General features: G+C 50.0%; 1 protein-coding gene across 1 annotated transcript; it reads left to right on the top strand.

The window, feature by feature from the left end:
* Positions 1–6,950: 6,950 nt before the first annotated feature.
* LOC308262474 (uncharacterized protein C10orf143 homolog) lies at positions 6,951–33,919 on the top strand (the record flags this gene model as incomplete). Its single annotated transcript, XM_080694884.1, has 6 exons — positions 6,951–7,019; positions 18,419–18,492; positions 18,595–18,671; positions 23,421–23,482; positions 24,156–24,218; positions 33,890–33,919. 6 exons carry the CDS (start codon positions 6,951–6,953, stop codon positions 33,917–33,919), a joined length of 375 nt encoding a protein of 124 aa, XP_080551010.1.
* Positions 33,920–60,948: the final 27,029 nt, after the last annotated feature.

The following is a 60,948-nucleotide window of genomic DNA, read 5'->3' as shown; positions in this document are numbered from 1 at the left end:
TCCATAGCGGCTGAACTAGTTTGCACTGCCACCAACAGTGTAAAAAGAGTTTCTATTTCCCACATCCTCGCCAGCACTTGTTATTTGACTTCTCATGCTCACCACTTTGATTGGGGTTGGATGGAATCTCAGTGTAGTTTTGATTTGCAGCTCCCTGATGGCTAATGATGCTGAACATTTTTTCATGTATCTATTGGCCATTTGTATCTCTTCTTTCGTGAAGTGTCTATTCAATTCAGTTGCCCTTTTTTTTTTTCTTTCTTTCTTTTTTTTTGGTGGTACTGGGGATGGAACCCTTCTACCTCTGCTTATTTTATAATTTTTATATTTTATATGAAATATAAAAACTTATATTTATATTTTATATTTTATATATTTTATATTTTATACTTTTTACATTTTATTTATATTTTATTTATATTTTATATTTTTTTATTTGGAAACAAGGTCTCTTAAGCCAGTGAGGCTGGCTTCAAACCTGTGCGATCCTCCTGTCTCCGCCTCCCAAGCACGGGGATTACAGGCGTGCGGGACCACGGCCAGCCCCAGTTGCCCATTTTTTTAATTGGGTTATTTGTTTGCTATTGTACAGTCTTTTGAAATCTTTGTATATTCTGGATATTAGCCCTCTATCAGAATGGTAGCTGGTAAAGATAAAGGTCTTCTCCCACTCTGTAGGTTTTCTCTTTAGATTCACCCAAAGTTTCCTTTTGGTGAAACTTTTTAGTTTGATGGCATCCCACTTGTTAATTCTTGTTTTAGTTTCCTGGGCTTTGGAGGTCTTGTTGAGAAAGTTACTCCCTGTGCCTATATGTTGGAGTGATGAGCCTATGTTCTCCTCTAATAGCTTCACAGTCTCTGGTCTAATTTCCAGGTCTTCGATCCATCTCGAGTTGATTCCTGTGCATGGTGAGATAGAGGGGTTTAGTTCCATCTTTCTACAAATGGATAGCCAGTTCTCCCAGCACCATTTGTTGAAAAGACTGTCTTTTCTCCAGCTTATGAATTTGGGCCCTTTGTCAAAGATCAATTGGCTCTAAGTGTTTGGGTTTGTTTCTGTATCTTCTATTCTGTTCCATTGGTCTGTGAGAGGCACCCTCTCTTGGAAACCCTCCAGACACCACACACCGCAGGCACTGTTCAGCCTTGCGCAGAGCACCCAGCCAGGGCAGAGGACACGGAGGTAAATGCTCAAGACGGCTCAAGCTCCCTGCCAGTGCGGATGAGCGTGCTTGGACAGTGTGCCAGGAAGCAGCCAGGTGCTTTGGAACGTCCAGTGTCGGCAGGAGCTGGAGGGGCAAACCTGAGCCACAGAGGGAAGGCCCACAGGAGACACAAACACGGTCTGGGGTTTGAGCAATGACACTGGCAAGGTGGGAAGGAAAGGCATGAACACAGGATGAGGAGAAACCAGGTGTGCAAAGGGCCCCTGGTCCCTGGAGGTGCCAGCCAGCTCCTGGCTGCCAAGCGAGGGCCAGAAGAGAGGCGGGCAGGGAGGAAGGGAAGCAGGACCCGCCAGAGACTTAGGGAGCTGAGAGCCCTTGACTGCCCAGCCTCAAAGGCAACGGCATGGGTCCAGAATGGAGATCCCCTGCCGCCCACCACAGCAGAGAAGCACTTCAAAAAGGCACCCCAGCAGGGCCCTGGAGCTCCCGCCTTGGGGGATCTGAGGGGCTGGAGATTCTGTTTTAATCTAACAGAATAGAAGCCCTTAGGGTTGGGCACTCAGAGAGCTTGGCCTGCAGGTGAACTACCAGGATTAAGTGAACGCCAAGGTGCCAAACCCACTAGCAAAGTCTCTCGTTTGGACAGCTATTTCCTGAGTGCCTACTGTATACCTGGCCCTGGGCAATGGAGACAACTGTTCTAGCGGGTGGGAGGGGGAGGATACAGAATACAGAATATGGATGGAGAGAGAGAGAGAGAGAGAGAGAGAGAGAGAGAGAGAGAGAGAGAGAGAGATATGAGAGGACCAGGTGGCTGCTATTTATTTTTGTAGTATTGAGGATGGAACCCGGGAGCCTTTTGCCTGTGAGTTATATATTTCCAGACCTATTTTATTTTTTATTTGGACACACTAAGTTCCTAAGGCTGGCAGAGATCTTGTCATCCTCCTGTTTCAGCCTCTCAAGTACTGGGAATACCAGGGTGCACCACCACACCTGGCTATTTATTATTATTATTTCCGTGGTACTGGGGATTGAACCCAGGGGCATTCTATGTCTGAGCTACACCCCAGCCTTATTATTTATTCATTTTTGTTTGGGAACAGGGTCTAAGTTGCTGAGAGTCTCATTACATTGCTGAGGCTGGCCGCAAACCTGGGATCCTCCTGTCTAAGCCTCCCAAGTACTGGGATTATAAGCGTGCGCCACCACAAGGTGCATTTAAGGGAAGAGAAGGAGCATTATTAAACTCACCAGGCAGGACTAGTCATTTCAGGGAAGGAAAAGAGCATTATTTTTTATGTTTATTTTTATTTTTGTACTGGGGATGGAACCCAGGGGCATTCAACCTTCAAGCTACACTCCCAGCCCTATTTTTTATTCCTTATTTTGAAACAGGGGCCCACTGAGTTGCAAAGGGCCTTCCCAAGTATCCGAGGCTGGCCACGAACCGCGATTGTTGTCTCAGCCTCCGGAATGCTGGTGGCGTGCGCGGCCAAGCTGGAAGAGAGCATTATTAAACACCTACTGGAAGCCATTCAGGCTTTGTGCTGGACTTTCCATATGTTGTGTTTTATGTCCCAATAATATGAGCAGAAGTAGTCATGGTTGTTTTTATTTATTTTTTGTGGTACTGGGGATTGAGCCCAGGGGCATTCAGCCTCTGAGCTACACCCCAGCTGTTTTCACTTTGAAACAAGTTCTCTTTAAGTTCCTGAGGGTGGCCTTGAACCTGCATTTCTCTGGTCTCAGCCTCCCAAGTACTGGGATTGCAGCTGTTCACCACCGGCCCAGGCTCCTTCTTTATCTTTTAATGGCAGACATCCCAGTGGGTGGAAAGTGATGCCAAATGGTTTGGATCTGCATTTTCCTAATAACTAATGATGCCGGTCATCTTTTCATGTACTTACTGGCCATTCATCTATCTTTGGAGAAAGGCCTATTGAAATTCTTTGCCTATTTTTAGTGTTTTTGTTGTTAATTTGTAGGTAGTCTTTTTTTCAAATAAATTTTTATTGGTGCGTTGTAGTCATACATCTCAATGGGATAAAATCTTGTGGAGATACACATGCACACATCACCCAATCAGCCCGATGCAATCTCCAACCCCTTCCCTCCCCCTCCCTCCTCCCCATGCTTGGCTTCCTGATTGACTATATGTTAAGTACATCACGTGCTTTAAAGAGTTTCCCTATCCTCCCTCTTATCCCCTCAGACATGCCACCTTCATTGCTCCTCTGTAGGGTCCTTCTTCATCTAGAGTTCCTCCTGTTACCCATTTCTCCCTAATATTTTGCACATTAACAAAAGCATCTGGTTTCTTATTTTTTGTGGCATTTCACTGTAAATGCCATAATTTTGTTCTCCCTCATGGCTGGGCAAAATCCCATTGTACATATCCCACAGTTTTGAAATCTACTCATCCGTTGAACGACGTCTTTACAAATGCTGGATATTAACCCCTTATTAGGTATATAATTTGCAAATATTTCTCTATTTCCTGGGTCACCTATTCAACCACATGAATAGTATCATTCGATATGAACATTTTGTTTTGATGTAGTACCATTTATCTATTTTTTTGTTTTTTGGGGGGCATCACATGCAAGAATTCATGAAGCTTTTCCTATGTTTTAATAGTTGATATATTCTTAGCCGGGCGTGGTGGCACACGATTGTCATCCCAATATTTGGGAGGCTGAGACAGGAGGATCCTGGTTCCCTGACAGCCTCAGCTACTTTTTACTGAGGCCCTTTGTAACTCAGTAAGTCCCTGTTTCCGAGTGAAGAATAAAAAATAGGGCTGGGGGTGTAGCTTGGAGGTAGAATGCCCCTGGGTTCCATCCCCAGCACCCCCTCAAAAAGTTGATATATTCTTTTAACATATTTAAATAATGAGCATCTAAGCCATAATTTTTATAGGTGTTAAAGTTTTTAAAAATTTAAGATATTGAGAATTTAAATACATATGCTGGGTAATAGAGGGCTTTCTATCTTTTCGTGGTACTGGGCATTGAAACTAGGGGCGTTCTGCCTCCAAGGTGCATCCTCAGTCCTTTCTACTTTTTGTTTTGAAATAGGGTCTCTCCAGGTTGCTTAGAGTCTTGATAAGTTCTGAGGCTGGTCCCAAACCTGCAATCCTCCTTCTCAGCCTCCCAAGTGCTGAGGCTACAGGCATGGGTCTGTAATCTCTATGTCAAGACAACATTTTTTTTTTTTCAGTACTGGGGATGGAACCCAGGAGTATTCTACCTCCGATCTATTCCCCCAGTCCTATTTTTTTTTTATCCTTTTTATTTTGAAACATGGTCTTACTGAATTGCAAAGGCCTACGTAGCTAAGGCTGTCCATGAACCTCGATCCTTCTGTCTCAGCCTCTCAAAAGCTGGGATTACAAACATGTCCCATCACGCCCAGCTCAAGACAAGATTTTTAAAGTAGAGAAAGTAGTACAAGCACACAATAGTGCTGTATTTTAATTCTGAAATGCAAACGATTCTGAAAATCCTTAAGTATTTTTTTTACCATATTTGGAACATGCTCATAAAAATGAGACTATAATCTTTATATAACCAGCTCAAGGTAAATATTTGTGCTGTGGAAATACTGGTTATAGGGTGTTGGCCCAGATCCCACTGGAGGTGTTTCATTAAAAGCAGTATATACACAGCCCTTTTTAAAAATTCTGAATTCTAATAACACATTTGGTCCCCCCAATTTTTGTTTGTTTGGGTACTAAGGATTGAAACCAGGAGCATTCTACCTCCGAGTTACATTCCCAACACCCCATCCCCTTTTTAAATTTTTAAAACAAGGTCTTGCTAAATTGCTGAGGCAGGCCTTGAACCTGCAATCCTCCTGTCTCAGCTTCCCAAGCACAAGATTTTGGGAGTGCACGCACAGCACCCACAAGAGTAGCACTATGCCACTAGTGCTTAGTTTGTGTCAGGCATTGCTCTCAGTACTTTATATGCAATAGCCACACTTCCCTATCAGGTATCATTATACCTTTTACAAGAGGAAAATTAGTTTGCTGAAGCTCGCCTATGTACAAGTAACCTGAGCAGCCTGTAAGGAAACGCTGCAGAGATTCTCTGGAATAATTGACTCTATGCCAACTAGGGTGGAAAGAGGAAGTTTATTACACAGGACAGTTCCTGAAAGTCTCCGGGCCAGGCTCCACGCTAGCTCCCAGTTTACAGATTTGTGACCAATGGCAAGGATTTGAAGTGTGACCGTGAGGGACTGCAGGATCCCTCGAAGAAGCTGGGGACGGGGCGGGCAAGAGGGCAAAATTCCCGGGCAGGTTACCGACCTGTGTGATTTTGTACAAGGCCAGGTATGACCTTTACTTATCTGCAGGTAGATGCCTGGATATCTGGCCCTCTGCAGGCCGCTTACTTGTGTAGTTACATTCTTTTTCTAGTATGAGGGAGGGGTAAGTTTCAGGTTTCCATTTTAGTGACTTTTGTTCTTCTACCACAAACAGATCTGTGTGACATGAGAGGACCTCATCTGCAGCAGAAAGTAAGCTCACAGCGACAAGTCTGGGACTGAGAGTCAGTTTGGGGTGGCCCCCAAAGTATTTCGCTCCAGCCCTCGGTGCTCTTCCACGCTCCACTAGGCAGTCGCGGCAGCGGTTCTCAAGGCAACAAGGCTGAAGCAGCTCCAGGATACTGACAGGTGCAACAGCTGAGAAGGCGGCCCACCTACCCACCTCCTCCTTAGCAGGAAGAAACATCCCAGGACTCTGCCTCAGAAGACCAGCTCTACTTTTCATCCGCCAAAACCAGGTCACATGCCCACTGCTAGCCAATCACTGGCAAAGGTTTAGCTCTTTTAACTAATCCAAAGGCCGCCCTGGGTCCAAGGGCGGTGGCCCGGAGCCCTCCGGAGCTCCGCTGCTGGGCTGGGAGGGAAGTGTCCAGCAGGAGCCCCGACCAGAGAGACAGAAACCCTGGCCTCGCTCTGCCGTGCCGGGCACAGCGTCTTCGTGCAGCCTCGGCCCGCAGACCGACCTGCCAGCTCTCAAGGGGGGCCCGCCGGCTCCCCGGCAGCAGTGCGGGCAGGGGGCAGGCGGCGGGACCTCGGCCGCCCCTCTGAGCTCCACGCTGTCTGCACCGCCCCAGGGCCCCGGCGTCTGGTCTGCGCCTCGCACACTGCAAAGGAGTGCAGCGCTCTCGCCCTGCAGAAGAAGCGCCATCAATCACCTCAGCAGCGCCCAGCGCAGCGCGGGGCTGAGACTCCGCAGCTCTCCGCGCAGCACCCTTCCCCTCGCCTTCCTCGCCCAGAAGTGAAGAGGCCCCGGGACCACAACTCCCAGAGCCCCACCAACAGCCTCGCCCATGCTGATTGGCCCGTGGCACCATCCCTCAGCACAGCAACTGCAAGAAAGGGTAGCGACCGGCTCAGCGACCAATCACAAGTGAGAGGAGGCGGGAGCTCCTCCAGCCAATCCAGGAGCTGTACTTGAAGCTGGCGGAACCTAAGCGAAGGGGCCTTTGGGGCCCCGCGGCTGTTTCTGTGAACTCAGAACCGACCAGCCGGCCCCTCTTCACGAAGCATCCACGTGGGAGACGGACAAGTCCGCACAGCCCTACCCCTCCGCAGGCTCTGGCCTCCGCTACTCCTGCCTGCGGCCGGCGCTCCGCCGGGCTCGAGCGCTCCTCGGGCCGCGCCCCCGCCTCCCCTGGGGCGCCCGGGACACGTGACGGGGGCGTGGCCAGGCGGCGGCCCGCCCCGCAGGTGGGCCGGGCAGGCCAGGTGGACTCAGGCCGAGGCCGCATGGACAACCTGGCGCTGGGCCGGTGGCGACGGCGGAGGCCGGAGGAGCTGCCGGTTCCCGGGGAAGCGGTGAGCTCCAGGGCCGGGGCGTCGGGAGCAGGAAGGCGGACGGCCCTGGGCCCAGTCTAGGAGGCGGCCGGGCCCAGAGCCCCGGGCACGCCGCTGGGCGGGGCCGCCTCCGCCCCGCCCCTGGCCGCGCCTGCGCAGAGCCGCGGAGCCGGGCTGCCCTGCCCTGCCCCGCCGCCCAGCGCCCGCGCGGGCGCCTGGGGCCTGGGCTCCTGCTGCCCGTAGTTGCTTTTCCCGTGGCCGCGGCACAGGGCCACGTGCCAGCGCTGCGTGGCGGGGTTCTAGCGGGGGAGGCGGGGCGGAGGCGCAGCCGGGAGAGCTCAGCTCCCCAGGGCCCGGGCTGGGGGACCCGCCGCTTAGCCGAAGGCCACTCACCTCTGCCCCAGCCAGCTCCTGCATCTAGTGGCTCCTTGCTAAGAGCAGCAACGAGCAGCCAGTGGACCCGGCATTTGCTTCCTTTTATTGTTGGTTCTAGAGCTAGAGACAGAATAAATCTAAGTGCCAGAGCTGTCGTCTAGGTTCATTCAGGCAACTTTTTTTTTTTTCTGTTGTTTTTACAGCGCAGCAAGAGTGATTAGGGATATTGGAGTGTAGCTTACAAAGCCTGCGAGAGAGAGAGAGAGAGAGAGAGAGAGAGAGAGAGAGAGAGAGAGAGAGAAGAGAGTGAGTGTGTGTGTGTGTGTGTGTGTGTGTTTCTCAGACACACACAGAGTGACTGGGTTGGGGTGTAGCTGACAAGGTCCAGGGTTTTATCCCCCCCCCACACACACACATGCTGAGTAGCATGTGCCTTTCACCATCTCTTTCACAGCAGTACCCCACCTCCAGGTGTGACTTCACTGCTGAAGCATAGGTCACGCCTCTGTAACAGACTGCAAGCTCATTGGCTCAAACACATGGGAGGTGAGCAGTCCAGTGGGCGAACCCAGATTCCTTAAAAATAGGTGTCAGGCAGGTGGAACCTAGATCAAAGGACACCCCATCCCCGCCAGAGATTCCTCCTCTAGCACCATCCCCTGGGAGCCATGTTAGAGCTGGCTTACCCCAGGATTCCCGTCCTAGCAGCAGGAAAACAAGTAGTAAAGACCCAGGGTGTTGACCTTCAAGAGCTTGCTGCAGCTGCCCTGAGGGAGGGGACGGGGTGGGGGCCAGCCTGGAGGCCAGGCTGCGGCTTGCACAGCTGGACAGGGGAACCAACCCACCACATGCTGGACTCCAGAGAGGACTGACACCGAGACCTGGCAGGGTAACGGGAAGGGCAGACTCCAGGGGAGCCCCTCACACGTCCTGTTACCCTCACACGTCCTGGGCTCCGGGTGCACTGGGCAGGCAGCGCAGCGCTGCTGTGTATAGAGAGAAGATTTCTGGGAACTGGGAAATACGGGGTTCCTGTAGGCAGGACTGAATTTCCCATTTCATAAATGTCTTTGGGACATTTAGGGGTGATGTGGCCAGTACTGCCAGTCGTGGCATGCTTACCATGTAGATTATCTGGATTTCACAGCAACCTTTATTATTCCCACATCGTAAATGAGGAAACAGGTGCAGAGAGGTCCACTGCCCTAAGACTCCCCAGCTAGTAAGTGATAGACCCGAGGCTTGGCCCAGCCCTCTGCAGGGCCTGCCCCTCGGCCAGCTAGAGCACCGAGCTACGCAGCTTCGCGCATGGGCGTGTGGAGCTAAAACACGAAGCTTCAGAATGGTTCCTCAGTCCGCTGTCGTAACACGATGAGAGTGTAAGGCCAAGGCTGTCGGAGCTGGGGAGCCAGAGGTCATTATTGATCAGAAGAACGGGGAAGGCGTGATGGAAGAGTCTCGAATGCTCTATTGGCTTGGAATGGCTAAAGCTGCGTGCAGAGGTGGAGGTTGTAATACTTCCTGACTGTTACCAAAGAACAATGAGCTGGGCATCTCATTGCCATGGTGTACTGCCTCTTAATTTGATAAAGTTCCTGTTTATATTGTGTTCTGTCCTAGTGTTTGATCTAATAATCCAGATTGAGTTCAATAAAGTATCTGGGTTCTTGTATCGAGTTTTCTGCTCTCTCAAGTTGTCCTCTCTCTCTCTCTCTCTCTCTCTCTCTCTCTCTCTCTCTCTCTCTATTTTACACACACACACACACACACACACACACACACACACCCCTGTAGAATTTGATTACCGAGGAACTGCTGCTGTGTTTGCAGCCCAGTAGCTCCATCCTCTGTGCATAGAACCACCATCAAAGTTTAGAAGATGCAGTGACCAGGACCCATCTCTAGTTGCTTGCCAGCCATGCTCAGGCGGAGCCCGTCGAGTGCACCCTGGTGCTGATCACTAAGTTCCCTTGCAGTGAGGCGAGCCAGTGTGGTGATGGCGGAGTGGCCGCTGACAGGAGAGTTGGTTACTTCCTCTGTGAGCTCCTGCTGTGTCCTGGGTGCTATACTGTAGGTACGGGGAACGGGAAGAGTGACAGTGACGCGGGGGCCTTAGCTCTACGCGGCAACGCCTGACAGGTTTCTTACGTGGCTCCAGTGCCTGCCGTGTTCACAGCGAGTCCCCTGCCTGCCACACAAGCTCAGTGACGGTGCCCCCTATAACCTGGAGATCCAGGCCCCTCGCCCTGGCGACCCTGCTCGCTCTTCCCCAGAACTGTGCTGTTTTCCATTTGTCTTATCTGTTCTTTACTCTTCTCTCCTTTTTTGGTTTAATGAGATTTTTTATGGTTCTGTATTATGTCCATTGTTGGTTTATTAGCTGTAGCTTTGCTGTTCGCTTTGTGATTGAGAGCGCCATCTTCCACTTACGTGGTCATCTTCGGCCAGTGTTGTATCACTTTGCAGGTAAGAACCTTCTGTTTCTTTCCTCTCATACTTTGTAGATAGGTACAGTATTGTAGATCGCTGTATTTCCTGCTCTTGGGAGTCTGCATTTCACTATCCTATGCCATAAACCCCTTTCTATATTACTATTTCTGTTTAGGCATTCGATCTTACTTTTAAAGTGTTTCAATAACAAGAACAAAAAGAACATATTTACTTAGTTGCTATTTCCAGTGCAGTTCTTTTCTTTTTTCTTTTTCTTTTTAATTTGGTGGTACTAGGGTTCCTAGAAGCCCTTCTACCTCCAGGCTATACTCCCAGAAATGTATTTTTTATATTTTTATTTGGAAACAGGGTCTCTTAAGCCAGCGCGGCTGGCTTTGAACCTGTGTGATCCTCCTGTCTCCACCTCCCAAGCGCAGGGATTACAAGCGTGCGCCACCACGCCTGGCCTTAGTGCAGTTCTTTTCTGTAAGTCTATATTTTCTTCTATGATGAAGGAATTCCTTTACTTGGGGCAGGCAGAATTAGACCCAGGGCTTTAAGCATGCTAAGCACTGAGCTACACCTGCACACCTGCACCCCCATAACACTTCTTGTAGGACATGTCTGCTGGTGATTATTTTTGTCTTGTTTTGCCTTTTTGTTTATGTGGTACTGGGGATTGAACCCAGGGGCATTCTACCTCTGAGCTGTACTCTCAGCGCTGTTTATTTTTTAATTTTGAAATAGGTCTAAGTTGTGGAGGGCCTCACTAAATTGCTGAGGCTGGCTGAGAAACTGCGATCCTACTGTCTCAACTTCCCAAGTTCTGGAATTACATGTGTGTGTCACCACGCCAAGCTCACCCTCATTTCTGAAAGATTTTTCCACTGTGTACAGGATTTGAAATTGTTAGTTTTTTTTTCTTTCAGTAGTATAAAAGGAAGGTCTTTAACTATCTGGTTGGTTTATTGTTATTGGCACTGGGGATTGAACCCAGGGACATTCTCCCTCTAAACAACACCCTTTGAATTTTCTTTTTGTTTTGAAACATGAGTCCTCTAAGTTGGCATACCAGCTTTGCCGTAGTTTCTTCATGATTTTGTGTGTAGAACTATTCAGATTATTGGACCTGTGGTTTTATAGTTTTCATTAAACTTGAGACATTTTCATCCATTATATTTTCAAATATTTTTTCTGTCTTCCTTATCTCCACTCCTTCTGGCATTTCAGTTAATCTATAAAGTTATTGAACTCGTCCCACATCTCTATTTTTTACTTTTTGTATTTTATTTTCATAGTTTCTGTTGCTATTTTCAAGTTCACTAAACATTTCTTCTGTTGTGTTTAATCTGCCATTAATTACAGTCAGTGTATTTTCTATCTTGGATATTATAATATTTCATTTGCAGCTTGTAACAATTAACCTGGATCATATATACCTCTATATATGTATTGTACCAGTATTGGGAAGAGGTGTCAAAATGTATTAATGTACCAATATTGGGAAATATTTTCAATTTTTAAAATATATCTGAAAGTAACTTTGGTAGAAAAAAGCCAGATGCTTCAAGGAAAGGGCTGCAGATTTCCAGGTTTCAAGGGTAATTAGCGAGAGAATAGAAGAAGCCCAAAAGCCTGGGGTCTCTCTTACATTTGTAAGAGAAGTGAACTTCCTCAAGGGTGCGGGTGAATCTATGAGCCTCCTAGAGGTCCCAGACTCCCCATGATCAACACAGTTTGTAGTGTAACAAAAGGCGTGGTCATCTCCACATCAAAAGACCTGCCCCGAAAAAGGGCAGATCTAGTCTGCTTAGAAGATTTTTTTTGTGTGTAGGGGGGTCTGGGGATGGAACCCAGGGGTATTTGACCTCCAAGCTATACCCCCTGCCCAATTTTTTATTATTTATTTTGAAACAGGGTCTCTCTGAGTTGTGGAGGGCCTCACTGAGTAGCTGAGGCTGTCCGCAAACTGTGATCCTGAGGTCTTCACCTCCCAAATGCTGGGATGACAAGCGTGGGCCACCAGCCCAGCTGGTTAGAAGATTATTGATATAAAATACTTTGTATCCAGAAATCCCTGGTGACTTCTTTTCAAGTCTTCCCCCTATACTGTTTCAGGTATAGGGCTCTATTAATCTATATTCTATCTTTCCATCTTTGTAGTAATAAAGTGGCTTAAGCTTGCAGAGTTCAGAATAGAGTTTTCTATACCTAGTTTAGAACAAGAACCTGCGGTTACATCTCTTTCTCTCACTGGAACGGTTCCAGGAGCCCAACAGGGTCCCCGGAGCAGTTCCCCTCACCATAGCAGTTCCAGAACCATAACGTGTGTGTGTGAGTGTGTGTGTGTGTGTGTGTGTGTGTGTGTGTGTGTGTGTGTATATGTGTGTGTGTGTGTGTGTGTGTGTGTGTGTTATGATTTGGACTTTAACTGTCCCCCAAGCCTCATGTGTTAGGCAAAGAAGCCATGTTTGGAGGCTGCTCTTGGGTGATGGGGAAGGGCGCCAGGGGGCAAGGCCAGGACTGCTGCCACTGCTTCCCTTTCGCCTCTCTACCATTGCCATGAGCGGTGGAATGCTCTTACCCTCTCCTTATTCTCTGCCGTGGTGCCCTGTCCTCTGAAATCTCCAGAACTCTGAGCAGTAAGATTCTTTTTCCTCTAGGTTTCTCGCATCTGGTGTTTGGTCCCAGCAGTGAGAAGGCTGACTGAAACTGTCCACACGGGCATATCTGTGTTTGTATGGCTCGTACACATGTTGATATGCTTGGTGCCTTGTGCATGTATGTCATCTATCTGTGTATACAAGGTAGATGTGTGTATAATCTCCGTTTAACATTTTGAACATATGTGGTTATACACTTTTAACATTTGATGCTAATTCTAACACTTGTGTGAGTTCTGGGCCATCTCCTCATATGGATCATATGTTGCTGCTTTCCCTACCTAGTACCTTTGGACTGGATACCAGACATTGTTTCATATATTATAGGCTGGGTATTTATGGAGCGAATAGTCTCAAGCTTCTTTTGGGGACACAAGCTACTTGGAAACAGCTTGAGCTCTTTGGGGATGTGGGGCTGGAGTAGATCTCGGGCTAAGGCTGGTTGTTACCTCCTGTGGCAGACTCTTCCTGTACCCCAAGGTTTCCCGAGCTTCCTGGCAGGGCCACGCGGGCCCCAGCCCTGGGAGAGCAGGTGCTGTCCTTTGTTAGCTCCATGGGGTCCCTTCCTGGATGTGGGCAGTTTTGTCACATAGACACACCGAGTGCGAGTCTCCTGAGTCTCATCCACCTTGGCCTCCTCTTACTGTCAGCAGAGCCTTCCTACCTGGGGGTGCGCCCACTCTGCCTGGTCCTGCTTCCCTGTGAGGTAGGGCAGGTGCACACCGCCTCCATGGCACACCCTCCAGGGATCAGTGCTGTGTTAGGTTTATTTTGCTGAATTTTGTTTGTTTCGCATAGGAGTGCAAATCCTATGGCCCAAAGAAGTGGGGATACATGCATATACACCCAGTAAAGCTTGAAGGACTTCTTAAAATGTTCCAGAATGCCCACTGGAAGGTTTTCTGCCCAGTTTAGATTTAGAATATTTTAGGATTGTTTTTAGAAGTTGTGCACTGGAGCAGTGGGCTCACGTTAACTAAATCTACTAGGTTGCGACTGTTTTCTGTGCGGAGCTTAGCTGTCAGCTTGGAGTGACTCGGTTGATCCGGACTGTCATCTTCCCTCATGGCTTCTGCTGTACGCAGGACAGCAGTTGGTGTGCATCTGGTGGCAGACATATTTTTTCTTTCATTGGTGCCCACTCCAGGCCATGCATTCAGTACCAAGATGAATAAACTTGAGCCCATTAATAAGGCAGGTCACTTTGAGTCTCAGTGTGGAATTTTTTGATGCAACTGTACAAATTTGGATATGATTAAACCATAGAATTGCAGCCTGCCATTCTTATCAATACTTGGTATTGCAAATTGGTGAAAAATCAGGGCTGGTTATTTTATTATAATAATAATAGTTGTGACTATTATTTGGTCCTAGCGGTTGAACTCAGGGACATTTTGCCCCTGAGCCACACTCTAGCCCTATTTTATTTCTTATTTTAAGACAGGGTCCTACTAAATTGCTGAGGCTGGCCTTGAACCCGCGATCCTGCTGACTTAGCCTCCTAAGTAGTGGGATTATAGGCATGCACCTCCACACAGGGCGGAGATGGGTATTTCATGTCCACTCTACAGAGTGCCTTATATACCTACCTTTGCTAGCGCTTGAGGAGCTACGTGGTAACGGTAGTAGTGCTGCGCCAGCAGAGCCAGGTCACCTGTGATGGGATCAGCTGCACTCACGACTCGGAGGGTCTTAGAGTAGAAGATCCAGAGTTAAAGTTGCTTGTCACACCCCTGCATGCAGACTCAAGAGCTCACCAACCAAGAGCCCCCAAGGAAGACTGAGCTCACCTACCATGAGCCCCCAGGAAGACTGAGCTCACCGACCAAGAGCCCCCCAAGAAGATTGAGCTCACCTACCAAGAGCCCCAGGAAGACTGAGCTCACCTACCAAGAGCCCCAGGAAGACTGAGCTCACCTATCAGGAGCCCCAGATAGACTGAGCTCACCTACCAAGAGCCCCCCAGGAAGACTGAGCTCACCTACCAAGAGCCCCCCAGGAAGACTGAGCTCACCTACCAAGAGCACCCAGGAAGACTGAGCTCACCTACCATGAGCCCCCCAGGAAGACTGAGCTCACCTACCAAGAGCGCCCAGGAAGACTGAGCTCACCTACCAAGAGCCCCAGGAAGACTGAGCTCACCTATCAGGAGCCCCAGATAGACTGAGCTCACCTACCAAGAGCCCCCCAGGAAGACTGAGCTCACCCACCAAGAGCCCCCAGGAAGACTGAGCTTACCTACCAAGAGCCCCCAGGAAGACTGAGCTCACCTACCAAGAGCCCCCAGGAAGACTGAGCTTACTGACCAAGAGCCCCCCAGGAAGACTGAGCTCACCTACCAAGAGTCCCAGGAAGACTGAGATCACCTACCAAAAGCCCCCAGGAAGACTGAGCTCACTGACCAAGAGCCCCCAGGAAGACTGAGCTCACCTACCAAGAGCCCCAGTAAGACTGAGCTCACCTACCAAGAGCCGCCAGGAAGACTGAGCTCACCGACCAAGAGCCCCAGGAAGACTGAGCTCACAGACCAAGAATCCCTAGGAAGACTGAGCTCACCTACCAAGAGCCCCAGTAAGACTGAGCTCACCTACCAAGAGCCCCCCAGGAAGACTGAGCTCACCTACCAAGAGCCCCCAGGAAGACTGAGCTCACCTACCAAGAGCCCCAGGAAGACTGAGCTCACCTACCAAGAGCCCCCCAGGAAGACTGAGCTCACCTACCAAGAGCCCCAGGAAGACCGAGTTCACCTACCATGAGCCCCCCAGGAAGACTGAGCTCACCTACCAAGAGCCCCAGGAAGACTGAGCTCACCGACCAAGAGCCCCAGGAAGACTGAGCTCACCTACCAAGAGCCCCAGGAAGACTGAGCTCACTGACCAAGAGCCCCCCAGGAAGACTGAGCTCACCTACCAAGAGCCCCAGGAAGACTGAGCTCACCGACCAAGAGCCCCAGGAAGACTGAGCTCACCTACCAAGAGCCCCAGGAAGACTGAGCTCACTGACCAAGAGCCCCCCAGGAAGACTGAGCTCACCTACCAAGAGCCCCAGGAAGACTGAGCTCACCTACCAAGAGCCCCAGGAAGACTGAGCTCACTGACCAAGAGCCCCCCAGGAAGACTGAGCTCACCTACCAAGAGCCCCAGGAAGACTGAGCTCACGGACCAAGAGCCCCAGGAAGACTGAGCTCACCTACCAAGAGCACCCAGGAAGACTTAGCACCAGCAGGGCACACAGACCGGCGGGCAGCCCAGGCCTTGCAATGGTCGCTTTCCATCTAAGTAATTGTAACCCACCCTCCAGAAACAAATGACTTTCTGCTCTCATCTGCTTTCTATTTCACAGTAATCAATGGAGCTACTCTATGCTCTGCTCTGCTCAGCTTAATTATATTCAGCTCTCATCCTTCTTGGTAAAGGAAGTCAGTAATAATTCATCTTTGGTTACAACCCTAGTACAGGTGGCCCCCGTCAGCTAGGGGTAGCGTCAATTGTTTCTGTTTCTGGCACATTTCTTTATAAATGAAATGAAGTAAAAACCAGGCTGGGGTCCGCAGGCAGGCACTTTCCCTTCGTTAGGGGCACTTTCTTATGTGTCTGCCGTGTTCGACACCCACCCTGGAAGGACTGTGACTTGGTTTCTTCTTTCTTCTTTTATTCCCTTTCCCCTTCCCCTTCCCCTTCCCCTTCTCCTTCTCCTCCTCCATGGCACTGCATTTTGAACCCAGGGGCATTCTACCTCCAAGCTACACTCCCAGCCCTATTTTATTTTAATTTCAAAACAGGGTATTGCTTGGTTGATGAGAATCTTATACGTGCTGAGGCTGTCCTCAAACCTGTCTCCACCTCCCAGTACTGGGGTTACAGGTGTGCACCACCACTCCTGGCTTGACTTCCTTACTTACCCAGTGCCCACAGCCAAGCAATACCTTTGGTTGACTGACGTGTGAGAATGTTTATGTGTTTGACTGAAAAACAGTAAAGGGAGGACTATGTGAATGTGTAAAATTGGAATTCTGGAAATTTCATGTAAATAGAATCATACAGTCTGTGGTCTTTATAGCTGGCTTCTTTCACCGAGCATGATTTTGAATTTTACCCAGGATGCAGCGTATCTCAGCAGGCACCTCTGATGCCTAAATACTGCGCTATCTGGATGTACCACACTTTGTTTATCAATTCATCAGTTGGTAGACCTTAAGGCTGTTTATTCTTTTTTGCTGTCATGAATAGCACTGAAAATTCCCATATGAAATGTTGTGTAATATATGTTTTCATATATTACTTGTTCATTTATTTATTTTGGTACTGGAGATTGAATCCAGGGCATTTTACCTCCACGCTACACCTTCAGTCCTATCTTTTTTTTTTTTTTTTTTTTTTCCGGTACTGGGGATAGAACTTTCTAGCTACATTCCCAGCCCTATTTTTATTTTTATTTTTTGAAACAGGGTCTCACTGAGTTGCCTAGGGCCTCACTAAGTACCTGAGGCTGTCCGTGAACCACGATCCTCCTGTCTCATCCTCCCAAATGCTGGGATTACAAGCATGCACCACCATGCCCGGCTCTATTTTTTATTTTGAAACAGGACCTCACTAAGTTGCTGAAGCTGGCCTTGAACCTCAATCCTCCTGTCTCGGCCTCCCAAGGACTGGGATTACAGGTGTGGGCCACTGCGTCCAGCTAAATTTTCAACTTTCTTTCCAAAGTGACTTTACCAACAGATATTCTCACCAGTCTGTCTACATCTTATCTCTCTTTTATTGTGAACATCTCTCTAAAAATAGGTCTTATTTTTCCACTTCTTAGTGGTGTCGTTTAAAGGCCAGAAGTTGTGAATATTGGCATACTGCAGTTTTTAAATTCGTTTCTCTTCTGGATTATGTTCTTGGTATAGGATCTGAGGAGTCCTTGTCTGTCCTGAGATCTCACTGATTTGTTCCTGTGTTCTCTTCTAGACGTATTATATTTTTAGTTCTCATACTGAGTGTCAGCTTCGTGTTAATTTTTGTGGCATGTGGTGGGGGTCTTAGTTCATCCTTTTACATATGGCCACTGAATCCAGCACCATTTCTGGTAAAGACTGTTTTCTCTGTAGAATGTGCTTGATACTGTTGTCAGACAGTACCTGGCCTTCAGTGGAGAGGGCACCCAGAAGCCACCCGCCCCACGGACCGTGTTGGTTCTTGTGCCCGCACCTTGCTCTCAGCACTGCAACTGCGCATTGTTTATCAAGTTTAAAGTCCGTTTCTTACCTCATTTGGTTTCTGTGTTTCTTTAGTTGCACTTTCCAGTCCTGTTTCTTCAACCAGATGGAAAACACACCAAAGACACAGCTCTTTCATTTCAAATCACCCAACTTTAGCCACGCTGGTGAAGGGCTCTGGACTCTATTGCCTCATCCCAAAAGAGAAGTCGACCTCTCTGCCTCCCGTCATCACTGGGTCATTCTAATGATCAGAGGAAGTACAGACGTGGAAGCGTCTGCACTCTAGCTCCCTGTAAATGCAGCCCTCTCTGCTGTCCGTATTCAAGATCCTCAATATCAGTTAGAAATATGACTTGGGTTTACAGTGAACTTGGTAAATCTCACAAGCCTAAATCATAAGCCTAGTGTGTGCATTTGTCTTTTGTTGTTTGCAGATTTTGTTTTTGTTGTTTTAGCTGTGTGCATGGGGGGCAACTGGGGATTGAACCCATGGGGATTCTAGCCCCCAGCTGTACCCTGCCCTTTTGATTTTTTTGTTTTGAAATAGAGTCTTGCTAAGTTACTGAGGGTCTTGCCTGGAACCTGCAGTCATCCTGTCTCAGCCTTTCAGGTACTGGATATCAGGCCTGAACTACCAGCTCAGCTCAGACTTCAGCCTGATAGTGCGCATGTTACAGGAGAGGCTTAACGAGCGAGCCCAAGACCCATGCCGCCATCCACCTCCCAGGACCCTTCCTTCTTTGCAGCCACTGTCTTCTCTACAGCTGCAGCAGTGGGAGCGGCACTGGTCCTGGGTCAGCTGCAGGAGCAGTGCCACATCGTGGGTGGGGCTCCCCGTGGTGACACGCCCGGGCCTTAGCAGTGCCTGGCTGCCAAGGTTCGGCTTTTTCAGCAGTTGCTTGAGTGCAGGCCTTGGCCTTAGCTCTGTGGCAGCGCCTCCTGTGGTGCAGGATGAAGGAGAGTGGGTGCTGCTGGGCCTGGCGCCCGCCACTGGAGGAAGTGAGGCCGCGCCCCAGCGACCCTCAGAAGCGCCAGGACCTTGGCCCCATTTTCTCCTCAAGGGGCTAGCCGTCCTCGCATCGCTGGCCCTCTTATTTTGACCCTTGGTCTGCTCATGTCTTCTCGCCTTCTCTTTGCAAGCCAGACACGATTAGGTGTGTGAACTGAAAGGTGAGGCGCAGTCCGTTAAAGGTCTTTGAGGATGGGCATAGCTGGAAGAGGTGGCGGTGTGGAGCTCTGAGGCCCATCTGGGTAGAGCCCACCTGCCCCCGTGACACCGGGGCTGGCTGAGCGTCCTTACTTCTGGTCCCTCTACCTGACACTGCGTCAAACTTCACTGTGCAACAGAAAGCACAGCTCCCAAGCGTGCAAGGTGGTTTCCAAGTGAAAGTGGCCTTTTTTTTGCAGTACTGGGGGTGGAACCCAGGGGCATTTTACTTTGCGCCACACCCCCAGCCCTACTTTTTCTTTTGCTGTCCGCATTTCTTGTGCCTTGAGGCAGTGACACACTTGGCGCAGGAAGGACAGAAGTGCCCCGCCTTGGTGCGCCTGCGCCAGCATGTGATGGCATGCGCCCGCCATTGGTGGTGGCAGCCTCGTCCCTGGGTCTCATCTACTGTGGTTACTGGTTTTCTCTTTGTAATTAGTGTAAATCTTGAGGGAGGTAACTTTGACCCTCTGTAAATACCCAATCTTTTTTTTTGGGGGGGGTACTGGGGATGGAGCCCAGGGACATTCTGAGCTACACTCCCAGCCCTATTTTTTATTTTTATTTTGAATCAGGGCCTTAGTTGCAGAGGGCCTCAGTAAGTACCTGAGGCTGTCCAAGAACCCGCGGTCCTCCTGTCTCAGCCTTCCGAAGGCTGGGATTCCAGGCGTGGGCCACTGCGCCCAGCTTAGATATCGAGTTTTCTCCTTAAACATCTAACTACTGGTTTTAGCATCTATTAGTACATCTTATCTGAAATAATTTTTAGTGTGGTATTTACATAATGATCCTTTTGTATTTCCCATATACCTTTTGCATTTATTAATCAGAATTTGTCTGAAAGGAAATTCTGTCCGCTAGCCCCTATTTATTTATCCAGTTAATTCTTTGTATGTAGCCTCATGGATACACAGAATCCAGCACCACTGCTATTTACTTTATTGCGTCAGTTGTCCCCACGTTGGCTTTTCGGACGTCATCCAGGGGCACCTGTGTCCCCGGCATGCCCTCATCCCTGTGTCCCCGGCATGCCCGCATCCCTGTGTCCCCGGCATGCCCGCATCCCTGTCTAAGGACTCCCAAAGCTGTGTGGTTCTACAAAGCGTTTCAGGGTCTTTTTCTCTCCTGTGTTTCGCTCTCTAGTCAACTAGCTCAGGACAGTAGGCTGCGGGACCAAAGTCTAGGGCTGGGAGTGATGTCCTGCTAGGAGGCCGCGCTTCCCTGCAGACTGGGCTGTGCCCTCACATGTATTAGTGTACGCGCACACACGTCTATCTATCTCTAGGCCAAGGTATATGAAGAACTGTGAGCTTAGACCAGCACTTCCAATCCAGTCCAGCGCCCTGGATTCACATCAGCTTTCTCTCTTTCCTTATTTGTAGTTTACTTATCCAACAATAAGAAGCTTGGCTTTCATTCTTTACAGTATATTTCTTATTAATTCAGTGCCAATAAAGTAATTTCAAAATTGCCGACCCTGTGAGAGACAGATCTTCTAACCAGGGCAGAGTGTGTGTGTAGTTCTTTGGCCTTGGCGCTTCCAGGCCAGCAGCGCTCCCGCGGTCGTTGGGGGCTCCTCTTCAGGCCGCTGCTGGTCCGGCTGGTTTGTTTCCGTTTGGAGTCAGGGCTGGGTCCCCTTGCTCTGACGTCCTGGTGGGTGAGAGGTCGCTCTTGTTGTTTGGGGACCGTTTGGAGTCAGGGCTGGGTCCCCTCGCTCTGACCTCTGATGTCCTGGTGGGTGAGAGGTCGCTCTTGTTGTTTGGGGACGTGAACGCCGCTCGGTGCTGAGCTCCAGGGTAGTGCACATCCTCTTCATAGCAGTCCCCGCTCCCTCTCCCTGCCATGGGGAAACACTCTGTCATCCCTAATATAGCCATACTTCTGGTGTCTCCTGCACAAGAGAACATGAACATGTGTGCTTTCTTTTATCTTAGGTCTTATGCGAAGGACAAAACATTTATGTACTCTTTTGCCTGCTTAACAGTGTATTCTGGGAATCACTCTAGACTAAGTCATGGACGTTTCTTCTTTTTCATAGCAGCATAGTACTCCGTGGCTTGTGTATACTGTGCTTTATCCAGCCACTTTTCCGTGCAGGGGAATGTATACCATTTCCAGTATACTGCCACTTGAGCAGTGCTGCAGTGAATAACTGGCACTTTTTTGGCACATTGTTGGAGTTGTACCTTTAGGGTGGATTCCTAGAGGTGCAATTACCTGGTTGAAATATACAAAGCTCTGCTGGCTCTTGGCACGCTTCCCTGCAGGATGTCCACTCCCACCCGCAGTGGAGGAGTGGCCTGTTCTCCCACAGCCTCACCGGGGGCTGTGTCCTATTTATATTTTGCCAGGCTGATGGATGACGGGTGATATCTTCATATTGTCTTAATTTGCATTTCTGTAAGCATGAGTTTGAACACTCTCATATTTGTAGGGCCGTTTAAGAACGTTTTTCTAAACTGTGTCTGGCTTTCCTCATCTTCCCTGTAGGTTTTTATCACTTTACCTTTTTTTTTGTGTGTGGTACTGGGAATGGAACCCAGGGGCATTCTACCTCCGAGCGACACCCCCAGCCCTACTTTTTAGTCTTTCTTTTGAAACAGCGTCTCACTGAGTGCAAAGGGCCTCACTGAGTAGTGAGGCTGGCTTCGAACTTGTGCGATCCTCCTGTCTCAGCCTCCCGATTGCTGGGATGACAAGCGTGCGCCACCACGCCCGGCCACCCCTTTACTTTGAGGAAAGTTTCCTTGTTAGGGTTCTTTATCCCTTTTTCTCTAGCGTATATTCCAAATATTTTCTTCAAAATTTTCAGACGTATTTTGACTTCGTTTAGGGTTTTGTTGATGTTGTTTTGCTTTGCCCTACAGAATTTTCATTTTTATGTAGTCAAGTTTAGAAATCTTGGCTTTATTGCTTCTGGATTTGGGGTCATAATTAGATAATCTTTCCCTACACCAAAGTGAAAGAGAAGTCACATTTTCTTCTAGGAACTCTGTGGTTCTTTATGCTCAGAACATTTACACTTAGATCCTTGATATGTTTGGTTTATTTTTGTATATGGTGTGAGATACAGGTCTAATTTTTTTTCTTTTTTTAAGTGGCTACCAAGTTGTCCCGTACAGAATATCATTTTATTGGTTTATATCTGTTTCTTTGTCTTTCAAGAATACTTTAAATTCTCCTTGTATCAATTTTATGCAATTTTTGTTCAATTTACTTTTACCTATTTAGACTTGTAGTTATTTTGAATTGGGTTTTCTTTAATGGTGTAATTGTTTTGTATTTGAAAGCTATTGATTCTCATTTATTGGTTTGTATCAGAGAACTCTGGTTTGAGCTAGTTTATCATAGACTCTCTGAGGACTCAGATGTGTACCGTGATATCATCTGCAAATCGCAGTCGTTTTAGTGCTTTCGCCTCCCTGCGCCTCTGATCGAGTTCTCTGCTCTCGTCACATAGGCAATGCCTCAAGTCCAAGGCTGAGCAGGAATGGGGGCGGCGGGCGTCTTTTCCTCGTCCTTGATCTTAGAAGAAACACTACTGGTCGCTCCCCTTTTAATGACTTACTGGTTTGAGGATTAAGGTTTGTGTATTTTATCATGTTTAAGAATGTGACCCTGAATCCTGTTTTAAATTTTTATTATAAATGGGTTTTAATTTTGTCAGAGGATTTTCAGCGTGCTTAGAGGTAATGGCATTGTGTTTTCCTCGTGGGCACTAATACGGCGAGTGACATTCGCGGGTGTCTCCGTGGATCCCGGGCCGAGCCCCTGTGGACAGGTCCTTGGTGGATCCCGGGCTGAGCCCTGTCCCTGTGGACGGGTCCTTCCCACCTCGTGGGCCGCTCGAGGCCAGCCCCTCAGTGCTCTTCCCGGGCACGGATGCCGGGGCCTCGGGAGCTCCCCACCGGGGCTTGGGGCTCGGAGTAGATCTCTTTTTTCTAGACTTGCGTCGAGTTTCAGCATCCTGCATCTCTAAGTTGTACCCCTCTTGCCTTGGGGTCTGTTGGTAAGGACTGTCGGGAGATCAGCGAGCGGAGCAAGCCTGGCCTTGCCGCCTGGAAGGCGGGCACCTCCCCCACCCAAGAAATTCTCTTAAGTGCTTCAGAATTCAGCATTTTTTACTTAAGTCTTAAAGCACCTTTTTAAAGGCAGATTAGAGAATGGTAAAATTAGTACTTTAAACTCAATATAAGCTCTCTACATTGAATAAGTCCATTAAATAAAGAAGTAAATCAGAACATGTTAAATAAGCACGATAGATTGGTGAAAAGTGAACTACAGACAGCAGAAGTAGGTGGTCGGCCGGTGGGGGTCCTCGCCAGGCAGGCCCCGGAGCCCCAGGAGCTGGCGTGGGTGTGAGCACAAGGGCACTCCTGCCCAGACCCGGTGACCCCAGACAGCCACAAGGCCTCGGGGCATTGGGCACCTGTGTTTTCATTGACACGGCAGGGTTGCTTTTATAATTATTTGGTTCACGTGGAGGCAAAGCCCAAACACAGTCTTTCCCTGCGGTTACCCTTTATGGACTCTATGTGCAGATTTTGAAATCAATAAAATTAATTTGCTCTACAGTGCCAGTAAGAAAGAGAATTATTCGCATGTGAATTATTCATATTGTGTTAAGAAATTATGTAACTCGATACTAAACAAAATGTGTTAAAGTGTATAACTAGTTTCTTGAACAAATTTATAGGTTTTGTACGTTTCCAATAAACCAGTCACAACAGATTTTTATTAAGAGTTTCAGCCAAAATTGTTTAAAATGGCCATTTTAAAACTATAAAGCTAAGTAACTATCAGACAATGCTAGGAATAATGAGGTTAAATATAATTGATGTTTGTTATTTCTGAACAGATAAACTTTAAAGTCATCTCAGTGTCCCATGGAGTGTTCCAGCTCCACAGGGGTCTGCATCTGGAGCTGAAGTTTCTGAAAGCAGATTCAGTTGAGTGCTAGATGCTTTATGGCATCTAAAGTAAGATTCCGTCTGTTTCAGAAGCGAGCGTGCAGGAGACCTGAAGCCAGTGGGCAGGAGCGAGGCTACCATGAGCAGAGCACGTGGCCCCTGGCACCCTGGAGCCCAGGGGACCAGGACCCTCAGCCGAGAGGCGGCCCCGCAGTCCTGCGGCCAGAGGCTGGCCAGGGCAGGCCAAGCTCAGCGGTATGTTCCTCTTGTGAAACCATTGAAATAAAAGCCAGTTGTGAAACCATTTAAATAAAATTGCAGGTAATCATTATTCTGATACAGCTGTGCCTATGATTTGTTAAATAGATTCCTCACAGTGGTGGAAGGAGCTCAGCCCAGCCTTGCCCGAGATGTGCTGCGGGGGAGTCTGTAAGTGCATTGATCTTGCTGTGACATAAAGATAAACTTCTTCTTAAATCTTAGATCCATAAAACAAAGTTAATAAAAACTATATTCCCATGTCTACGGAATGAGGGACATAAACACAGGCAGTGATTGGTTTGAGTTTTCTTAGCATTCTACTGGGGTGCAAACTAATCTGCTTCCAGCTTTAGCTCAGAAATAGACATTGTAAATACATTAAAAATCCTTCCTAAAAGAAGTGTTTGAAGGGGAAAGACCACTCTTTTTGGTGAAACACTGAAGGACATCTTGGAGAAGAGACCCACCCGACCATCTCATTTAATTATCCAGATGGTGAAATCAACATCCTTTCATTTTTGTTTAAGCTTTTTTGTGTGTATATTTCCTCAACTTCACGCAAATTGTATATTTCAGAAGGAAACACGATGTTCATACCATCAAGTCAAAGTGAAGGGAGGTCGAAAACGACCAGTCAGTTCTGTCTCTTCTATGGGCGGAATATCATAAAATATATATTAGCATAATAATACCTTTGTTATTAATTTTGAACTTACTCTAAGAACAAGTTAATATGTTTTTGATAACCTCTATAATTCTTAGGTTTTTTATTTTAAATCTGAAATCTTAATATTGCAATAAAATAGAATTATATTTAAATTCCACATAGAAACCGGGAGGGGGGAGAGAGAGAGAGAATATGTGTGTGTGTGTGTGTGTGTGTGTGTGTGTGTGTGTGTGTGAGAGAGAGAGAGAGAGAGAGAGAGAGAGAGATAGAGGGATTGCTCCCTAAAGGTCTTCAGAAATGTATTGTGCTGTTTTTCCATGCAGAAGATGGAGTCTTAGGTTGCAGCCATGTCCAGTTGGCGTGTTGCAGGGGTCTGTGTTTCGCAGTAGTGATCACTGATTGGGTCTAAGTAAGGCCTGATAGGTAATCGTGGTCATTTGTGTGAACCTCTGGTTAGCTGATGGAACCAATAGGAAGATGGTGTTCAGTGTGAAACTCACTCCATGCAGGTGTACTTTGCTTTTTTTTTTTTTTTTGGTGGTACTGGGGTTCCTGGAAACCCTTCTATCTCCAGGCTACACTCCCAGACCTAGTTTATACTTTTTTTTTAAAATTTGGAAACAGGGTCTCTTAAGCCAGAGAGGCTGGCTTCGAACCTGCGTGATCCTTCTGTCTGCCTCCCAAGCGAGGGGATTACAAGTGTGCGCCACCACGCCCGGCCCAGTACTTTGCTATTTTTATACTCTTATCTTCAGAAAATTTCCACAAGTTATATTGTGTTCTATGGCATATTTCTGAATTATGGTGAAATAAAGAATCTAGTAATTGTAATTTCGTGTTTAGGTTGATTCCTATAGTTGCCAGATACACCTTGGCATGCAAATCAGTAAGGCTTGCTCTGAGAAATACAGTCCTGCTGTGGTTAAGTTCCCGTTTGCTGGTGACTGATTGGTACCCTCTTGCCTCCCCATTTCCACGGGACCTGTCTTCCAATCCTCCATCTGTCGGAGGCGCACACTTGGAACGTGGTGCCGATTCCTCGTGCTCAGAGAGGTTGCGTTCCGGCATGAATGACTTCAGGACAAAACTCGCGCTTAGCTCAAGCAGCCGATTGGCTCATTTTGGCTAATATTCTGTTTGAACAACAGTACCTGTTTGATGAGGGTTTTTCCTTCCTTTGTAATTCCCCAAGCTTGCCTCTGCTCATTTCATAGGAAATGAGTCTATGAACAGAAAACCTACATTGATATGTAAATATCGTTTTTGTTAATGCTCAATATTCTTTTCATCTAAATTTCAGAAACTGACTTTAAAAAATCAGTTTCCTTTTATTTGTAGTTATTCTCAATAAAATTTCTCCCGGGCTTGGGTGTTTTAATATTTACACCCACTATTTCTAAAAGTCTTATGTAAATAAAGATTGAAATGTGAATTTGAAAAGTCACACCTCTTGATATTTGAACAGACTATAGCTGCATATATCTTCTTTTTCTAATAATATGGCTAGTTTCTCTCCTAAGCTTTTAAAATAATAAGACACTATTTTTATATTCTAAAACATCAAAGGTTCAGTGTTAAATAAAAAGCAAACAGCATTTTTAGACATGCGAGATCTCAGGGAGCAGTACTTAGCAATAAGTCACCACTGGGCAGCAATTCCAAATTTCAGAAGACTTTATTATACCCGAGGTTCGGCTCACGGCTGCTCACCCATTGCCCGTGACCCTCCTGGCCTGCGGTCCCCGGTGACGCGGAGTCTCCCTCGGGTCGGTGCTGGCGTGTGGGCCTCCCAACAGGCGGCTCATGTGTGACCCCAGCGGTGTGGAGGCTCCCTGAGCCCCTTGGCACCCTGAGCCTCTGGTGTGCTCCTGACCTTGATGGGTGCCAGCGATCAGGTCAGTTCTGCCCAGTTCTCAGTTCAGCTGCCTCGGCGTGGAGCCTGAGTCCCGTGGCCCTTCTGTTCCTTATTTGTAACCACTGGGTTCTTTCTCCCATGGGCCAGGACTTTTTCTGTGGCCCTTCTCAGACTCGCTTCCCAGGTTCACACTTCAGTCCCTCGTTGGGTTTATTTTAGCTCATCGTCATGGTGGCTTCTATTTCAGGCGTTGCTGACGTGGTTTCTTATAGTAATTATTGTCACAGTTCAACTCAAGCTACGTGCTGTTATTGAGAAACATCTCCCCCCGCACCTCCCACACCACCCTGCTCAGGTACCCGTGTTTGGAATGAACGTGGGGCGAGGTCCTGTGGCCCGGTGGGCATGTGCCCCTCCTGGGCTGGCTTGGTCTCGCTTCCTGCACTGTCTGTTGCTGCATGTCCAGGGGGATTGTGGGTAAGGGCTGCCACCAGCCGGCCCCCTTCCCGCCAGAAATGGCCCCAAAGCTGCACCTCTCTGCAGTCAACTTGGACATAATGGAATAATGGGAATTATGCTGTTCTTTGCAAATTCAGACCAACAAAACAACGTCCAACAAGGCTGTCCAAAATCATCAAAGATTCGTAGAAAAGGGGGGGACGTAGAGAGAAAACTAGGAAGAAGGGGTTTCGGATGCGTGCTGGGGAGAGAGAGACTGATTCCTCAGCGCCGCGTTCCCAAGTGGCTGGTGGCCTGTGCTTTCTGCTGCACCTCAGTGCTGGCATTCTTTGGTGATGGCACTTTCAGAATCACTGGGCCCGGGGGCTGAGTTGCTGTTTTGTGTCCCTGCTTCCCCTCCTGCTTGTCTCTGTATTTGAAGACTGCCTTCCCATGGCTTCTGGGTGGATTCAGCATGTGAGGTGCTGTGTGCCCCTGGCGCATGGGCCAGATGGGGAGGAGGGGCCTTTCTTATTCCCTTGGTGACAGCGCCTGCTAGTGGCTCAGTGGCCACCCGGCCTCCTCCTGTGGGGCTCCCTGCCCCATGGCCACCCGGCCTCCTCCTGTGGGGCTCCCTGCCCCATGGCCACCCGGCCTCCTCCTGTGGGGCTCCCTGCCCCATGGCCACCCTGCCTCCTCCTGAGGGGCTCCCTGCCCCATGGCCACCCGGCCTCCTCCTGTGGGGCTCCCTGCCCCATGGCCACCCGGCCTCCTCCTGTGGGGCTCCCTGCCCCATGGCCACCCTGCCTCCTCCTGAGGGGCTCCCTGCCCCATGGCCACCCGGCCTCCTCCTGTGGGGCTCCCTGCCCCATGGCCACCCGGCCTCCTCCTGAGGGGCTCCCTGCCCCATGGCCACCCGGCCTCCTCCTGAGGGGCTCCCTGCCCCATGGCCACCCGGCCTCCTCCTGTGGGGCTCCCTGCGCCATGGCCACCCGGCCTCCTCCTGTGGGGCTCCGGCAGTGCTGAGGAGGTGGTCGGTTCACAGCTCCGTCGGCTTCTCATCTCTCTTAGCGTAGGTTTGGTCTAGTCCTCTAAACGCCTCTGCTGGGCATACTGGGTTGGATTTCTTTCCTGGCGGAACCTTACCTGGGCTGATCAGCTAGCGAGTGCACAGATTCTCCTGGGGAGATCGTTACCGCAGGCGCAGCTGTAGGTCTCACTTTCCAACCCCGGGATGCAGGTCCTTAGTCCAGGAAGCCCGGCGCTTTGGAGTGCTGCTAGAAGTAATGCAGGAGCAGCGAATCGGGCCTCGCGTCCACCGCACGGCACCGCTTTGCTGGCTTTTATCTGGGTTACTGCGTTTTGTCACACGCACTGGTAGTGAGCTGCCACGCAAAGGCAGTGTGCAAAGCATGCAGCGTTCTGGACCCTCCCCGATGGATTGCGGATACTAGCATATTTATCAGCATCAGCAAACTTGCTTTTTGTTAAATAAGTGCAAATATTAAGGGCTCTACGCTGCTATGCACTATTTGAAATGGAATACATTGTCCTACAATGGTGTGTGTGTGTGTGTTTGCTATGGATGTGTAGGATGTGTGTGTGATATTCATGCACACGTGTGGATGTGTTTGTGGAGTGTCTGTGTGCAGACAGGCAGAGACATGGAGGGCGAGGGCAGGAGTTGTCTGGTCCCAACCCGCTGTCGCTCAGTTCTGCCCAGTGGGGCAGCCGGAGGAGCCAACCCTGGCTATCGCAAGTCTACATGGGAACCTTGTTCCTTTGTACTTCCTTTTCCCTCCAAGTGGATGACCTTTAGATGTGGTTTATTTACGTATCTGTACATTTACTGGTAACTGCGTCTTGCATGTGTATCGTGTACAAGCGCTGCACTGGAGCAGGGCCCCTCTGGATGCTGGCTCGCCTTCCTCCTGCGCTGCGGAGGGTCAAGCCTGGGACAGAGCCCAGAGACGGAAACAGGCATTCTCACGTAGACCAGCAAAGACCCACGTGTAGTGGCTCTCATCTGTCCCATTTCAGCAAGAGCTAGTTTTTGTCAGTCCTTTATTCTTCTATCCAGAGAGCAGAAAACATTCATAGAGGGATTGGCAGAAGTCCATCGATCGTTCTGTAAGAATCTGATTATGCTGCAAGTCTTTTCTGCTAGTTCATGAGCCTAACCCCTCTAGTTTGTAAAAAAGAAGTAGTACTCAGGGTTGAGTGCCTAGCCACCATGCTGTGGTCCCTGGGATGCGGGCAGCCGTTGCTTGTTGCTGGCATCCAGTACCTCTCACCAGTGCTGGTGGAGCCAAGACCCAGCACACGCACAGTGACGTGTGGGTCTCTGCGAATCTCATTCCCAGACAAGGGAGAGGTGCTGGGTGAAGACCAGGCTGGTCTGTTGGAACTGCGAGAGGACAAGCTGGCCAAGGGAGGAGGTCAGCTATGTCCTGCTGCCAAAAACAAGCCCCAGACCAACGCATTGCGCAGACCACTGGCGAGCGTCAGATCTCCTTCTGACAGCCTCTGGCCGTGGTGTGTCTTTGGATGTGGCCACCAGAAGAGACTCTAAAGCAGCTGTTACTTAGGTTGTTACCAGGGCTTCAGGTAACAGGAAGGAAAACTCAGCTCAGACTTCCAGGAGAGACAAGGGGTGAGCTGGTGCGGATTTGTTTCCTGCTATGAACGCATCCATTCGTCTCTCTCGGGAAACGCTCAGGGCAGAGGTAAGCAGAGTAAGTGAGGAGTGGAAACCAGGCAGGGCAGCAGCAGCAGCCTGTTCCTTAGAAGCCGTCATGGCCTTGGCCTTGGCAGGTAGGCCCTCCTAGAGTTCTGACAAAGGTGTGGCAGCTAGAATTTGGACCCTTGCATAAAGTTCAGAACCTTGGACATCTGACTGTGCCTTAAAAAAAAAGTTGGAAGTTAAAATACCAAGCCATGTATGGGTGTAGGCTCTGAGTTTGTCTCAGTGGTGTAAGAACCAGAAATTAAAGCATTAACATAAAATAAACACAGACCCTTGGTGTCCTTAAGGCACTGCATAGCAGCAAGTGCAGGATTGCACGACAGGCATGTTGCTACCGTCCAGCATACACAGGACTCAGAGATAAAGCAACCCCCATTGAGGACGAGATCACAGTAAAAATATAAACCACATAAAACTATCATGGAGGGGGGGTCAAGAAGTATAACAAACAGGAGACTCTCAAGCTTCAAGATTCTCAAATAATAGAAGACCTGAAGCTTACTATACAGTGTTTTAAGCTGCGCATGGTGGTGCATGCTTATAATCCCTATACTTGGGAGGCTGAGACAGGAAGATAACAGGTTCAAGGCCAGCCTCAGCAACTTAATGGGGCTCTCAGCAACTTAGCAAGACCCAAATACAAAATGAAATAGGCCTGGGGTGTGTCCCTGGGTTCAATTCCAAGCATCACACACACACACACACACACACACACACACACACACACACACACACAAAGTATTTTAAATTATTAAGATAGTTAAGGAATAGAACCATTTAAAGAAATCAATATAAAAAGGAAAAGATTCAGAAAGTTAAAAAAAAAAAACTCCCAAAGGTGAATGATATGGTCATTGAAGTTAAAATTAAAAAAAAGAAAAGAAAAGGAAAAAAACTCAGATTAGACACTGTTAAAGACAGAATCAGTGAAGTAGAGGATGGATCTGGGGAAATCATTCGAAACACACACACACACACACACACACACACACACACACACATAGCAAAAGGGTATGAAAATGTTATTAGAAGTCTTTGAGAAAGTTCATGGGAAACCTGGAAGAAAAGAATTTAGAGAATGTTAGAGATGAATATTTGAAAAGCTGATGGCTGGGAATATTCTAGAATTAAAGACAGGCATGTGTAGCCAAATAATTTTGAAGTAGGAGAACAGGGTGACTGAGATTGCCTGTCAGATAGCAAGATATATTGCAAAGCGGTGATAATGATTACCATGTGTTATTGGCCCAGGGACAGAGAGTTCGAACATTCAAATGGCAATTTGAAGTCATCACAAATCATTGAGAATGACAAGTTATACTGTCAGTTGTGCTCTGACAATTAGCTAGCCACTTAAAAGAATAAAATTAGTTGTGTGTGTGTGTGTGTGTGTGTGTGTGAGAGAGAGAGAGAGAGAGAGAGAGAGAGAGAGAGAGAGAGATTGATTCTGTCTCTGAGCTACACCCCAGCCCCTATTTTATTCTTTCACTTTGAAACAGAGTCCCACTGAGGGATCTCACTAAGTTGCTGGGCTGGGGCACCTGCGATCCTCCTGTCTCAGCCTCCCAAGTACTGAGATTATAAGTGTGTGCCACCATGCCTGACAGAAAATTCGTTCTTACCTCCCATGACACTGAATTCTATGAAGCAAGGGGGGCGGGTTTAGGACCCAAATATGCCAGAGGAAAAGAAAACACTTGTTAAGCCTTCAGTAGAAAGTGTAGACTATTAGCTGCACATCAGAATTTCTCCGTTGCTGTTTAAGAAGAGGCTGTAAAGCAGGAAAGGCATTTGCACAAAGTAGGAAGGTGAGTGTTTTAATAGGTGTAAAGTCAGTGTCTAGTAGATAAATACAAAGTGCACAAACTGGCAGCTCAGAGAAGAGGGTCCCAAGCAGCCAGCAGCCGCCAGTGGATGTTCAGCCTCACCAGCCATTTAGGAGCTTCAAGTTAAACCTTGGAATTAGCAAAAACTCAAAGTGTCTGGTGGTGTGTGTGAGGCTGTGGAGTCACAGCACTTTCTCACTCCTCGGAGACGATGTAAACTGGCACAGTGGCGTGAGAGGGTGGGTACTTAGGACAGGCGAGGCTGGGCTTGCTGGGGCTGAAGACACAGGCCTAGGTAAGGAGGTGCCCGGGGAGCACGCAGGAGGTTTGCTGCGGCCTTGTTGGCGTAGGAAAGAGCCAGCCACCACCCGGATGCTCATCAGGAGGAGCGTGGCTAAGGGAATTCCGGGACATTTATTCAGTGAGCTAGTATAGGTAGGAGTGGAATGGATGAACTGCAAAGAACTTACAGCAGAACAGAACAAAAAGAGAAATGAGAGGGCGTGTCTAGAATGGTACCACTAGGACATCATTGTAAACACGGAAACATCGATAGAATGGTACCACTAGGACATCATTGTAAACACGGAAACATCGACACATCTACCAGAGAAGGGCAGGTGGGCAGAGGAGAAATGTGTCAGTCAAAATTTTACTTTTGTTCTTTGAGCCATGTGGTGGCGATGGCAGTGCTGAGGAAAAGCTCGAAGCACCGTCCTCCTCGCGCCCGCCGCTCCTGCCCGGAGCCTGGCCGCCGCCTGCTCTGCTCCCCGCTCCCCGCTCCCGGCCTCGAGCTCACAGGGCCTCCTGGTAGAGGAGTCGCCTGGCGAGGAGCAGGACTGCCGTGCTCGCTCCTCACCTTCCAGAGACTCGATGTCCGCGGAGCTGTGAGGCCCTTGGGAGCTGCAGGGAAGAGGCTCGCTTCCAGAAGGCCCTTCTGCACAGGGTACCTGTCGCACTCACAGTCCTGAGAACACCGGGAACGTGGCCCACATGCCATCATGGCGCGCGGCGCCCTCAGCCTCGGCTCACCTGCCCTTCCATCCCTGCCCGCGTGTCCCTGCCCGCGTGTCCCTGCCCGCATGTCCCCGCCTGCGGGCTGCCTGCACCGTGGGGCCTGTCCTCACACACCGCTTCTCCAGTTCTGGAGCACTTTGCCGGGGCACTCTTCCTCTGCCTGGGATGCCCTCCTACCCTATAAGGCCCCTGTGCTGCGTCGTGGCCACCAGAACACCTCTCCCTGTGTGGATCCTTCTCGCCTCTGCCCGAGCCGCCCTTCCTGGCCTCGGCCAGCCCAGGGGTCCCGACAGGCAGGGTGGCCAACCTGCCGCTGTCTGTGCCTGGGGCCCCTGTACCCTGCTGCCCGGCCAAGTGTGGCAGAGGCCCAGATGCCGGCGACTGCTCCCTGCCAGTGTCTGGCCCTGGGTTCTCCCAGCTACTGCTGTGTGAGGAGGCCGGCCCCGGGCGGTGGGGAGGGCAGAGGCCCGGCTCACACACGGGGCTGCCTCCAGGTGCCCTCGGGGAGGAGCAAGCTGCGCCGCTTCGTCTTGAATCCCGACTCAGTATTTATACCAGTCCTTTACAATTTGCTTTATGACTAGGTGGATTGTGTTTTCTTTCCCTTTTTGTTCCTGTAAGAGTGAGGTGGTATATTTATTGAGAATACTGTATGTACTAGGCATTATTGGAAATGTTCTAAACATCTTAATTAAATTTAATATATGTTAATATATCTATAAATATATACTCACTTTAGAAATTCATGCATTACAAGTATTAGCACAGGTTATTATTATTTTTTGTTTTTGGTGGTACTGGGGTTCCTGGAAGCCCTTCTACCTCTGGTCTACATTCCCAGACCTATTTTTTATATTTTTATTTGGAAACAGGGTCTCTTAAGCCAGCGAGGCTGGCTTCGAACCTGCGCAATCCTCCTATCTCTGCCTCCCAAGCGCGGGGATTACAAGCGTGCGCCACCACGCCCGGCAGCACAGGTTATTTTAAATGCAGGGCTTTGTAGCTAGGCATGGTGTGTATGCCTATAATCCCAGTACTTGGGAGGCTGTGACAGGAGGATCGCAGGTTCAAGGCCAGCCTTAGCACCTTAGTGAGAACTTGTTTCCAAATGAGAAATAAAATAGGGCGGGGTATATAACTTAGAGGTAGAGTGTCCCTGGGTTCCATCTCCAGCACCACCAAACATAAAAAATAAAACATGCAGGGCTTTGTGTTGGTGAACATATAATCAGAGTAGGTCAATTTGGCCAAGGTAAGTTACTTTGTACAATGTGCTCTTTTTCCCTGTAGGGGCATTTTAACCATACCGACACTCATTAGAAGACGCAAACTGGAAAAGAGAAGAGAAGACTCCAGTTTGGGTTCGACTCCTCCGGTGACAGCCGCGTAAACCCCTCCCAGACGGCGCAGGCGCCCCCTGTTCAAATAGCAGCCTGGCGCACTCTGCCGGGGACGTGTTTGTCCTCTCATCCAGGTAATCCTCCGCCCTCCGCACAGGACCCAGAAGGTGCACGTTACTTCCAGAGACCCCGAGGCGCCGTCACTCATGGTGGCCGCCTTCCGCATTTGTCTTGCTTGAGAAGGGAATCGATGGCATTTTCAAAAATTGAAAAAAAAATCTATTGAGCGTCCTCAGAGAATCGGGAAGCCATGGGGATCGTGTCCAGATGTGGTTCTGCCTTTCCCTTCCCAGTTTTGCAGATATATCCAGGGCTACTGGCATACTTTTTTAATTAAAATAATTATTTTTATATCTAAATGCTGTATGATCTTGAAGTGAATTTTAGTAAAAGCTAATATCCAATGTGTTCTGTATAATTTTCTCCCTGACCTTGACAGGGACGGGACCCCATTTATATTAAAATGGAAATTGCTGCTTTCCTCTTGGGTTCTCAGTGTAGCCTCTAATGGTGGAGACTAGTGCTATTTCCAGTGGGTTTGAAAGCTGGCCTGTCCCATGATGGACAAGCACTGTTCCTTAGAACTGGTCGCAAGTTCTTCAGCCTCCCACGGGGGCTCGGGCCCTTGTGCACGTCACCTTCCCATCATGCTCTCGTGGGACCACATTCCCTGCCAGGACCTTCTCAGCACTGACCTTTGAACAGCCCTGTCCATATTGATCATGATACACAGTTGTGGGGGGTCCGTTCTGTTGAGGGCGAGGAGGAAGACACGGCGTTGGAGTCGCGGGACCCGTCCCCCAGGTTCATGGAGCAGGAGACGCCCACGTGTTTGGGATGGGTATTTGGTAGCTGAGCAGCTGTCTAGACAAGTTGAACTGTCCTCTGCATCATCCTGCCCCCTGGAAAGGCCTACCTTAGCGTCCAGCGGACTCAGGCTAAGTATGACCTGGAGGAGTCACTTCCCTTCTCCCCATCTGTGCAGGGCAGAGGGAGGCCACAGGGCATGTCCTCAGCATTAAAGAGGAGAGCACGCCCTACGCCCCTCCTCCGGGCAGCCTCTCTGCCCGGCCCACCAGCTGGGAGTAGGTCTTCTCCTCCCAGGGAAGATGGTCTGGAAGAACACGGCAGTGTGGAAAATGAGTATGGGGGAGGGGAAGCTGGCTGGACCTTGCAAGCCAGCAGCTTCATCATAAATGCCTGCAGGTCTTAGGCTGTAAACACAGAGCAGCCAGCTTGCCGTGGACACCTGCGAGATGTACATCCTGGACTACAGCCCATCCTCGCCTGGCCTTCTTAGGCAGGCAGGGGTCACCACTGGCCTGCGTGGCCCCCAGCCCACCGCAGGCCTCGTTCCCTGGCTCCAGAACCATCCTTAGAGACGCAGCCTCTGCTCCCCACCCTCCCATTTTAGGCCCTCCAGCCAAAAAGCTTGGAGGAGAGTGAACATTCTGGTAAGACTTTCTTGGTGTGTGTGTGTGTGTGTGTGTGTGTGTGTGTGTGTGTGTGTGTACATGTGCGCGCATATTTCCTGGAGATTAAATCTAGGGGCATTCTACCTCTGAGTTACACTCCATCCTATCTTATTCTTTATTTTAAAACAGGGTCTCATTAAGTTGCAGAGGACCTCACTAAGTTCCTGAGGCTGCCGCAGCCTGTGCTTCTATCTCGGCCTCCCAAGTACTGAGATTACAGGGTGCACTGCCATGCCCGGCGCTACATGGTTTTTTTTAATCATCAGAAAAATAACACTTGCTCATTGTAGGAGAGGAACAGAGAAAACACGGAAAGGAAACCAAACTCACTGTCCCAGGCGGCCACCACTGGCCTGCTGACACAGGGGCCTCTGTTTTGCTTCTAACTAAATGCCAGATAGCGACCGTCTTCCACTGCATAGAAGGACGTCATCTTCAAAGGCAGAGGAGCTCCGCCTTTACACAGGTGGCATTTGAAACGCCTTCCAGGCCAGCCCTGCTGAGCTGTGGAGAGGGCCCTGGGCCTCTCTATCCCTGAAAAGCCCAGGGCGGTGCGCCCTGCTGGGATGGCCTGGACAGCTCCCTGGGGCAGGTCATCTGTCCCCCCAGGAACCCTCTTTCCCTGCCAAATTGACTTGTTAGCACCACAGGTACTAAACCAGATTAGCTCACAGGCAAAACCTGCATGGACGTTGCTAAATTGGGTTTGACCAGCCCGTGGTGAGCGTGAAATGGGGTTACCCCTTCAAATACCTCTTTCTTTGTTTTCTTTTCAAAAGAGGAGAAAAGGGACCTTTTCTTACACCCTGAGGGACAGACTGGCATTTATGTGTATGTATTTTCATTAGATAAATATTCGATTTGGTCTCTATCATCTGTCACTTTTTGTGTTAGGGCTAGAATAATAAAAGTATATATAACTTAATAATTTCACAGCTACAAATGATAAAACTCTTGGTTCCAAAAAATCCCAAAGCATGTTAATCCCTTAACAAAGATGTAGTAATATCACTTGAAATACTTTGCCTCCCTTAAAACAGTTTACTTTCAACTTTGTTTTTAAACATTAAAAATTATACCTTATTCATACATATTAAAGAAAAACTTAAACTCATAAATAAAGACAAGAAATAAGTCAGTCATAACCCCATTACTACAAGTAATGTTAACATTTTGATGTGTAGCCTTTTCTGTCTAAACATATGTACTCCTAAATGTAGTCTTTACTGTTAACATTATGATCATATTTTATGTCAATAAATACATATTCAATTATAATTGTAAGTGGTTACATAATATTCCATCTAATGGAAATGTAGTCATTTACCCAGTCCCTTTATGATGAGCTTTTAGGTTGTGTTTATTTATTGACTTACTATTATAAAAACTGTTACAGAGCATTCTTACATTTTTGTAAGGTTTGAAGTCTCATTCATAAGAGAACATTTCAGAAGTTGAGTTAGTGAAAGAAACTGACTTTCTGTCATCTGGAAAGGGAGTTCTACGACACCATGTCACTTTTCCCTCCCTTTCCCCAGCATCGGGCAGAGTCCGTCTTTTTAAAGTTATTCTTTATTTTTTAGCTGGGAACACACACTAAAGCAGTTTCGCCCTGATCCAGCCCCACTGGCAGCTTGTGGCTGGTCCTGTCAGAGACCGCACACCTCTGCACTGGAAGCCAAGACCAGACGTACCGTTTACCAATAATCATGTGTCTCTCCGGGAGACATTTGACAGGTATAACCATGACACACTTGCCACCCTCATGGAAGACTTACACTCCCTCTATCATGAAATGTCTAGTTCTTAAACAAGTTTCTGCAGGCTTCCTGAATTTCGTATATGACTTGTTTTCCTCTGTAAGGAGATCCAGCTCTGAGTGGTGGTTGCACGCCCCGAGTCCCTGCATCTCTTCCCCTGGGCGCTCGCTAGCGGCATCTCCGTCACGCCCTGTGTGCTTCTCTGACTTCTTTGTTCCCTCTAAATTGGCAGCTGGCCCAGAAGCTTGGGAAGATTCAGTTCTGATTTCTTGGCAAGACTTCTCTCTCGATCCTTGCCAGCCTGGTCTTTGCTACTGACCGGTTTAATCCGCATGTCATGCATTGCATCTCTGATGTGACGCTCCTGTGGGCCATCTGTACGTCGTCTTCTGTGAACTTCCCATCGATGCCCAGTTTTCTACTGGGGACCTGTAGTCTTTGCATTATTTATTTTAAAGCATTCTTTACTATATTACGACTAGTAAGTCTGGGAGATTTTCCCCTCATATGTTGCACATATTTTTCTCAGTTTGCCATTTCCACGTTTGGAGCGTAGTGCTATGCATGCCCTTGGCCACACAAATGGTTTTCATCTCCTCTCGGGCGGCTTCTCTTTTGCTGGTTTCAAGCCTTATAATCATTCAAAAAAGGCTGCCCTTTCCCCAAGATATGTACCCTCTATGCGCGGATTGTGAGTTACACATCTGTACTTTGCATGATTCTCATCAGCACTTCACACTCTGCTCCAGCTCCAGCTTTTAGGAGGAGAAGTTGATATATGTAACTTCCGGATATTTACCGGTTGGCCCAGCTGCCCCGCTGACTGCCAGCTCCCTTTAATCACATATGGTGTTGGTCCTCACTTTGGTCTTTGATCTTCATCCAGTGTCTCTAAAATTGTGTGTGTCCTTTTTATTAAAATATAACACACTTTCACAGAAGTAAACAGATGCCCAGATCCAGAGCCCTGGATGGGTGGAGGGACCGCTTCCATCCCACTGTTACTTTCTTTGCCAAAATGTCCCTGGCTCTTCTCACACACTCATTCTTCCAGATCAACTTTAGGATCATTTTGTCAAATTTCAAAAATAAAAACCAAATAAAAGATGGGCTTGTGCTGCATTTATCGATTAGTTTCAGGAGACACGGCAGCTCTGCAGTATTGCGGCTTGCCCAGAGACAGCACACTGTGCAGTGATAACCCTGTTTTTTGTTTTGTCTCTGTTTTCAGTATAGGTCCTGTACTGTAAGCTCAGTCCCAGGTAATCCTTGGACACTTTCTGATTGTTAATGCCAGATCATTTCCTATGAGTGCACTTACTGCAGGAAAAGGGAAGGAAGCTGGCTTGACTGAGCTGCTCCGAGTGGCAGCGTGATGCGGCATACTTTGCTTACATCATCGGATCCAACCTAAAAAGCCTTTGAGAGTGGTTCCCTCACTGTGATGGACGCTGAGGGGCGGAGCCACTTGTCAGAGACCACTGGGCCCAAGCCTGGTCTCTGGGCCTCCGGCCTCTGCCTCCTTCACACAGTGGTCCTCTGCAAGCAGCTGGGTCATGGAGAGAAAGGAGAAGAGGCATGGACACTGCATTCTCAGCAAGCTCCAAGGAAAGGCCACAGGCCACATGCCATGGTACAAAGCACATCCCCGCCTAAGTCACTTTGGACTCCATAAATAAGGTCCTCTGGAGGTGCAGACTCATCCTGGATTCTAGAGGGAAGACATTCTCCTCTGGACCAGTCTAGAAAGCCCCTCAGCCTGGCGCTCACCTCCTGAAGTCGTGACACCGGGGGAGGGGAGGGCCAGGCATGTGTGGCTCTCCTGCTGCTCACTGACTCTTGGTTCTGTCCCCAGTTTTCTCATCAGTAAAATATACAAATAACTCATCGTGAAGATAGTAGACTCACGTGCTTGAGACGCTCACGGTGGAACCTGGCAGCAGTAACCATTATCATTACTGCCGAGACCTAGGGCCTCAGAGCCTGTCCAGCCCCGTGCCCAGCCCAGTGCCCAGGGCCTCGGGGAAGCAGTGATGTACACAGTCTGTAAGAATGCACAAGATGGTACTGCAGATGTGGCATCCTTATTTGATTGCACAGGTTTATTATGCAAGAAATCACCAACGCTGAACTGCACTCAGCAATGTCTTAGAACATGTATGGGGATTTTTTTCCTTCAAAGTTAATGCAAGAATTTTCAAATGCTCTATTAATAATTATTTATCCACAAGGCCATTGAGGCTCACAAAAGAGCAAGGAAGATTAGTTGGCCACTGGTCTAATCCATTGGCATCCTGATCTAAGCTCTTACCTTAATCCTGCATTTTTATTAAAATAGCTCCTAATATTGGAAGAGGCAGCTTATATTTATCATTAGGTAGGCCCAGTGAAACTCTGTGATGTCAAGAAGGGAATGCAGGCACTCTTGTATAAAGTCAAGGCCCTCACCCAGCATGGTGGTGCACCCTTGTAATCCCTGTACTTGGGAGGCTGAGACTGGAAGATCTCAGGCCATGGCCAACCTCAGCAAGGCCCTCTGCAACTTAGTGAGACCCTGTTTCAAACTAAAAAATAAAAAATAGTGTTGAGAGTGTAGCTTAGAAGTAGAACACCTTGCCGGGCAAGGTGGTGCACGCTTGTAAGTAGGTTCGAAGCCAGCCTCACTGGCTTGAGACCCTGTTTCCAAATAAAAAAATATAAAAGTAGGTCTGTGAGTGTAGCCTGGAGGTAGAAGGGCTTCCAGGAACCCTAGTACCACAAAAAAAAAAAAAAAAAAAAAGAAGAAGAAAAAGAAGTAGAACACCTCTAGGTTCGATCCCTAGCACAAATAAATAATGAATAAGTAAATAAATAAAATCAAGCGAAGGCTCTTGTATTTACTCATTCATGGGGCCGCACAGGCCCGCTTCCTCGGGCCGTCAGACCCGCTCCACGTCCCACCTCCCCTGTGTCAGCTGGGTGGTGAGTATCCAGGGGCGCTTGCAGGTGTCAGGCTGACTGGGTGCCTCCCAGCTCCCAGGACTCCTTCAGGGGTGGCCCGCTGTGGTTGGGGTCATGTGGCAGGACAGCACAGGCACAGGCACTGGGAGGAGCCCAGCCTCTGCAGAGCAGCCCAGGATGCCCTCTCTCTGGGGCCATGCGGGTGCACGCAGGCAGCCCCGCCTGAGGTCACTGCGGCAGGAGCCCTGCAGCAGCCACCACTGTCTCCTGCTGAGAAGCAAGTAGGACAAGCCAGCAGCCCTGCGGTGAGAACATGGTGCTGGTTAGTTCCTGTGTTCCTAATTTTTGTGTTTCTTAAAACATTCTTTCAGAAATTAGCTTTGACTGATGAGCAGATTGGCACGGTCGTGCCATCTGAAGCTGGTTGTTGTGGTTAGCACGGGCCCTGCCCACTCACTGACCTGCTGCTTTGCACACAGCTCAGGCGGACCCAGATGGGTACTGCCCACCGCTGTGGAGGTGAGGGAGTCAGGCGACTAGATGAGGCCACACTGCCGAACACTGGCCGAGGCCAGCGCGGGAGCAGGATTGACCCCGCTCAGGTGCCTGAGCTTCCGCCCTGACCTCAGAGCCAGACTCGGTGTTGAACAGTCTCTTAGGACACTTTCTTAAAGAGAATCTGAGCACTAGCTCCTGTTTCTTTGTTTGTGTGAAATTAATTCCAATGTCCCTGGTCTTACTTGAGATAGAAAATGTTCCGTAGAGCTGGGCGTGGTGGCTCACACTTGTAATCTCCGCGCTTGGGAGGCTGAGACAGGAGGACCGCACAGGTTCAAAGCCAGCCTCAGCTACTTAGTGAGGTTATCAGCAACTTAGTGAGACCCAGTTTCCAAATAAAGTATAAAATAGGTCTGAGGATAGCCTCAAGGTAGAAAGCATCTGGGTTCCACCCTCAGTGCCACCAAAAAAAAAAAAAAAAAGAAAAAAAAGAAAATGTCCCGTAGAGTTTATTTGGAGGGGGGGGGGTTTCTGGGGATGGAACCCAGGGGCATTCTACCTCTGGGCTACACCCCAGCCCTATTTTTTATTCTTTACTTTGAAACAGGGTCTCACTGAGTTGCGAAGGGCCTCACTGAGTAGCTGAGGCTGTCCGCTAACTGCGATCCTCCCATCTTGTCCTCAGAGATTTATTTCTTTGAAAATCATTTCGTTTAAAGCTGAGCTGCAGTCACGCCTTGCTCTTTCTTTTCCACCCCTCTCCTAGGACCCTGGTGATCTTTGCGTTTATTGACAGAATGGGCTTCGGATGGTGCCGCCGTCACTGTTGCTGGGTCCCCTCCGTCCGTCACACTGGCGCTGCTGTCAGGAGAGTTGGCCAGGAACCTCCCGCCCTTGTCTACGCAGCCAGGACCCCCGCCCCTCCCTGACCACACTCGGCACGGGCAGCGGGTTCTTCCCAGCGCGGTTCCCAGCACTGTGCATGTTCCCAGAGGCTGCAGGTTCCCTGGGCAGCCACAGAACCAGCTGGGGAAACCGAATGTGAAGCTGAGCGAGGTTCTCAGGACTTGGGGCGCTGGGCTTGAGGGGCAGCGAGTGGAACACTGTTTGGCGGATGCCCCGGCAGAAGGGTTCTGCACCTACTTAGACTTAGTTTAAACAGATTTTTGTGTGTGTGGGTTTGGGATGGAACCCAGGGGCATTTGACCTCCGAACTACATCCCCTGGCCTATTTTTTTTTATTCTTTATTTTGAAACAGGGCCTCACTAAGTTGCAGAGGGCCTCACTAAGTAGCTGAGGCTGTCTGGAAACTGTGATCCTCCGGTCTCAGCCTCCCAAATGCTGGGATTAACAAGCATGCGCCACCGCGCCCAGCTTGAACTGATTTTTAAGGAGCTCCTGCACATGGGAGCCACAGCACTCAGGGCATGTGGCAATGGCCAGCGCGAGTGGCCCGTCCAAAGGAGGGGTACCTGCGCCCTGTGCCTGGGCATCCCTGGATGCCTGACCCCGGCAGGGCCCACCACTTGCTTCCTGCTCTGGGTTCTACCCGCAGGCTCAGACTCTCTTCTATGTGTGAATTTCTCCTTGGAAGCCCTGGAAACAGAGAACACCAAGGTGAGGTTTAAAACCCCCTGTCCACACTGCCCCAGCCTCATGCTCAGAGCCTCCCAATCAAGAATGGGATATGTTAAATTCTCTTAAGCTCTCCTGTCCACTCGTGAGCTTTAAAACAGGGCTTCTGGGACTCGTGTAACCAAAGGCTAGTGGGCGGCCTTTGGTGCCTGAAGGTGTCCCAGGTCCCTGCATCCTTCACATCCTTGAGCCCGTGAGTCTGGAACTGCACTCTGAGCTTAGGGCTGGCACCGTGGACCTGAAGCCCCTGCTCGGCAAATAGAACGGGTCCTGTGTCCCTGGCAGCAGTTACTGGGGACTTAAGTGTCAGGCTAGGCCATGGACCAAGTAGTGATGCAGGGCAAGGGGGGGCAGGGACAAAGCCTGGGGAAGGAGGCACCTGCTCCCTACCCGCCTGCCCCATCTGGCCAGTGGGCAGGAGGCCCATACTCAGGCTCCACCATGGCAATGGTGTTGATTACAACAGAGATCACTAAGAGGCAAGTGACAGGTGTACAGACACAGCTGGGAGGGGCTCCGCACTGCCCACCTCCCCAGCTGGCCAGGAGGGAAGGCAACCTGGGGAGCTCTCCCTGGTAGGTCGTAGGCCCCGTCCACTGCACAGGCGCACTGACGAGCCTCCCAGCTGCTGTGTGGAGCAGGTGGGGGGAATGTTGCAGGTGCAGCGGCAGGCCTGGCGCCACGAATCCACACACCCAGCCGCGGGCCCAGGTGACAGCGCCATCACCATCGCGACTCACAGGGAGATGGCAGCTTCACATATTTAAAAGGAGCATGGCCGGCTTCCTCTCTGAAGTATGCTTCCCCAGAGAGCCCACCACCATTTGATCTATTTTTGATTAAAATGTAGAAATTAAAAATTAAATCAAATGGTGGTATAATTCCTCAGGGACAACACACTACCGTCATAAGTATTCCCTGCAGTAACCTTGAGACTCTTCGGCAGGCCGTCTCATCTGTAGGTGGTCTTTTATGTCACACGTAATTAAAACGCGTTGCGGGGAGATCCACCAAGCGACTGCCTCCGATGTGCGCTTCCTGGTCGTTGGGGGTGGCCTGGGGGGGACCCGCCCAGCCAGCAGGGAACCCAAGGGCGCCCTGTCTCAGCAAACTTGAGTGACTTTCCCAGACGAGGGTTCCACCTTGGAAACCAAAGCGGACGCAGTCAGATTTCCTAGGAAATGTGCTCTCTAGAATCTAATCTGTAGCTACTGCGTGCCCAACAGCTCGGTAGGTCTCGGAACGGGGAGAGCGGGTCTGATGTGCCTGGGGGCTGGGCCTGGGCACTGCAGCTGGCACACCCAAATCCCGCCCTCTGCACTTTCTGAGTTGTGACCGTGTGTCCAATGGTGTGGGGTGTTTTGCAACCTCTGTTCCAAAGGCCAGAGAATAGAAACGCTTCTGGGATAAAGTCTGGGCACAGCTGCCAAACACCTGCTGGGGTTAAAAGGGAGTGCATGCAGGAGGGTGGGGGCCACGGGTCCCAAAGTGGGGGAGCAGTGCGGGGCCAGGGCTGCTGCTGCACTGTGTGCGGCACAGGTTTCTGGTGGGGACATGGAGGAGAGTGGGGCCGTAGCATCAGCCTGAAGGTCCTGTGTAAGTCAGCGGTGGGCCCAGGGATCAGGCCTCAGCAGAGCCTGCAGGCTGGGAGGAGGCCCTGTGAGAGCCCCCGGTGCCTGGGAGATGTCAGTGCCCACTGGCCTGCCCTGCAGGAGAGACCTCTCCTCCCCTCCCCTCCCCTCCTCTCCCCTCCCCTCCCCTCCTCTCCTCTCCTCTCGGTCCAAAACTTTCTGAGGGGTGAATTCTATTCACCTCCATAGACCCCGGTCATGGCTTTGGCAGCCCTGGAGGCTGGTAATGAAATGTCAGGAGGTTCTAGGGTCAGAGGGGCCAGCAGGCCGACCTGCTCCCGAGCAGAGGAGGGGGAGCCCCAGCTGCAGGCCGGGTGGCAGGGGCTCCACCCACAGCCTTCAGTAGCAGTGGCCTCACTTTTCCCCGCAAGAGGACCTTCCTGGGTGTAGGGGGGGCTGAAGGCACATTTCCACGGGGCATGTGATTTCCAAGGCCACAATGCTCTGCTCAGAGGCAGCTCTGCCCCAGTCCTCAGCAGGAGCCCGGCGCGAAGCCCTTGCCTTCCTCCCAGGCCGCCCTCAGGCCTGAGGTGGGGTGGCCAGCCTACCTGACAGCATGGCGCAGGCCGATGCTTCCCTAAGGCAAATCCATAGTACTCTTTCAATTCTTCTTAAATACTTGATATGTACCTTTAACCGTTGAGAATGTTTTGACATGATGCACACGTTATCACACCTAACAAGATTTGCCTGGCTCCTTGGTGTGTCCGGACCTGCAGTCCGACCCCCGTCCTCCCTCCGGTCGTCTTTCCCGGGGTGTCTTCCCCTGCCCTGAGTCTGTTTCCCGCCGTCCCATACTGGCTGCACAAGGGCTCTCGGAGGCTGGTTGTCAGGATGGAAACTGCCAGTGGCTTCGAGGGGCTGCAGGTCTGAGGACTGAGGGGCGGTGCACGGCGAGCAGCAGAGCTGGTTAGAATGCGCAGGTGCCGCGGTGCCTGGAGGCCGAGCGAGTGCATGGGGAGCGGAGGCCGTGGGGCCTGCATCCAGGTGCGGCTCAGACACAGGCCTGACTGCCCCGGACCAAGACCGCTTCAGCAAACAGGCGACAGGTCAGTCCTTTCCTCAGGAAAAGGGAGCTGAAGGAACCTGCCTATATTTTCCCGTCTGTAACTCTTCTGAGAATGTAGAGCCAACCAAATTGCAGTTTCATTTTGAACATCTTTCCATAGGAAATTAAGCGACAACCAACCTGCCGTAAAGTAGTAAGCCTTTGCAGAACGGTCTGATGTAGTCCTGAAGCCCAGGAAGTGACCGCGCCCTCACCCAGGCTGACAGCTTCCATCTCCTCTTCATACCCAGGCACTCGGCCTCGGGTGTGTGTACGCACGTGCACACACTAGACGTCTCGCGTACACATGTGTGCACACGTGGGTGTCTGTGTATGCTTGAGTGTATGTATGTTCATGTATAGGCCTAGCTTGTGATTATGTGTGCATATCTGAGTGTGTGTATACAGCATGGATGCAGAACTTAAAATTATAACCAAAGTCCTGTGATTTTTCTCATTTTTATGTCTTCGATGTCTTTGTGTGGACACAGCCTAGCATGAGCCATATGTTATTACACTGAACAGATGAATAAGCGTTCACAGAGTTTTAATCATACTGATAAACGCTTGGGTTACTCTCAAGTTTTTGCTACTGCAAAACATGTCAGAACTTTTAAGTCAAAATGCAAATCGAATCTATAAGAAATTACTACCAAGTTGGCAAAAAATTTTTAAGTATGCTGGTGAAAGTGTTGGGAAATAGGCACTCAGTTACCATTGATAGCAAAGAAGAAGGTGTTTCAATCACTTTGGAGAACAGTCTGGCAAAAATCCATCAATATTTGAAATGCCCCTGCTACCTGGCCCCTTTACTCTGCCTTCTATACTTAGCTTTATGCCCAGAGGCCTCCTGAGCCTGTTCTCCAGGCCAGCTGAAGAGGCCACCCTCTCCTTCCTCTCTGGGTCAATCTGGCCATACTCTTCGCACACGAGCCAGAGCGTCGGTGCTGCCATGTTTGCCTCTTTGCATTTTATCTCTGACAAGATGTCACCGCAGGAGCCTGGTCGCCATGAAAGTGGAGCTAATCTCACGGAGTCTGCTCCTGGCTGGAGGGAAGGTGGTGATCACTAGGACGGCCCAGCCCCCACCCAGGCACTGCTGAGGCCTCTCAGAGGGAGGTCAGGGTGGCAGTGGGATCCTAGGTGAGACCCAAGCATCTCTCTGCATACCGCCCATGCCTAGAGGTGCTGATCTGAGCTTCCCAAAGCCCAGGGGGCGTGGGTAGCCTTTGACTCCCCGTGGTCTTTCTTCCCCCTCTTCAGTTGAATATGGTACTTTGCAAGCCAGAGGCAGGCAGGGGAGTGGACAGGCGAGAACCACTGAGTACTTACCACTCTCTTATTCTGATATGGAGGAAGAGTTTGACACCAGTGCTCAGGGTCAATGGACCTAGTCACTCTGCCTGAGCTGTTTTGCAGAAGGAGCCCTGCTGTGACCTCCCCCTTGGAGATACCCACGTGGCCTGGAGCAGGTAGCTCTCAGTGTTTGTGTAGGGACCAGCAGGTGTCACGACACAGATCTGGTCACTCTTTCTGTACTGCTTAGGAGCAGTATCTCTGGGATGGGGTCTTTCACCCCAGTAGAGACTGGGAGCCAGGGACCATGAACCCCAGGCCTTCTTGTGCTGCATTCCTTTAAAGAGATGGCGCAAGGCTTCGACTGCCTGGACCCCACTCGTGGTGTTCCCCACTGATCATGGAGCCTTCACTTTCACCCTGTGACAGGGAGCGTGGCTGGGGCCAGGGCCCTCCATGGCCTCCTGGACCTTCAGTCTGAGATGCAAGTAGAGCTTTCAGAGCACCTTGTGCTGACTTTTCCAGGAAAGCCATCTTCTCATCCCAAGCCCTGGGCGGTGCAGTGGGATCCGCCACATCCCTAAACAAGTCATGCCCATTGGCTCCTGGGGACGGCACAGTGCCAGCCACCCATCATGCTTTTCTTGGACCAGAATGCCCACAGGAAGGCCATGGATCCAAAATAAGGAGGTTTCCTAGAGGTGGAAAGCATCCCTACTGTATGCAGCGTGCAGGCGCGGAGACAGGCTGGGGCTGAGCTGACTTGCAGGTGTGATGGTGAATTTCTTGCGTCAGCGGGGCTGAGCTCAGGGCTGCTGGTTTAACTGAGAATGCTCTGCTTCCGGTGTGTGTGCAGCTGTCCCAGAACAGACCTTTCTATCAGCAGACTAAGTAGACCCGCCCTCACAAAGGCGGGCAGACATCGTCCAGTTTGTAGTGGGCGATTATAACAAGGTGAAGGAAGGGTGAGCTCACTCCTGTTAGCCGGGACATCCATCTTCTGCTCTCGTCACTGCCGCTCTGGGTCTTCCGCCTGTGGGCTCAGACTGAGAACTACGCTTACGCGCCTCCTCCCAGGGCTGGGGGCTTGGCGGGGCCCGCGCCATCTGCACACCTGGGCTCCAGGCGCAGACAGCAGGGCTCAGGGCTTCGGAGCGCCCTCACCTGGAGCTAGCTCCTGCGGGTGAGTCTTTTCTGGCACCTCTTGGTTCTGTTTCTACAGACCCCACCAGCACACAGGGCCACCCAGGTAGTACAGGGCGTCACAGGCTGGGCCCACACAACATTCCCTTCTGCCCCAGCTTGTCTGAGGTGGGGGTTTTCTGGAGATGCAGGACTTGGGCTGGTAAGACCGGAGTGTCCCAGATAAACCTGGGTAGGCTGACCACTTTCCATAGCATCTCCAATACCGGATCCCAGGTCCTCCCTGCTCAGGGCTGCCCCACCCTGAGCTCAGTGTCCCCTCCCCGGGTCCTCACTCCTGTCTGGTTGCCATCTTTGCCTCCTCCCTCTCCAAGCTAGCAAGAAAAGGTGTACGTAGTCAGCGCTTACTGGTTATGTTCTGTGCCTCACTGAAGTGGTGTAACCAGATTCGGGAGCCAGGCAGTCCAAGGCCAAGCAAGCACTGGGCTCTGCTCAGCCAGGTGGGGCTAGGAGGGGACTTGGGCAGTGACCAGGCACCCCGCTGTCGGCCCTGGCCACACCTCTCCACCAGCTCTGGCAGCATCTTTTGCATCCCATTTTAAATGAGCAAACAGCGATTTTAAAAATAACTCTAAACCCGGCGTGGTGGCGCATGCCTGTAATCCTAGTACTTGGGACAAGGCTGAGACAGAAGGATTGTAGGTTTGAGGCCAGCTTCAGCAACTTAGCAAGGTCCTCAGCAACTTAGCAGGAACCTGTTTCAATATAAAATTATAAAAGGGACTGGGAGTGTGGCTCAGAGGCAGAATGCCCCTGGATTCAACCCTCAGTTAAAAAAAACCAACCTGCAAGTCTGCATCCGGAGACAAGGCCTGCAGGGAGATATCCACGCAGGCTCATCAAGACCTCGAGTCGAGGCGGGGGTGTCCTGGTCCAGGCCGACCCGGCAGAAGCTGGCAGCCCCAGGGCAGATGCTTCAGGATGAAGTAAAGCGCCAGTAAGAGGCGGCGGCGGGGACGGCAGCTGGGGGGCTTTTCTGGACGTGACCTGTCCTTTAGTCAACGTAATTCTCTTTTGGTAAACAACACAGGCCAAAGATCTCTTCTTCACAAACAAGTGGGACGTTCTGAGCGCACACTCCGGCCAGGGGCTGGCCCCGCTCTGCGCCCACCTGGCACCCGCGGGCCGGCTGCTGTGGTGCCAGCACCTCCCTCTGCCTACACCTGCGGGAAGCCCAGGACGCATGTTTCTCCCTGTCATGAAAGAATTAAAGACAACATCTTGGGTAGGAAGCAATTGTGGAGGGTAGAAGTTTCTGGCCAGGCAAATAAATTGGATTTAAGTATATTACAGTCATAATCTTTTCTGCCCCTCTCCAGACGGTCTCTGTACATGGAAAAATGAGAATGTATTCGCAGATAAAGCTTGACCTGAGGGAGAAGCCTGCCGGAATCTGGATTTCCAATAACATAAGACAATAAAGCTTAGACTTCTAACCTGCCGCAATATAGTAAAAGTATAAAGAGCTTAGCTGCTAATAAAAGGGAAGGGTCTCCCTCGTATTTGAAGATCCGGACCCCCCAGAAGGACACTTCATAAAGATCATAACGGGTTAGCCTGGATCACGCAGACATGAGGCCCCTTGTTGACCGATTGTCTGACAGTGTCACCTATGGGTCCGAAATTAATAAGTCCCGTGTTGATTTCCTTGGGGCATTTTCGCCCATGTAATTGCACATCTTTCTGTTGTGACTCTACCCCTGGCTGGTAGCTGAGCTACAGTCACCTGATGCCAAGAGGCACACGCATCCTTCTTTTCTTCCTGGGGTACACACACCATGCAACGGCAGCTCCCTTTATGGGTGGTGGGACAGGTCAGAGCCAACTGCCTATCCTGGAGGTAGAGCCCTGGGTGCCCTCACCACCTGCGAGCTGCGAGCCGCAGGCCGTGAGTGCTCATTTTCTAAATGTTTGCTCATCAAGGACTTTATCAGGAGGTGGACATGTTGCCAGGGGTTCTCCCATGTGACTGAGGCATGGTGGGCCGGTTCAGCTGGAGGAACGTTGCAGTTTTCAGTTAAAATGTCCCTTGACGTGAGAATGCCCCAAACCAGCTGGAGAACTTTAAGGTCAAGCAGGCATTCCGTCCTCTGTGCAGAGGGCATCGCCTGGCCCTGTAGGCGCCCCCAGACTTCCTAGCAGCTCTAAGAACACTCCTTCATATCCACTGCACTCCAGCATCACCCCGAGGCTAGATTCTCCAGAACATTCTGGTTCTGCTCATTATAGGTGCGGCCTCGTCCCTGCGTCTGTTCTCCGAAGAGCCAGCCCACTCCAGGAGGGACACGACTCTGCAGAGACTCATCTCCACTGTGGTCCCTGTGGGGAGGGCGGGCCACAAGTGTGGGACACTCCGGTGCTCGTGGCGGGACAGCCACACCCTGCAGACAGGCTGGGCCACCCAGGTCCCACTGGAGAGAGCAGCTGGGGCACGTGCACGTAGGTGCAGCACCTGCCTGGCCTGCTACTGCGTCACATCTGGGGACACTTGTACTAAGATCACAACTACCAGCAAAAACTAAAATACAGACCCTTGGGTGGTGGGATGCTCTTGGGCGCCATGCAGCTGCACAGCTGCTCCTGTCAGGTGCTGAGGAAGGCTCCAGGGCCCTGGCGCTGGGGACCCAGCCAGAGCTGCCCACCTCTGGGTCAGTCTTTGGGTCTGCAGGAGCTGGTACTGAGCCTCAGGTAGACCAGAAAGCTGTCTTCCTCTCTGGCCTTCATAGGCACTTCCCCCACTAGTGCTTATCATCTTCCTAGACCAGAGTGTGAGACCCAGCTGAGACCCTAATGAGCTGAGTGGGCAGGGAAGGGGTACCCAGCTGTGCCACTCACGGGCTCTGTGCCTCAGTTTCCCCATCAGAACACAGGAAAAAATAGGAGATGCAGATGATGGAATCATGTCCCCAAAATTCATGTACTGAAGCCCTAATCCCCAGTGGGATTGAGGTCAGATGTGGGATTAGGGTGAAATGAAGTCACAAAGGCCCTTATATGGTAGGGTTCACTCACCCTCCATCTCTAGCCCATGAGGGCGCAGCAAGAAGGTGGTGTCTGTAAGCCAGAATGGGGAGTCCTCACCAGAACCCAGCCATGCTAACAGCCTGGTCTTGGCGCCCAGGCTCCAGAACTGGGGAACATGAGTTTCTGTTGGCTCAGCCTTCAATCTGATGTGGTTTGCTCCAGTGCTCGAGCAGAATCACACAGCCAGCTTCCCCGCAGCTGCCTCTGCCTCAGCCCAGCGCTGGCTCTATTCCCCAGCCTCTTCTGAAGCCTTTCTTCTCTGTTCTTAAACCAGCTCATAGGCCTTCCACCTTTATGACAGGTAACAAAACACCTGAGTGTGTGTTAGAAGCAAACATGGGGCACCACCACGTTAACTCCTACCAGACCTGACCCTCTTGTAAAGAGACAAACTGGATGAAAAGGAAAAACCAAGCTCACAATACAAGCTTTACCTAGGTCCTGGCGGACCTTGGAACCACCCATGCTTTTTGGCAGACACAGAGCAGTTTCACTAAGGAGAAGAGACATGAACTGTGACTCTAGCTAAGGCTGAACTCTCCAAGTTTGCAGTTAACTTCAACATATTAATGACATGCAAAAACAAAAAAAACCCAAAAAGTCAACATTCTCTAAGGTATAGAACAGAACCACATTCACTGGATTCATCATTATATCTACTATTCAGGATATAACCTAAAACCACCTGCCAGATGAAGAACAGGAAAACATGGCCTGGTTTTAAGGGGAAGTTAACCAACTAACAACCCTGAGATGACCAAGAAGTTACAATGAGAGGCTAGAAAAAATATAACTGAGGTGGGCATGGTGGCACATGCCTGTAATACCAGTACTTGGGAGGCTGAGACAGGATGATCACAGGTTCAAAGACAGCCTCAGCAATACAGAAAGGCTCTTTGCCAATCTATATGGAGAATTTTTTGTTTTTAACAAAAAGCAAAAAAAGGACTGGGGATATAGTTCAGAGGTAGTATACCCTTAGATTCAATCCCAGAACCACCAAAAAGAAAGAAGAAAAGATAAAATTGTATTCATCAAATAAAAACACACTAACGGGGGGGGGGAATTTTTTTTTAAATTACAGTTAAGAAATAGAAACTAAAAATAAGAACCAAATGGAACAACTAGAAGTAAAAAAAAAACTTTTAAATTAAAACTCACTGGTTTGGTTACTATCAGTAATAACAGAAGAGCAGCTAACTTAAATACTGATAAATATGCAATTTGAGGCAGAGATGGAAAAACAATTGAAAAATAATAGAGCCTAGGAAATCTGCAGGACAAAACCAGAAGTTAGAGTGATATGCAAACTGAGCCCCAGGAGTAGAAGAAACGGAGACTGCAGAAGAACAAGTAGGTGAAGACGGAGCAGCCAAATCCCTAAATTGGCGAAATACAAGTAGTTCAGCAAACTCTAAATGGAATAAATGTGCACACATTTGTGCCTAGCCATCATAATTAAACTTCTAGAAACCAAAAGAAAGAGAGCACCCTAAAGCACCTTGAAGGATGGAGAGCAAGACGTACTGCACGGGAGGATGGCCGGTGGCTGCGGGCTTCTCCCTGGACTGTGGGAGCCACAAGGCCACGGAGCCATGTTTTTAACGTTCTAAAGCTTCTCTGCCAACTACAGTTCTGTAATCAGAAACAGTGTTATTTCAGAAAGAAGGCAAAATTCAGACAAAAGCGAGCTTTGAAGCTGGGCATGGTGGCACAAACTCTAATCCCTACTTGGGAAGCTGAGATAGGAGGGTCCTCGGTTCTCGGGCAGCCTCAGCAACTTAGCAAGGCCCTCCACAACCTAGCAAGACCAGTTCCAAAGCAAAAATAAAAAAGGACTGGCAGATAGTTCAGAGGTAGAATGCCGCTGGGTTCCATCTCTAGGAACACACACACACACACACACACACACACACACACACACACACACAATTAAAAAATAAAAAACATAAAGAAAAGAAAAAGAAAGCTTAGAGATTTTTTTTCTATTTATAAGAAATGTTAAAAGAGCTTCTTTGGAGGGAAATGATATCAGTTGACATTTATGTTTTAGGAAATATTGAAACATGTTAAAACTAGGAGGATTCAGGCAAATATAGAATATTTTCTTTTTTGGTGGTACTGGGGTTCCTGGAAACCCTTCTACCTCTGGGTTACACTCCCAGACCTATTTTATATATATATATTTTTATTTGGAAACAGGCTCTCTTAAGCCAGTGAGGCTGGCTTCGAACCTGCGCAATCCTCTTGTCTCTGCCTCCCAAGCACGGGGATTACAAGCGTGTGCCACCACGCCCAGCCAAATATAGAAGATTTTTAACGTGTCAACTCATTTGAAATTTAAGACTGTTTAAAGCAAAAAATACCACATTGTCTTGTGGTGTTTATTATGTATATGGATATAATGCATAATAACCACTATGACCTAAAGAATGGATGAGAGTATATGGAGTTGTAAGGTTTCTATATATTATGTAAAGTGATAAAACATTAACTACGTGGAAAAGGTTAAGATGTATATCATCTCCATTTTAGTCCCTAAGCAGTCACTAATAGTGTAAAACATTAAGGAGTTACAGCTAAAACACAGTTGACTAGTTAGAATGGAAGTTTAAAAATGTTTAAGTCTGAAAGAAGGAAGAAAAAAAGGATCACAGGGCAGGGAACAAACAGAAGACAAATAATAAACAATCACACCTTATTCAACCATATCAAAATTATATAAATGTTGGTGAACAAGAGCACTAAAATTAAAAGGCAGAGTCTGTCAGAATCCATTAAAAGTGAGACTCATTAGAATGGTTATGGAAGGAAGGAAGGAGGAAAGAATGAGTGGGTTTGGGCAGGGGTGTAGAAATTTGTAATTTGCACACACTTTTGGTGGAAATTTAAATGGTGCATTAATTATAGAAAATATATAGTAGTCCCTTTGAAAATTAAAAATAGAATTACCATATAATCCAGCAATTCTACTTCTATATAGTATATAGACTTTATCTCTTGCCAACCCCCCAAAACAAGAAGTACTGTACAATACTACTCAAAAGGATATTACACCTTAATATTGACTTCAATTACAATGGGTCTTTTAACCCACTCTCAATGCAATTTTTAAAATACAGTGTTTTAGTAAAATTTGGGGCTTAGTGAACTAAAAGCCTTCCCTTTTAATCTATATGCTTATTTGCCATTCCCCAATACATAAGCTCAAGTGGTATGGGGAAAGAGCGTTGTTTTTCATGAATTTATTTACATCTCCACAAAAAAATTATATTCAAAAGAATTCAAAGCAGGGTCTCAAAGAGACATTCGAACTTATATTCACAACAGCACTGCTCACCATCTCCAAAAGGTGGAAGCAGCCCGCGTGTTCCTCCTCAGACAAGCGGGTAATAAAACACGGTGTGCGTGCAGTGGTGTCCGGCTTTGACGGGGAAGGAAATGCGGACGTGCTCTACAACACAGGTGAGCCAGGAAGACATCACGCCAGTGCAGTAAGCCGCCACGCACGGACGCAGGACCAAGTTTACCTCTGGGAAGTATCCCAGAGGCAGAGGCAGAAGTAGAAGGTGGGGGGGGGGGTTGCTGGGAGTGGAGGATGTGAGAAGTGGAGTTTTTTTTGTTAAAAGTAGTTAAAGGGATACATTTTATGTTAGATTCTTTTAACCACAATTAAAAGTAAAAAAACTTATAAAGCAAGACATAGCTGCAATAATTATTTTAAGTCTGTAACTTTAAATATGAAACCTCAGATAGATCGTACATACATTACTGGAAATAGATAAACTGTGCAGCTAGTAGGCATGAGGAAGCTCCAGTGGTGACATTCACACCAGGCAAAACAGACTTGAGACAGCATGAAGAGGCAAAGAGGAGCGCTTCATGATGATGCAGGAGCCATTTACCAGGAAGCTGTAGTGAACATACATATGTATGCACCCAATGAAGAAGTGGACAAGCCGGCCATCTTAGAGATTCGAACAGCCGTCTCTCGGCTACCGATTGAACAAACAGAGCGAAATTCAGTTAAAACACAGGGGCTATGAACACACCCATTACCTCGACCTAACCGGAACTTACCTCCGCCCTGCGACTTCGGAACGCACAGCCTGCTGAAGTGTGCGCAGTGCAAGGCAGACCCCGCGCGCTGGGCCATGCTGCAAGTCGTGGGGGATAAAAGAACCGAAATAATGCAGAAGGTGTACTCTAATAAAAATGGAATTAACTTAGAAATCAATAACAATAAGATATCCAAGAAAACCCCTGTGGTAGACAGAATAAGGTTTCCCCCACCCAGATATCCCTAGCCTAATCCCTGGAACCTGTGCATGTGTTACCTCATATGGCAAAGGGGAATTGCGACTGTAGACAGAGCTAGAGCTGCTGATCAGCTGACTTGAAGATGAGATATTATCTTGGATCATCCGGGTGGGTGTGATGTGGTCACAAAGGTCCACTAAAGCGAGAGGGAAGAGAGGAGGTGATCGGGCGCTGCGATCATTGAAGATAAAGGTCTCCAATGGCTGTCGCTGGCTTTGGGGCAGAGGAAGGGACCACAAGCCAAGGAACACAGGCAGCCCCCAGCAGACAGAGGGCAGAGTTGGGCTCTTCCCAGAGTCTCAGGCAGGGTACACAGCCTGCTGGCATCTGTTTACCCGGTGAGACTCAGGTTGGACCTCTGACTTAACTGCAAAATTATAAATTTTGTGTTGTCTTAAATCATCATGTTAGTTATTTCAGTAGCAATAGAAAAATTAAACAACCCCTAATTTCAGTTCACTAGGGTTCGTTACAATAATTTGATTTAATTAAAATAGAAGTCAAGAGCCTGGTATGGTGGCACACGCCTGTAATCCCCAATACTTAGGAGGCCAAGACAGGAGAACCACGGGCTTGAGACCAGCCTCGGCAATTTAGCAAGACCCTCAAAAACTTAGCAAGACCTTGTTTTAAAAACAAAATATAAAAATTGTTGAGGGTATAGTTCAGAGGAAGACTGCCCCTGACTTTAATCCCCAGTACCAAAGGACCATTAAGAAGATAGAGTTGAGGAGGTACAAAATCAAGAGTAAAGTGTGTGCGGGAGAGCAGCGGAACGTCCCTGGTGCACTCCGCCTGGCCCGGGAGCGGGTTGTGGAGAGTGTCTCCAAGAATCCATGTCCACTCAGAACCTGGGTGGGGCCTTATTTGGACTTGGGGCTTTTGCAGATACCACTCAGGATCAAGAAGAAGTCATGTTGGTACGGGGTGGGCTGTTAATCCAATGGGGTTATCATCATAAGACACAGATGTGCTGCTGAACACTGGTCGGAGTGAGGGGGCCACACGCTAAATAACACCCAAGACCCACTGCTGCCATGAGCCGGAGAGCCAGGAGATGACGCCCCAGAGCCTCCCGGAGGAACCTGCCCCATGACACCCCAGGTCTAGCCTTCTGGCTCTCACACTGTGAGAGAGTAAAATTATACCATTGGAAATCAGCTAGGTGGGGGCAATTTGCCTATGACAGTCTCAGAAAACAAATGCACCCGGAGGGCTGCTCTTCAACTATCACAGCCAGACGCAGGCGCCAAGGACCCCAGGGAGCACCCGGCCCGGGGTCAGGCAGGGACGGGCCAGGAGTCACCCAGCCTTCTTCTAGCACTTCTCTGGAATCACTCTGTCCCCGGGTGTTAGCAGGGGGAGGGGCTGCCGAGCTGGGGCGCCGCACCTGTGGGAACCAGAGCCACCGTGGCTGCAGGCTTGCCAGTGGACAATCAAATCTTACATCCTCCAGTCACCAGGGCCCCTGGACATGGTGAGGGGCTCTGAGCCTGCACACCGGTCACTCCATCCATGGGTCTGTCCCGCTCTAGGGTGCATTCACCAGCTGCCCAAGGGAGACCCTGCTGTGCTCGACCACTGAGTGGTGGGGGTCAGAAGCACTTCTCGCCCTGACTGGGACACATTGGGAGGGGGCAGGGTGATACCCTGCACCCAGCTGGCCGTGCTGACCTAGGAAGGTGGGTCCTGGCCCTGCCGCCTGGAGGCAGAGTGAAGCCCATGGCTAGCCATGGTCTGGGGCTGGCGTTTTTGGATGGGACACATTTAGAGAGAGTAGGGCCTGGCGCGCTGACTTGCACAAGGCCTCAGAAAGCAGGGTCCTGGCCATGTCCATGCAGGATCAGATGTCCCTAGAGGCAATCCCCTCCAACAGGACCGGCAGCTGGTGCAGAGGGCCAGGAGCTCCAAGGCCAGGGACAGCCTTCGCCAGGCCCTCCTGCTGCGAGGCCAAGGGACGCAGGCTGAGCATCTGCTGGAGAGCAAATGGCACTGAGAAGTGCGGCGTCACCAAAGCCTTGGGGAACGTTCCGGTTACTCCACGCAGCGGCAAGTAAGGGTCACAGGTCCAGGAGGCGGGCATCGCCAGGACTGGGGTGGGGGTTGGGCAGGGACTCAGGATGGCCCTGGGGGCCCCCCCAGGTCTGAAGTTGACCCTGATGGAGCCTCAGCTCTGACCTTGAGCCCAGCCTCAACCCCACTGTCAGCCTGGCTCTTTGCAAGTCCTAATTTCACCTTTACTTTCATCCCAAGGAGAACGAGCTCACAGGTGGCAAGGGCACACTATGTCCTCCCCTGTCCCCAGCTGACGGGGTGTGGTGGTAGCAGGCATAGGTCTGGGGTACCGAGCTCTCCACCCCATGCATCTGCTCTGTTTGGCCCTGGGAAGAAGGGCACCTGGTAAGCAGGCCCCGGGGAGGCCAGGCGAGGGAGGCTTTTGCTGCTCACAGCAGTGGTGTGTGGACGCCCCACTCACACAGCTCCTGAGGGTGGGCAAGCATGGACAGAGGACAAGCAGACACTTCTGTCTCAGGGCTGAGGGCCCACTCGCGTGGGGGCGGCACGTGTCCACATGCTCTCAGGGCCGGGGGCCGTCAGCACACTGGGAGAGGTGGCCAGAGACAGGTGAGATGCGGTGTCTCACTGATCAGCTCCCTGGAGCAGGGTGGCCATGAGGTCCTGCTGCGGGCACCTGATCGTACCCAGCAGTCCAAACACACAAAGACCCTCTTTATGGCCAAAGAGCCACAGGCCACAGTGAGTGTCCACGCCCTCGTGCCAGCACCAGGATGCTGCCTGGAGGGGGCAGGCAGCACAGCGCACCTCGGGGCCGGGTCCTGGCTCCCGGGGTCACTTGCTGCCCAGGTCAGCCCTGGCCGGTGCTGCACCCAGCTGACCAGCAGGCCATTCCTCAATGGAGCCCACCAGCAACAGCCCCGCACTGCCGACCGCCAGTGCCCTCCCTTTATGTATTTCACAGAGAGGTTTTTACTGCCTTACTGCGGTGCCCGAATCGCCTGCTCTTCCTGTGCCCACACCAGCCAGCGCCGGTGCTCCCATCCAAAGCTGAGCACCGGGATCATTTGCACGGAGTGTCGGGGCTGGGAGGGGGAACATTTCAAACCAGGGAGAACATCCTGGTAATTGGGAGCACTTTCAATCCCCAGCGTCGCTAACACAACCATTCCCAAACACATTTCAAAGAGAGAGGAAAAATTACTCTCTGCGAATCTCCCTTGAAATCGCCCGGCTGAGAATACTCTGGAGGGCGCATGGATGTGTCCCAAATTCTGGAAGGAGAATTTGAAGAGCGCGGAGACTGGAGCCTCTGCCTTGTGCGGTACAGGCAGAAGAAGCCCGAAGACACAGAGGTGTCACGTGGACAGCAGTGCCGAGAGCCAGCCCACCAACAGGGCCATTTAACTGTCAACACTGATTTTTAAACATTTACATCCATCTTGGAATATGGCAGGTACCAATCAATGAATCGGTCAAAATATGGGATGTCCAAAACAAGTGAGTAAGCCCGGGGAGGCTTGCTGTATCAGTCTGCGCAGGCTGATTTAACAAAATACCAAGGCCAGCAGCTGAAACAAAACACGTGCGCTGTCGGTGCTGAGGCCAGAAGCCTGGGCTGGTTGCCAGGGAGGCCCCTCTGCTCAGCCCCACAGCTACCCTCTCCCATGTCCCGATGCATCCCTTCCTCCGCATGCCCGTCCCTGGTGTCCCTTCCCTTCTGCTTTCTATAGGGACACCTGTTGGACCAGGGCCCAAGCCTATGACTTATTAAGGGCCCCACCTCCAAACACAGTTACATTGAGGGGTTAGAGCTTCAACCTATGAATTTGGGGAAACACGATTCAGTTCATAACGCTTGATAACACCCTCTCCTGCCTGGCTTGAGCCTTGTTGATCTCCTTTTGGCTTTGGTCGTAGACTTAGAAATGCTGGAAGTGAGACCCATCATTTATCACCCTGGCACAAGCTACCTGTAACCCACCACCCAAAGGTGGGGCTTCGAGTGCCGCTCAGGGCCTCCTGCCTCATCTCTGATCCTCGCCATATCCATGAGACAGGGGAAACGTCCCACTTACAGAGGATAGAGCCTGGCTCCAGGAGGCCGTTTGCAGGAGCTCCTCCCATACACGCCTTTAGTGCCCCCAGGCCCCGGAGACAGAAGGGATGTGACCTGGCAGGAGAAGCAAACACGGTCCTGTGGACTGTGCGGAGCAGCCGCGCTGTGGGGGATGGAGAGCATCTCAGGAGCCCGGTGAGCATCCTAGGTCCCTGATTCACACCACTTGAGTTTTTAGAAGACATCTCTGGACCAGCACGCAATGGATGTGAATGCAAAGGAGGCTCCGGCCACCTCCCACCTCGGCTGTTCACCAACACCTCTGACCTGGCCAGGAGCAAGAGTGTCCAAAGTGACGCTGTTGGTCCTGTTCTAAGGAAAGCGTGCCTGGGGCAAGAGGTTGTTTATTTGTTTGTTTGTTTGTTTATTAGTGGTACTGGGGATAGAACCCAGGGGGATTCTATCTAGAAGCTATACCCATAGCCCTAGTTTTTCTTCTTTATTTTGATACAGGGTCTTACTGAGTTGCAAAGGGCCTCACTAAGTAGCTGAGGCTGTCTGCGAACCGAAATCCTCCTGTCTCCGCCTCCCAAATGCTGGGATTACAAGCATGCGCCACCACGCCCGGCTCTCATTTTTCTTATTTTTCAGGAGCTGGGTGTGGGCCGCAGGCAGCCAGGGGAAGCTAAGAAGACTCTCTAAGGTGGAGCCAGCCTGGCCTCACAGGGTGGACCCTGAGGAGCTCTGCCCTGGCTGGTCATAGGAGATAGGGCAGCGCGCAGTGGTATTCCACCCAGGGAGGAGGGGCCTGGGGTATCCACACAGCTCAGTGGCACACAGCAGCCTCGTCCATTGAAGAGCATAGGCTACTACCATCCGGTCCAGCACAGGTGCAATTGTGGAACAACTTTCTGAGCAGAGGCGTTGTAAAGTAGGCCATTTTCTGATTCTCAGCAAGGCTCAATCTGGATTAAAACCATATCTAAGGCCTCAGAGTGTGGTTCTTGTGACCTGCACTTGCCCAGAGAAGCTAGCCAGGCTCCTAGAGGGAAGCCCATCCTGCTGGGTGGGTGGGAACCCAGGCCCCGGGCTGCAGTCACCAAACAAGGCTCTGTGGTCCAGCCCCTCCGTGGGACTCATGCCTTCTGCACCCAGATGTAGCCACACCTGAGTTAGGTTTAGGGTTAGTGTTAGGGCTAGGTTTGGAGGAGGCAGACCCCATGTCCAGTGTGGGAGTGAGACCTGGGAGCAAGGTCCACTCACTGGCTGCAGCTACAAGAATCTCCCAGCACCCCACGCTGCCCAGCTCTCAGGGCAGGCAGGCTGGGACTCCCACCAGGAGCAGCTCTGGACCGCTCTGAAGAGGGGCAGAGCAGTCCCGCAATTCCAGAGTCACACCTGTGAAGGCCCGCTGTGGTTTCTGTCTTGCTCTACAGCCAGGCAATTTTGCTTCAGAAGTATTTGCAATCAGCCAAATTTAGGGAAATTGGGTTTCATGTCAAAATGCCAGAAATTGTTGTCCTGCAGGGGTATTACATGGAGGTCCTGATGGCAAAGTGAGAGCAGGAGGAGGTGGATGCTGAGAGCTTCAGAGAAAACTGCCGCAGGGTTTGTGTGGCCCAAGAGGGCAGGGGTGCGCCCAGAGAGCTGGAGTGGCAGGAGGGGCTTGACACTGTCCTCCAGCAGGGTCACCTGCCAACGAGTGGGGCCTCCGCCCCATCCACCCAACAGGCATGCGAGCACCTCTCCCCACGAGCACCTCTCCCCACGGGTGTGGAACAGGAAAATGAAAGCATCCAGGCAGCGACGGTTCAAGCTTTCTAAGCTCTCCTTTGCCAACAAAGCCCAGGGGTGGCTTCCTCTTCCTCCTGCTCCTCCTCTTTTCTCCTCCTCCCTCCTCCTCCTCTTCCTCCTTCTCCTTCTTTCACCTCCTCCTCCTCCTCTTTCTTTGGTAGAGAGGTCCTGGGGATTGAACCCAGGAAAATTCTACCTCCAATCTACACCCCTAGCCCTTTTTGTTTTTATCTTGAAACAGTCCTGCTA

Source organism: Muscardinus avellanarius (assembly GCF_963383645.1).
Source record: "Muscardinus avellanarius genome assembly, chromosome: 4".
Lineage (NCBI taxonomy): Eukaryota > Metazoa > Chordata > Mammalia > Rodentia > Gliridae > Muscardinus > Muscardinus avellanarius.
This window is presented reverse-complemented; position numbering and strand designations above follow the sequence as displayed.